General features: G+C 57.6%; 4 protein-coding genes across 4 annotated transcripts; 2 read left to right on the top strand and 2 right to left on the bottom strand.

Annotated features, from left to right (window-relative positions):
- Positions 1–20,226: 20,226 nt before the first annotated feature.
- GADD45B (growth arrest and DNA damage inducible beta) lies at positions 20,227–21,443 on the bottom strand (the record flags this gene model as incomplete). Its single annotated transcript, XM_080712110.1, has 4 exons — positions 20,227–20,340; positions 20,588–20,810; positions 21,205–21,306; positions 21,400–21,443. The coding sequence occupies 4 exons, from the start codon at positions 21,441–21,443 to the stop codon at positions 20,227–20,229; spliced, it is 483 nt and encodes a 160-aa protein (XP_080568236.1).
- Positions 21,444–30,423: 8,980 nt separating this feature from the next.
- On the top strand, positions 30,424–46,023 carry LMNB2 (lamin B2; the record flags this gene model as incomplete). Its single annotated transcript, XM_080713261.1, has 12 exons — positions 30,424–30,696; positions 37,480–37,616; positions 39,737–39,893; positions 39,977–40,102; positions 42,799–42,969; positions 43,047–43,172; positions 43,262–43,482; positions 43,569–43,866; positions 43,947–44,054; positions 44,204–44,323; positions 44,404–44,517; positions 45,982–46,023. 12 exons carry the CDS (start codon positions 30,424–30,426, stop codon positions 46,021–46,023), a joined length of 1,893 nt encoding a protein of 630 aa, XP_080569387.1.
- A 2,024-nt stretch (positions 46,024–48,047) lies between these two features.
- Positions 48,048–48,840, top strand: TIMM13 (translocase of inner mitochondrial membrane 13; the record flags this gene model as incomplete). Its single annotated transcript, XM_080712897.1, has 3 exons — positions 48,048–48,167; positions 48,256–48,324; positions 48,504–48,840. The coding sequence occupies 3 exons, from the start codon at positions 48,048–48,050 to the stop codon at positions 48,600–48,602; spliced, it is 288 nt and encodes a 95-aa protein (XP_080569023.1). The 3' UTR covers positions 48,603–48,840.
- Positions 48,841–49,196: 356 nt separating this feature from the next.
- Positions 49,197–64,390, bottom strand: TMPRSS9 (transmembrane serine protease 9; the record flags this gene model as incomplete). Its single annotated transcript, XM_080712778.1, has 13 exons — positions 64,232–64,390; positions 62,132–62,303; positions 60,555–60,829; positions 59,304–59,440; positions 57,570–57,864; positions 56,513–56,684; positions 54,541–54,812; positions 54,154–54,290; positions 52,394–52,796; positions 50,711–50,882; positions 49,837–50,096; positions 49,633–49,769; positions 49,197–49,358 (listed from the first exon to the last, which is right to left on the bottom strand). The coding sequence occupies exons 1-13, from the start codon at positions 64,380–64,382 to the stop codon at positions 49,197–49,199; spliced, it is 2,745 nt and encodes a 914-aa protein (XP_080568904.1). The 5' UTR covers positions 64,383–64,390.
- Between the last annotated feature and the right edge of the window lie 4,305 nt (positions 64,391–68,695).

The raw sequence follows: 68,695 nt of genomic DNA, 5'->3' as shown, positions 1-68,695 counted from the left end.
TGCACGCTGGCTTAGGGGCCCCTGTTTCCAAATAAAAATGTAAAAATAGGTCTGGGAGTGTAGCCCGGAGGTAGAAGGGTTTCCAGGAACCCCAGTACCACCAAAAATTTTTTAAGAATAAAAAAAAATAAAAATTTGGGCTGGGGGTGTAGCTCAGAGGTAGAACGCTCTTGTGTTCAATCTCCAACATCACAAAAAAAGAAAAGAAAAGAAAAAGAAAGAAAGAAAGAAATGAGGGGAAGCCCCTGAGAGGCACCAGCCCTACCCATATCTTGGGTTTTAGCCCCCAGTGAGGCTGATGTGGGACTTCTGAATTCCAGAATTGGAAGAGAATAGACTGATGCTGCTTGAAGCCACTAAGCTAGCAATTTGTTACAGCAGCGATCGCTAACCCATACAGAGCCCCGCAGGTATCCACCTGAGGAGAAGGAATGGATGCAGGAATGCCCAAGGCAGCTCTGGAATACAGGTGCATCAGAGCTGAGAGTCAGGAGCCTGTGCTGGCCTCTGGTGTGTCACCTGTCATGGGACCCTGGGCCTAGGTTTCCTGATCTGTAACTTGGGGTCACAACTGAGGAGGGGCAAAGAGGTCCTCTGGACGGTGAAGAGCCAGCCAGAGCCCAGACTGTCCCCTCCACTCCAGCCAGAGCTGCCCGGGCGCCCTCCCGGGGCCAGCAGCCCCCTCTCCCGCAGCGCCTTGTTCTGAGATAATCCTTAATAGTCCCCTCCCGCCTGTGCTTAGTTGAGATTCCCACCCCAAGGGTGGCCCAGAGAGGGCAAGTGACGGCCCCAGGTTACCCAGCCACCTCTCCGTGCCTCAGTTTACCTCCCACAGCCCTTCCCCTTGGGGACAGGGGGGCTCCAGCCAGTGGACCTGAAGATCTCAACCTGTTCTCAGCAGAGCAGGTGCGTGACAACCCAGAAAGGAGGTGAAAGGTCAGAGCCTGGGGAGCCCCACCCTGCCCGGGAGAGGAAATTCAGAGGTGGACCGTCATGGATTCCTGGAGGCCGGAAAGCCTCCATCACCTGGAACGTGGGCACGCCCTTGGAACAAGCTCCCTTCTCCTCCCCCGGAGACCCACGGGGGTCTCCCCAGCCAGGGCTGCTCCCCTGCCCGGCTGTGTGTCCTGTGCAGCTTTCCGTGGGAGGCCAGCCCCGGGTCAGCCGGGAGGAGCCAGAGGACCGAGAGAGGCCAGACTGGGAGGAGGAATCCCCACACTGGCTAAAAATAGCCAAGGAAACTATTCCAGCACCTTCTTAAAATAGAAGGCGGCAGCTCAGCCCGAGGAAAGGCCAACGCGGGGGACGGGGTTGATAAAGGCCCTGGCCGCCCCTCCCCAAGACGACACCCCTGCCCCAGACCCCCGCCTGCCCTTCCCCTCCGCGGCCTCCGGGGGCCGCAAACCTGGAGCTGGGAGGTCAGCATCGCCCGAGCTAAAAATAGCCTTGGCCTCCTCCCCGGCTATATTTAGCCCATTGGCCTAGGCGTCGGCCTGGGGCACACCCCACCGGGCAACCCGGGCGCGCTGGCTCGGTGTGGGCACCGCCCCTGGCCACCGCGAGAGGCCGGGGCTGGGGCGAGACTAAGAAGGCCAGCAGATCTGGCTCCAGCACCCTGGGACGCCAGGTACTCACAGGCCCCTCTGTGCACAAGAAAAGCTGTGTATGGGAGGGCCTGCATCCCAGAGGGCTCTGAAATAGGACGTTCCACCTGGATCCCGAACTCAGGGCCCAGAGATGAGCCATGGATAAGGCGCCAAGTATGCGCTGGCTGAGCAGGCTCAGTGCTTGGGCCTCAGTTTCCCCACCCGTGAAATGGGGATCACAGCTCTCAGCCCGAGGCCGGACCGTCCGAAGCCCTGTGCACCTGTTGGCGCCCAAGCTACAAGCTGGCACCCGGGCATGGTGGCTCATGCCTGTCATCCCAGTACTTGGGAGGCTGAGACAGGAGGATCACAGGTTCGCGGCCAGCCTCGGCTCCTTAGTGACACCCTCCGCAACATAGTGAGACCCTGTATCCAAATAATAAATTTTTTTTGAAGATTTAAAGAAGTTTATTAAAAAGATAGAAATACAGGAATAGTTACAGCCCTGTGCCCCGCTCGGCACAGGGGGGCAATTCGAATGAAAATGCCCCCAAATAATGAATTTTTTTAAATGGGTTTGGGAGTGTGTCTCGGAGGTACAATGCCCCTGGGTTCCATTCCCAGTACCGCAGAAAATAAAATAAAATAAAATCTGGTTGGGGGGGTATGTGGCTCAGAGGTACAATGCCCCTGGGTTCCAGCCCCTGCGTTCCAGCCCTAGTACCAAAAAAAGTAAACTAAAACAAGCCAGTATCACTTTTACTCTCTCCAGATCCCCGCCCGCGCGGGCTCCGGTGACGTCATCGGTGACATCACCCGCCCGGCCCCGCCCCCAGTCGCCGTCACGGGCGACCCGCGCCCTGGAGCCCCGTGGAAACCCGTGACGCCGGCGCCGCGCTCCCGCGCCCGCGCATGCGCAACCCTGCGCGCGCACGCTCGCGGGGGCGCGCCTGGCGGGCGGAGGCTCCCGGGCTTGGGGGCGATTGTCCGAGGCCCCCGGGGCACCGTGCGCGCGGGGTGCGCGGCGCCGCGTGTGCGGGGCGCGGGCTCCGGGCGCCGTGGCGCGATCGCCGGGGGTCCCGGGGTGCAGGAGGGGAAGGGGCGCGCCGGCCCAGCCCCTCCTCTGCAGCCCGGGTGCCCGGCTCCCTGCAGGTGCCTGCGGGCGCGGGCCGGCTGGCTGTCTGGCTGCTCCGTCTCCCCGCCAGTCTGCGAGCTAATTACTGTCAGGACCAGACGGGCCGGCTGCAGGAGGAGCAGGTCGCCGGGTGTCTGGGCCCGGGCGCCCTGGGCGGCCTCGGGGCTGCCCGGGTGGGGAGCCGGCCCTCCGGGGGCCCGGGGTCTGGGCTGAGTGCTGCGCGCCTGGGAGGATGCCGCGGGCTCTCCCCTGATCGATGAAATAAATGGGTCGCGTAATAGTACCGACCCCCTGAGTCCCGAGCACCCCGCAATGCACGCCCACATATCACCCGAGGCAAAGGAAAACCCGGGCTTCACACATTCCTGGAGGTAGATACCCATAGACATTATTTCTATTACCCCAAACCGAGAACGACTCAATCCTCCGTGCACAGCGGACCACGGAAAACCGAAAACCACCGTGACCGCGATGGCAGGAACGCTCTGAAAAAGCACCCGAAGGAGCAAACCAACTTTTTTTTTTTTTTTTTTTTTTTTTTTTTTTTTTGCGGGTCTGGGGATGGAACCCAGGGGCATTCGACCTCCGAGCTGCACCCCCTGCCCTATTTTTTATTCTTTATTTTGAAACACGGCCTCACTGAGTTGCAGAGGGCCTCACTAAGTAGCAGCTGAGGCTGGCCACGAACCGCGATCCTCCCGTCTCAGCCTCCCGAATGCCGGGATGACAAGCGTGCACGCCCGGCTTATTCTTTCTTTCTTTTTTTTTTTAATAAGGAAAAAAAAAAGCAAATTGTTGATATACACAATGACATAGACGAATCCCAAATGCTCTTTGGGAGGAACAGAGTCCAACAGTCTGGGTTAAGGTGCTGCTTAGTTATGAGCAGTGGCCTAGCAACTGGGCGTGCACAGTGCCCTGGGTTTGTCCCCAGCAAGGCTAAAAAAAAAAAAAGAAGAAGAAGAAGAAAAAGAAGAAGAAGAAGAAGAAGAAGAAGAAGAAGAAGAAGAAGAAGAAAGAGAGAAAGTCTACAGACTTGATTCTATTTATATGACTTTCTGGAAAAGGCTAAACTCTAGGGCTGGAAGACAGAGCAGCGGTTGCCAGAGGCCAGGTTTGAGAAAGGACTCGGTACTCCAGGGAGGAGAGGGGGCTCTTGGGGTGATGGAAATCTCTGACATCTTGTGTGATGCTTGTTGACTGTGGACATTCCCCCAGGCTCAGCAGATTGTACATTTTAAAAAGTATCATTTAAGCCTTGGGAGGCTGAGACAGAGGATGGCACAGGTTTGAAGCCAGCCTCAGCTACTTAGTGAGGCTCTCAGCAACTTAGTGAGACCCTGTTTCCAAATAAAATATAAAATGGGTCTGGGAGTATAGCCCAGAGGTAGAAAGCCTCTGGGTTCCACCCCCAGTACCACACACACACACACAGAGTAGAATGCCCCTGGGTGCAAGCCCCAGTACCCCCCTCCTGCACACACACACACACACACACACACACACACACACAGAGTTTAAGATGTGTGGGGTTTTTGTTTGTTTGTTTGTTACTAGGATTGCACCCAGAAGCATTCTACCTCTGAGTTGCATCCCCAAGCCCTTTTTTTTAAATTTTTTTTTTATCTTTTATTTCAAAACAGAATCTCACTAAGTTGCTGCATTTAACCTCAAAACTGCAATCGTCCTGTTTCAGTCTCCTGAGTGCGTGCTGGGATTATAGGCCTGCGCCCCTGCGCCTGGCAGTAAGTTTTTTTTTTTTTTTTTTTTTTTTTACAAATGCCTGATACACAGCAAAAAAAAAAAAAAAAATACAATAGGTATTATTGCCATGGTTGTTGAGTGTGCAATGTGTGTGTCCAACCATATGAAACCAGGTCCTGGAATTTGGACCATAAATACCTGGGACACCCAGAGTCCCAGGCTTCTCTTTCCCACCCACAGACTCCCAAAGCCTCACCACAAACCTGCATTCTTTTTTTTTTTTGTGTGTGTGTGTGTGTGTGTGTTTGGTGCTGGGGATAGAACCCAAGGGCATTCTACCTCTGAGCTAAACTTCCAGCCCGATTTTTTATTATTGGATTTTTTTTGTGTGTGTGTGTGTGGTGGTACTGGGGTTCCTGGAAGCCCTTCTACCTCCGGGCTACACTCCCAGACCTATTTTATATTTTTATTTAGAAACAGGGTCTCCTAAGCCAGCCCGCGCGGCTGGCTTCGCTGGCTTTGAACCTGCGCGATCCTCCTGTCTCTGCCTCCCAAGCGCGGGGATTATAAACATGCCCCACTACGCCCGGCCTATTATTGGATTTTTTGAAATAGGGTTTCACTGAGTTGCAAAGGGCTTCACTAAGTAGCTGAGGCTGTCCATGAACCGCCATCCTCCTGTCTCAGGCTCCCGAGTGCCACCATCCCCAGCTTACACACCCGCATTTTTACAAGCACAGAAACACACAAAGCCATGTAAACATGTGCATGCACACATACAATGCACATGCATATCGCATGTACCCAGTTCATGTAGGCAGACACTACAGACACATATGCACACACACATACCTGCATGCATACAATTATACACACACATTCATGCTCGGACAAAAACATATGCATGAGCCGGGTCTGGTGGCGCACACTTGTCATCCTAGTGCTTGGGAGGCGGAGACAGGAGAATGGCAGGTTCGCAGCCAGCCTCCGCTCCTTAGTGAGGCCCTCTGAAGCTTTGTGAGTTCCTGTTTCCAAATAAAGAATAAAAAATAGGGTTGGGGGTGTAGCTCGGAGATAGAATGCCCCTGGGTTCCATCCCCAGTACACTACAATAATAATAATAATAAAAGCTGGGCGTGGTGGCACACGCTTGTCATCCCAGCATTTGTGAGGCTGAGACCGGAGGATCGCGGTTCGCGGACAGCCTCAGCTACTCAGTGAGGCCCTCTGCAACTCAGTGAGACCTGTTTTCAAAATAAAGAATAAAAAATAGGGCAGGGGGTGTAGCTCGGAGGTCGAATCCTCTTGGGTTCCACCCTCAGACCCGCAAAAAAAAAAAAAATAATAATAATAATAATAATAATAACAACAACAACAATAGGGCTGGGCGTGTAGCTCAGAGGTAAATTGCCCCTGGGTTATGGCATCCCCAGTACTGCAATAAATAAATAAATAAATAAATAATAAAGTGGAGTCGGCGGCTTCTGGATCAGCACACACCTGTGCCACCGTGTGTGCAGGTGGGCACTCACTCATTCCCCCCTCATGTCTCTGCCCTGCACACCCGGGAGTCTTTCTGTGTCCCACGGATGCGCACGCGCCCAGTAGCTAGGAGGCACTGGGTGCACATTTGCGACTGGGATGTGCCCACGCCTGTGTCCAGTGGACCCATTTTCGCCGAGCCCTAACTTTTAAGGAGCTGGAGCTGGCGTTTGCGGGTGGCACACAGCCCGTGTGTGTGTGTGTGCGTGTGTGTGTGTGTGTGCGTGTGTGTGTGTGTGTGTGTGTGTGCGCGCGCACGCGTGGGGATGCGCGGCCCGCAGGTCCCTCTGGCCCCCGCGCGGGCAGGTGCGGGCCGAGCCGGCCGCTCCCTGGATGCCCGCCCGCCGCCCCGCCCATCTCCCGAGAGTGCCCGGGGCCAGGTGCGGCCGGGCGGGCCGGAAACCTCTCCCGGCTGCTGTGCCCAGTTTCAGGGAAGCCGAGGACTGGCGCCCTGCCCACGGAGACTGCCTGCCCTCGCACCTGCCCCGGGGCTTCCGGGAAGGCCCCGGAGGCCCAGCCCCCACCTGCGTGCCCCGCACCCAGGAGGGGCCATCCCACCCCTGGGCCCCTTAAATCAGAGCAAAGCAATCTCTCCCCAGAATGGGCTAAACTGAGGTCGTGGGAGGGGGCGGCTTCCCTGCACACTGCTCCCCACCCCCAAACTGGCTTCTGCACGCTTCTGCAGATAGGGTGCATCCCCAGAGCCCAGTGGTGGTGTTTGAGGGTTTGGGGGTACTTAGCACTGAGTATTGCATTTTATTTTATTTATTTATTTATTTATTGCGGGTCTGGGGGTGAAACCCAGGGGCATTCGACCTCCGAGCTACACCCCCCTGCCCTGTTTTTTATTCTTTATCTTGAAACAGGGTCTCACTAAGTTGCAAAGGGCCTAAGTAGCTGAGGCTGTCCGCGAACCGCGATCCTCCTGTCTCAGCCTCCCAAGTACTGGGATGACAAGCCTGCGCCACCACTCCCGGCTTGCATTTTATCTTTTGATGCTGAAGATCGAATGAATCCAGGGTCGGTCTACCTCCGAGCTATACTCCAGCCCTATTTTTTTTTTTTTTTAATTTGGAAACAGGGTCTCCTTAAATAGCTGAGAGCCTTGCAAAATCGCTAAGACTGTCCTCGAAACTGAACCCATAGTCCGCCTTTCTCAGCCTCACCAGAAGCATTTATTTATTTATTTATTTATTTATTTATTTTTGCGGTACTGGGGATGGAACCCAGGGGCGTTTTACCTCCAGCCCTATTTTTTATTCTTCATTTTGAAGCAGGGTCTCACGAAGTTGCAAAGGGCCTCCCTAAGTAGTCGAGGCTATCCTCGAACCCGGATCCTCCTGTCTCAGCCTCCCAAGTACCGAGATCAAAAGCGTGGTGCCACCACGCCCGGCTACCTGGCAGCTTTTCCGTTTTTATTTCATTTATTTGTGAATTTAGATACTTACTTGGGGGAGGGGCTGGGGATGGAACCCAGGACCTCCCATGCAAAGCACAGACCCTACCACTGGGCTACACCCCCAGCCCCACAGCGAACATTTGAACTTAGCAGTGTCTGCAGAAACCCGATGATTACCGACCGAGCCTGTCTGAACGCAGGTGCGCATGTGCCGGAGGCTTCACCCCACCCCGCCCCACCCCCAGCGCTGGCAGAGAGGAGGCTGTTTGTAACAGACATTATCTCCCCCGATAATGGCTATTTGCGAGTCTCCCCGCGCACACCGGGTGTTTGAGTATAGCAGGCCCTCCGCCCACTGTTTACACGCGCGCGCGAGGGCATCTGCTCCCTGCAGGTGTTCCTGCGCAGGTAAATGTTGCACGCCCTAAATAAATGTTGCACGCAGCGCGCGCGTGTCTGCATGCAAAAAAAGGGGGGGCCGTGCATGCAAAAAATATTTTTTTTTTAAAAAAGGGTCTGCACGTGCACACAGCGGCCGGGGTTTGCACGCCGGAGCTGGACCGCACACACGCGCCGGAGGCTCCGGGGTGGCGGCCGCAACCCCGTGCGACCCAGCACGCAGCCAGGTCTGCTCGGCGCCGGCCCCCGCGGCCTCCCCGGGCCCGCGCCGGCCGGGCAGGTCGGGCGGCTCCGCCCGGGCGTGGGGCGGCCGGGCAGGGAGGCTATTCCGGGCGCTGGCGCGGTGCCCGGGCCCTGCGCGCCAGGCCGCCGGGGAAGGCGCCGCTCACAAAAGGAGGGTCTGTGCAGACGCCCCGCCCTCGGCCCGGCCGCCAGCGCGGGGGGAGGGCGCCGCCGCCGGCGCGGACCCCTCCCCGCCCGGGGCCGCAGACACCGCGCCTGGCGGGCACCAGGGAGGCTGGCACCGGGGCGCACCGGAGGGGGCGGCGGCCCGACGTGGGGAACCTAGACGGCCAGGAACGCGCCGGCCCGCTTTGGGATTTCTCAGTCTCTTTGCAACCCGCTTCTGTCTCCAATTATCCAATTTAAGGAACCCGGAAACCCGGGCTCTGGACGGCGGGGGGGGGGCGGGGGGGCGGGGGGGGCGTCTGGGACCTGGGTCAGCACCCCCCCTCCGTCTCTCCCTCCACCCCCAGTGTCTGGAGAGAGGGTGGGGTGCAGGGAGGGCACCCCGAGGCTTCCCAAGGCGGCGCCTTGGTGCACACGGCGCGTGGGAGGTACTTGGACTTTCCCTTTTATGGAGAGGGGGAAACTGAGTCACGCTTGCTGAGTTGTCGTGGGTAGTACCGGGCAGGACTAAGATGCAAGCCCCAGAGCTCCGCCGCGGTCCCGCCCCGAGAAGCCCGCACGCCGCCCCGGCACGTGCGCCCCGGGAGCCCTCCGAGGGGCATTTATGGAGCGCCTGCTGTGTGCACGGGGCCCGGGCGCCGCCCCCGCCCCACGCGCGCGCGAGGGGGGGATGCGGGCTCGGGTTCTCACCCGCATCTGGGACGGGCGCGCCCTCCGTGCGCACCCGGGGTCCTGGGAACCGCCGGTCCCGAGGAGGGGGAGGGGTGGGAACAAGGAAAATTAAAAAAAAAATCACAAAACAATGTAGGGAAAGAATAAGGAAAGAAAGGAAGTCCTTCCCGCCCTTTTCCAGGTGCAGCGGCAGTCTCTGCAGTGTCCTTGGGCGGAGGAGGTGGCCCTTGGCTGGGCCACCGGGGGCCCTTTGGGGGTCTGTGAAGGGGACCCCGGGCGGCAGTGGAGAACATGCAGGTTTCTGACAGCCCCGCCTCGCAGGGTTCCAGGACCCTACTTCCTCCAAATAAACTCAGCTGCACCCCTGATCTCCCCCACCCAGTGTGGAGCCGGGCAAAGAGGCCACACCTGGATGGGGGAAAGATCTAGAGGAGGGGGCCCTCTGGACAGCCAGGAGTCGGAAACCGCACAGCTCTGGGCGAAAGGACAGAGGGACCCGCTGGCAGGCCCAGCTTGCTGGGCTCTCCCACGAACGCCCCGTCCCCAGGCAGCACTGATGCTTCTGCTTCCTGGAGAACGAGGGGGGGGGGGGCGTTCAGTCCAGGGATCCGTGTGCCCAGAACATCACCCAGCCCCCCAAGTCGGCAGAGCCCAAGGAGCCAGGCGCTAAGTTACAAGCCGGTCTTCTCAGGACATGGGAGGCTGAGACAGGAGAATCCAGGCTGGAGGCGGGCCTCAGCAACTTCGTGGGACCCTGTTTCAAGTAAAAAATAAAAAAGGCTAGCTGGGCTTGGTGGCCCAGTATCTCCCAGATACTGGGCTGGTTATCCCAGTATCTGGGAGGCTGAGACAGGAGCATCGCGGTTTTCCGACAGCCTCAGCTACTTAGTGAGGCCCTCTGCAACTCAGTGAGACCCTGTTTAAAAATAAAGAATACAGCCGGGCGTGGTGGCGCACGCTTGTAATCCCCGCGCTTGGGAGGCAGAGACAGGAGGATCGCGCAGGTTAGAAGCCAACCGCGCGCGCTGGCTTAGGAGACCCTGTTTCCAAATAAAAAATAAAAAAAATAGGTCTGGGAGTGTAGCCCAGAGGTAGAAGGGCTTCCAGGAACCCCATTAGCACCAAAAAAAAAGATAATAATAATAATTAATAAATAATACAAAATAGGACTGGGGGTGGAGCTCAGAGGTAGAATGCCCCTGGGTTCCATCCCCAGTACTGCAAATAAATAAATAAATAATAAATATATAAAAATAAATAATAAATAAAAAGGGCTGGAGGTGTAGCTCAGAGGTAAAATGCCTGTTGGGTTCAATCTCTAGAGTAATAATAATAACTATTATTATTATTATTATTATTATTATTATTTTACAGAAAGAAGGAGACCAAGCTAGCCGTGGTGGCTCACTGGTAATCCCAGTACTGGGGAGGCTGAGGCAGGAGGATTATAGGTTCAAGGACAGCTTCAGCAAGCAGTGAGACTCTTATCAACCCAGGGGGGCCCTGTTTTCAAATAAAAATGAAATAAAACTGGGGGTGGGTGGAGCTCAGCAGTAGAATGCCCTGGCTTTGATCCCTAGTACCACAAAAAAAAAAAAAAAAAAAAAAAAAAAGAGAATGAGGGAGGTCAAGGATGGACCTGAGAGCAGATATTCCTGGATTACCCCAGAAGCATCCTGGGTCAGTTCTGTACACCCCAACAACAGTTCCCCAAGTCTCTGCCCAAGGACTTTCTCTAGTGGCAGGATCTGACCTGGACCCCCTTCTGGATGGCAGGGAGTCCAAGCCTTCACAGCAATCCCCCCAAACAGGGAGGATGGAGTTGGGGGGTAAACTGAGGCATGCAGCGTGATGACCTCTCTCATTCTTCCCCTGGGGTGTTGGACCTCCAGGGGTTCAATCGCAGAGACCCCGCTGCCAGGTGCTGGCCGGGGCTCCTGCCTCTCCTCCTGGTCGTGCCGGTGTGCGCCCGCGTGGTGGGCCCACGGGAGCCGTGATGAGCAGGCGACTGTTCCCGAGAACGCGCCCCCTGGGCGTGGGTGCTGCCGTCCATTGATTCACTCAATATTTACTGAGCCATGATCGGTGCCAGGGTTTGTGCCAGCGCAGAGAAAATAAGAAAGAGGTTTTTTCTTTTCTTTTTTTTCTTTTTTTCTTTTTGCTTTTTTTCTGGTACTGGGAATTGAACCCAGGGACGGTCTATCTCTGAGTTATACCCTGCCAGCCCCTTTTTGTTATTTATTTATTTATCTATTTATTTATTTTTGCGGTACTAGGGATGAAACCCAGAGACATTCTACCTCCAAGCTACACCCCCAGCCCTATTTTTTATTCTATATTTGGAAACCGGGTCTCACTGAGTTGTAGAGGGCCTCACTAAGTAGCTGAGGCTGGCCGCCAACTGTGATCCTCTGATTTCAGCCTCCCGAGTGCTGGGATTACAAGCGTGCGCCACCATGCCTGACTTTTATTCGTGTGTGTGTGTGTGTGTGTGTGTGTGTGTGTGTGTGAGTGTGTGTGAGAGAGATACTGGAGATGGAACAAACCCAGAAGCTTTCAACCCTCGGGCTACACTCCCAGACCTATTTTATATTTTATTTGGAAACAGGGTCTCTTAAGCTGGCTTTGAACCTGCGCAATCCTCCTGTCTCCGCCTCCCAGGCGCGGGGATTACAAGCGTGCGCCACCACGCCCAGCCTAATTTTTTATTTTGAAACAAGGTCTCACCGAGTTGCTGAGGTTGGCCTTGAACACTATGATCCTCCTGTCTCAGCCTTCCAAGTGCTGGGATGACGGGCATTCTCCTCATGCTCAGCTGATAATGCTGATAATGGGATTTTGCACCTGCAGGTTGTCTTAGGTCTCAGTCCAGTCCTTAGATTTATTTATTTATTTATTTATTTATTTATTTATACTGGGAATTGAACCCAGGAGCATTCTACCTCCAAATTGTGCTCCCAGCCTGATTTTTTGTTTTAATTTCTTAATTGGAAACAGGGTCTAGCTAGGTTGCTGAGAGCCTGGCTAAATTGCCAAGGCTGGCTTTGAACCCGTGATCTTCCTATCTCAGCCTCTCAGATACTGTGGTTACAGGTGTGCAACTGCCTCAGCTACTTAGTGAGATCCCGTTTCAAAATAAAGAATAAAAAATAGGACTAGGGGGGTAGCTTGGTGGTAGAATGCCCCTGGGTTCATTCCTCAGTAACAAAAACTAAAAAAATACATAAAATATGCTTGTCTAGCATGTGCAAAGCCCTGGTTCCATCCCCAGCACTGCAAAAAAAAAAAAAAAAAAAAAAAAGATGATAGATAGATAGATAGATAGATGGCTGGGCATGGTGCACACCTGTGTTCCCAATACTTGGGAGGCTGAAACAGGAGGATCGCAGGTTGGAAGGCAGCCTTGGGCCACGCAACTTAGCGAGGTTCTCAGCAACCTAGTGAGACCCCGTTTCCAAATAAGAAATTAAAAAGTCGAGCCAGACGTGGTGGCGCACGCTTGTAATCCCAGCATTCAGGAGGCAACACTGGAAGATCACGGTTCGCGGACAGCCTCAGCTACTTAGTGAGGCCCCTTGCAACTCAGTGGGACCCTGTTTCAAAAATAAAAACTAGCCGGGCGTGGTGGCGCACGCTTGTAATCCCTGCGCTTGGGAGACTGAGACCGGAGGATGGCACAGGTTCAAAGCCAGCCTCAGCTAGTTACTGAGGCTCTCAGCAACTTAGTGAGATTCTGTTTCTAAATAAAATATATAAAAAATAGTTCTGGGAGTATAGCCCAGAGGTAAAAATCCTCTGGGTTTCACCCCCAATACCACACACACACATACACACTAATAATAATAAACAAAAATAATAAAAAATTAAAAATTAGGGCTGGGGATGTCACTCAGAAGTAGGATTCTCCTGGGTTCCATCCCCAATACTGCAAAAAAGCAATAATAAATAAATAAATAAATAAATAAATAAATAAATAAATAAATGCCGGGCGTGGTGGCGCACGTTTGGGACTGTGCTCCCGCGCTTGTGAGGCTGAGACAGGAGGGTCACACAGGTTCGATGTCAGCCTCAGCTACTTAGTGCGGCTCTCAGCAACTTAGTGAGACCCTGTTTCCAAATAAAATAGAAAATAGGTCTGGGAGTATAGCCGGGAGGTAGAAAGCCTCTGGGTTCCACCCCAGTACCACAAAAAATAAAAAATAAATAAATATAAATAAATAAATAAATAAATAATCAGGATAGGGATGTGGCCTGGAGGTAGAATGCCTCTAGGTTCAATTTCCAGTGCCAAGAAAGAAAAAAAGAAAGAAAGAAAGGAAGAAAGAAAGAGAGAAAGAAAAGAGGGAGAGAATAAATTTGGGCAGGGACTGATGTGTGATGTGTACATAAAGGAAAGACGACCAGCGCCTACTAGTAGTGACAGTGAAGGCCTCCCAGAAGCTGGAGCAGCCTGGGGTGGGTTCTCCCTCCCGGGCTTCCGAGCCAGCCCCAAGAGCTTGACCTTTGCTTCGGACTTCTGGCTCAGATGTGGTGTGTAAGCCCCGAGACTGTGCTCTGTTGTTATAGCCGCCACTGGGAGCTCATACGGTGGGTGTGGGCATGTCTGTGCATATCCGCATGCATTTGGGAATCCGAGTATCACGGGTGTCTGCTGCTTTTGTGTGTGCATGCATCTGTACTTATGCCAAGAGCTTAGAGTAGAAAGAGTCACAGGCCACCAGCCAGGTCCCCTTTCTCCCCAGACCAGAGGCTATGCCCTGGGGCCACCTACTTTTTTGTGAGGGGGTACTAGGGATGGAACCCAGGGGCATTCTACCTCCAAGCTACACCCCCAGCCCTATTTTTTTATTCTTTATTTGGAAACAGGGTCTCACTGAGTTGCAGGGGGCCGCACTAAGTAGCTGAGGCTGGCCGCGAACGGCGATCCTCCTGTCTCAGCCTCCCGAATGCTGGGATGACAATCGTGCGCCACCACGCCTAGTGGGCTACCCTACTTCCAAATCAGCGTCTCTGTTCCTGCTCACTGGGGGAGCCTGAGGGGTCCTCATGTTATCCTGGGACCCCAGTTGGTCAAGAGTGCCGGATGAGACCGAGCGTGGTGGCACACCCTTGTAATCTCAGCACTTGGGAGGCTGAGACAGGAGGATCGCACGGGTTCAAAGCCAGACTCAGCTACTTAGTGAGGCTCTCAGCAACTTAGTGAGACCATGTTTCCATATAAAATATTTTATTTTATTTATTTATTTTTTTGCAGGTCTGGGGATGGAACCCAGGGGCACTTGACCTCCAAGCTATACCCCCTGCCCTGTTTTTTTTTTTTTTTTTTATTCTTTATTTTGAAACCGGGTCTCACTGAGTTGCAGAGGGCCTCACTAAGTAGCTAAGGCTGTCCGCGAACCGTGATCCTCCGGTCTCAGCCTCCCGAATGCTGGGATTACAAGCGTGCGCCACCACGCCCGGCTCCATATAAAATATTAAATAGGTCTGGGAGTATAACCCGGAGGTAGAAAGCCCCTGGGTTCCACCCTTATTACCAAAAAAAAAAAAAAAAAAAAAAGTCCCAGATGCCCAGAGCTTGTTCCTGGGGTCGCTCACTGGTTGTAGGGCACAAGCCTCATGGCCAGAGATTCAGACGGGGTCTGTGAATCACAGGTAGCTCGGCAAGTATTTGTGCACAGAGAGAGAGAGCTGTAGGGTGGACAGCTGCACACTGAGTCACGAAATAATAGCTCACTTTTCCGGAAACTGTCCTAAACGCTGGATACACTTTAAGGAATTGAAGACTCAGAACAGCCCCAAGAGCTGGGCATCCCGGTTGGCATCCCTACTGTAGAGATATTTAAAACAAAACAAAAACAAAACAAAAAACAGAGCCCAAAGAGGTGAGGCGATGGGCAGAGGTCACCCGGCCTCCGACACAGGGTCAGGTTCGCTGAGCTGGGCTGTGTCACTAGACGTGGCTGGGATCCAGCTCTCTGCTGGTGAACACATGTCCCTTAGGAGCAAAACAGTCTGTCCTGCAGCAGGGACACAGAAGGTCAGCAGTGAGTCAGCTCTCCTCGTAAGAGCCTTGGTGAGACTTTGTGCTACGTACATTTATGATGCCCTGACTGTGTTCCAGGCTAGACGCTAGGAGTCTAGGGTAAGGGGAGAAAAACAGACCCTCCCTCAGCCCTCTGGGAATCTGCAGCCTAACCCAGAAGACAGACGAGGAGCAGACACTACAGGTCCAACATAGGAAAGGGAGGTGGAGCTGGTGTGGGGCGTACCTCTGTCATCCCCGCACTTGGGAGGCGGAGACAGGAGGATCGCGCAGGTTCGAAGCCAGCCGGGCTGGCTTAAGAGACCCTGTTTCCAAATAAAAATATGAAATAGGTCTGGGAGTGTAGCCTGGAGGTAGAAAGGTTTCCAGGAACCCAAGTACCACAAAAAATAAACAAACAAATAAATAAATAAAAACACAAAAGGTCTGGGGGTATAGCTCAGAGGTAGACTGCCTCTGGATTCAATCTCTAGTAATACACACACACACACACACACACACACACACACACACACACATGCACACACACACGCACAAGGATGCAGGTCTAGTCCACCACAAGACCAGGAATAAAGATATTCTTTGAGCTGGGTGTGAAATTACGCTTGTAATTCCAGTACTTGGGATGCTGAGACAGGAGGATCCCAGGGTTCAAAGCCAGCCACAGCAATGCAGAGCAGTCTCAGTAAACCTAGTGCAGCCCTGTTTCTGAATAAAGAAATATAGCAGGTTATGGACATAGCTTGGAGGTACAATGCTTCTATGTTCAATCCCAGTACCGAAAAAAAAAAAAAAAAGATATTTCTCCCTGGGCGTGGTGGCGCACGCTTGCAATCCCCGCGCTTGGGAGGCTGAGACAGGAGGATCGCGCGGGTTCGAAGCCAGCCTCAGCTACTTAGTGAGGCTCTCGGCAACTCAGTAAGACCCTGTTTCCAAATAAAATATAAAATAGGTCTGGGAGTATAGCCCAGAGGTAGAAACCTCCCGGGTTCCACCCCCCAGTACCACCAATAAAAAATAAATAAATAAATAAATTGCTGAGGCCGGCCTCCGACCTGGGATTCTCCTGTGTCAGCCGCCAGAGTGCTGGGGTGACAAGCGTGCGCCACCAAGCCTGGCTGGGAAACGATTCTGTCCATCCTTGGGGTGAGCCAGGGTACGGCTGACCGCAGCCACAGAGGCAGGAGTGAGGACGGGAATTAGGGCCAGGGCAGCCAGGCCGCTCTCCTGCACTGTCTGGGACTGCCCGGCCCCAGGACAGTGAAGGCAGCCGCGGGTTTTAGTTTGTTTGTTTGTTTGTTTATTTATTTATTTTTGGTGGTACTGGGGGTGGAACCCAGAGGCTTTCTACCTCTGGATTATACTCCCAGACCCATTTTTTTATATTTTATTTGGAAACAGGGTCTCCCTAAGTTGCTGAGAGCCTCACTAAGTAGCTGAGGCTGGCTTCGAACCCGCGCCATCCTCCCGTCTCAGCCTCCCAAGCGTGGGGATGACAAGCGTGGGCCGCCACGCCCGGCAGCCGTGGGATTTGAAGTTTGGGATTGCCTCCACCCTGGGCTGGGCCCTCTGAGCTTCAAGTTCTTCATGGATATACATAACATTACACTTACAAGGAGAACCCGGCGTGCTGGCGCACCCTTGTGAACCCAGCATTCGGGAGGCTGAGACAGGAGGATGGAGGTTCGAGGACAGCCTCAGCTACTACTTAGTGAGGCCCTGTTTCAAAATAAAAAATAAAAACTTTACCAGGACACAGGATCAGGGGTTGGGTGGGGACAGATCCTGCGGCCAAAGGACCACCCGGCCATGCTGACTCAGGCTTGACTTGTAATGTTGAAATTTGCCTACTGGATTGGCTTTCTCCTCCTCTTCCTTTCTTCTTCTTTTTCCTTCTCCTTTCCCTTTTTCTTCTGCATTCACTTAAGTTTTTATTTTTAGTTTTATTTATTTATTTATCCATTTATTTATTTATTTTGGTGGTACTGGGGTTCCTGAAAGCCCTTCTACCTCCGGGCTACACTCCCAGACCTATTTTTTTTATACATTTTTTTATTTTTGGAAACAGGGTCTCCTAAGCCAGCACGGCTGGCTTCGAACCTGCGCGATCCTCCTGTCTCCGCCTCCCAAGCACAGGGATTACAAACGTGCGCCACCACGCCCGGCAGTTTTATTTATTTATTTATTTATTTATTTATTTATTTATTTATTGATGGTACTGGGGATGGAACCCAGGGCCATTCTACCTCTGAGCTACACCCCCAGCCCTATTTTTTATTCTTTATTTTGAAACAGGGTCTCACTGAGTTGCGGAGGGCCTTGCTAAGTAGCTGAGGCTGGGACAGCGAATTGCAGTCCTCCTGTCTCAGCCTCCAGGATGCTGGAATGACAAGCCTGCACCACCATGCCGGCTCCAATAGAGATTTCTGTGCAAAATCCAAACAGCTTAGAAAGGGGCCACTCATGTCAGGCATCTTGATGGAGCCGCAGATGGATGGATGGGGACCGGTCCTCGGCGTCCGGAGCAGCTCTCTGGTTTTCTGGTTAAAAGAAGCTGGCCTCGTCTTCCCTTTCTATTTCCTACAGATTTGTAATAAAAATTTGCTGCCACTGAATAAAATAAAACGTCACCTGAAATTGTTCTTCGTCTTAGCCGGGCGTGGCGGCGCACACTTGTCGTCCCAGTACTTGGGAGGCTGAGACCGGAGGATCGCGGTTCGCAGACATCCTCAGCTACTTAGTGAGGCCCTCTGCAACTCAGTGAGACCCGGTTTCAAAATAAAGAATTAAAAATAGGGCTGGGGGTGGAGCTCGGAGGTAGAATGGCCCTGAGTTCCACCCCAGTAACACACACACACACACACACACACACACACACAAAAGTTATTCGTCTTGCCCACTGAGTTTTTAATTTGGCGTGGAAGGTGCGCCACCCGCCTCCTGTCAGTCCTGTCTCTGCCAACTCACAGGTGGCGGTGAGGAGGCTGGAGATAATTGTGGGAATCTTTGGCGTATGACAGGAGCGCCATAGTAGCAGCTACAATCTGCTGATCTTTTTCTATACTTTTTTTTTTTAATGGTACTGAGGATAAACCTGGGGCTTTCTACCTCTGGGCTACATTCTCAGACCTATTTCATTTATTTATTTAATTTTTGTGGTACTGGGGGTGGAACCCAGAGGCTTTCTACGTCCGGGCTCTACTCCCAGACCTATTTTATACTTTATTTGGAAACAGGGTCTCACTGAGTTGCTGAGAGCCTCACTAAGTAGCTGAGGCTGGCTTCGAACCTGCGCGATCCTCCTGTCTCAGCCTCCTAAATGCTGGGATGACAAGCGTGCGCCACCACGCCCGGCTTCCCAGCCCTTTTTATATTTATTTATTTATTTATTTATTTATTTATTTATTTATTTATTGGTGGTACTGGGGTTCCTGGAAGCCCTTCTACCTCCGGGCTACACTCCCAGACCTATTTTTACATTTTTTTTATTTGGAAACAGGGTCTCCTAAGCCAGCGCGCGCGGCTGGCTTCGAACCTGCGCGATCCTCCTGTCTCCGCCTCCCAAACGTGCGCCACCACGCCCGGCTATTTTTTTTTTTTTAAACGTTGCAGAGGCTGGCCTCGAACCTGCGATCCTCCTGTCTCAGCGTCCTTAGCACTAGGATCACAGGTGTGCACCTCCCCAGCCCTAAACCCTCGGGGATTCCCCTCCCCTCCCCCCCGGCCTCCCTCCGCACTCCCCTCCCCCCCCTTTCTGGGGTTTCCCTCTTTCTCGGGGTTCCCGTCCCCCCTCTACCCGGGTCTCCCCTCCTCCCATCCCAGAGGGAGCCGCCCGCCCCCCCCCCCGGGGGCTCCCCTCCCCTCCCGCCCCGTGATCCCGGGGGTTTCCTCCGCGCCCACGCGGGGCTCCGTGGAAAGGTCGCGGCCTGCGGCGGCCCCCTCCCGCCCCCCGCCGGGCTCGCAGGCCCCGGGGCCGCGGTGATGCGCGCCCACCTTGCGGACCCCGGCCGGGAAGGGCCAGGCCCGGGACCCGCGGGAGGCGGCTGCGGCTCCGGGTTTCGGTTTAGCGGGAGCCCGACTTCCTGGGGTATTTTTCTGCTTGTTGATTTTACTTTGGGGAAAGAAAAAAAAAATTTTTTTTTTTCCTTTAGTGGAAATGAAGAGGCCCATCCTGGCAGGGAGAGGCCTGGGTGAGTGGGTAGGGGCGCCATCTCCGAGGGGCCCCCCTGCCCCCCCCCAAAAGCAGGTCGGGACGCCTCGCTGTGTGGTCTTGGGCGCCCCAGTGACCTCTCTGGACCTCGGTTGGGCCGTGGGGGGCTGCAGCCAGCACTCCCCCGCCCCCCCTGCGCCAGGCTTGGCGTTGGCTCCAGGACAGCCGGTAACAGCAGTGGCAAGAGAGACCAGGTTTCGTAATAAACCGGTCTTAATTGCTACAGGGCAGAAGGAAAGAGAGAGAAAAAAAAGACACAAAGATTTGTTGGAGTTGGGTGGCGGCGCCGGCTGCAGAGAGAGGCGCTGTGTCTGCAGCCTGGAGCTGCTAATAGGGGCTTAAGTAAGGCTTCCTGGTGAGCCAGGGGCCGAGTTCGCAGTGTGAGGGCGTGGGGAGGGCCCTCCCCCTGCCCAGAAGCCGGGGGGAAAACACACCAGCACCCCAGAGGTTTTAGAAGTTTATTACAAGGTCATCATAGTAGAAATAAAAATAGATGCGCTGTCTCTTTAGCTCTCCAGCTCTCTCGAGGTGGTTTCAGTAGCAAGTGCGAGTAACAAAATAGATGGTCTCTAGAATTTGCAAACTCGGAGAATTTGCAAAGGGGGGAGCTGGTGGGTGCAGAGCAGCCCCAGCTCCAGCTCCCCAGCGCTCCACGTGTCCCGTGTGGAGGGTCCGCGCCCTCGGTCAACCAGGTCGCTGGTGTTGCAGCGATGTCAGCTCGTCTCCAGGAGGGTGGGGGGCGCAGTAGGTCCCGCCCACCCCTGCAGTGTGGAGCCCAGGCGCTCAGGATGGGGAGGGAGGCAGCAGCTGCCCCCTCTCTGGCCTCTGTGTTCGGGAAGCCTGGGCTCCGGGGTCCCCTCTCTCCTGCCGGCCCGGGTCCCCTCTTCTTTCTCTCTCTCTCTCTCTCTCTCTCTCTCTCTCTCTGTGGCTGCCTCTGGCGCTGCTGTCCCAGTGCCGCCTTGGGGGTGGCCGCACACACCCCTCTCTCTCCTCTTCGGTCTCAAAGACTCTGCCCCCGATGGTCTCATGGATTGGGTTGTCTGGGGGGTGGTTTTGGGGGGAGGGGGTCAAATACGTATTTTATATGTTTTTTGGCAGTAATTCAACGGCTTCCGATGTTGGGAGGCCTCAGCGCTCCTGGAGAGAGATATACGGGACCCACTGGTTGTTGCCCCGGCTCTCCTCACAATAGCTGGCCACCTCCACCAGGCCGTGGCTCTTCCAGGCATCAGTGTGAGGGTTCTGTGGGAGGAAAAAGGCGGGTTTAGAGGGAGCCCCAGGAGTGGGTGGGGAGCCTCCCTCTCCTGGGGCCCCTCTGGGGAAAACAAGCAGGCTCAAAATAGCTGCCGGGGTGACGAGGCCCTGGCCCAGCTGCCCACGGGACATGCCGGGCATGGCTGGGCGCTGAGCTGGTGCAGGACTGGCCGGCCCGGATTTTGTTGACAAACACGGGCGCAGGTGCCCTGGTGTGGGGCGGAGCCCGGCTCACCGTGACCAGGAGGCAGTGCAGGTCCCGGGCGTCGGGGGTGCCCTGGGCCTCGGTGGGCTCGCCCAGCAGCTGTGCCAGCCGCTGCATGCCGGACACCCTCACGATGTCGATGTCGTTATCACAGCAAAAGGACTGGATCAGGGTGAAGTGAATCTGCAGGGCGATGTCGTCCTCCTCCTCCTCGTCAATAGCCAGGAGACACAGGACCACACTGTCAGGGTCCCTGGGGGGGGGGGGGGTTGCAGAAGGGACACAGCAGGTCAGGTGAGAGTCGGCGGAGGACCACCCTGCACCGGGGGTGTGAGCCCAGAGAGACACGGCAGGTGCAGGGCTGCAAGCCCCGGGGCTGGGGGAGGGGGACGGTCAAAGCATTAGTGCCGACCGGACCTTAAAGGGAGGGGCGCCTGCAAACGCTGCAGCGTCGGGATGCTGCAGCCCCCTCCCCTCCCCCTCCTCAAAGAGCAGAGAGATCCTAAATCCACCGTGTGTGCGTGTGTGTTGGGGGGGGGGGCGAGCTAGGGGAAGTCCCAGACCCGTGCAAGCGCCCGGTGCAGGAAGCCTGCAGAGCAGAGGGGCGCCCCCACCCGCGCCCAGCCCGGGAAGGGGGTCTGACTCACACATTCATCAGCTTGGCTGACTCGTACACCCCCACCGTGAGGCGGTCCTGGCGCTGCGCGGCCACCAGCAGCTCTTCCACGGCGGCCGTCACCGTCTGCATCCTGAGGTCGGAGGAGAAAGAGGGTCAGCACCGCTCCGGCCCTGGGGGCCACGGCCCGGCCCCTCCCTCGGGCGGTGGGGCCCCGGCTACTTACTTCTGCGCCGCGTTGTCGCACGCCACGAGCTCTTCCAGCGTCATGCTGCAGTTATAATCCACAGTGGACGCGGCCCCACGACAGTCCTCCGGGAGGGATTGCAAAAGCCGAGCCTGAGAGCCCTTCCACGGAGCCAGAACCATCCAAGACGTTCGCGAGGCTGCGAGGTCCTCACTCCGCAAGAGGAAAAAATAAATAAAAAGAAGTGGGGGGAAAAAAAGATTGCAAAGTCCTTAGCAAGGCGTAATCCACGGAGTCCCAGCGAAGCTCTCCAATCCACGGCCTCAGTGATCTGAGCCGGTGCCCGCCGGCGCCGCCTTTTATAGACTCGTCCCGCCGGGGCGTGGCCTCCGCGAGACTGTCCGTCCCTCCCATTGGCGGAAAAACAAAGGCCAGAGCAGCGAGCGCTGCGGTTGGCGGGCGGCGGCGAGGGGGCGGAGCATCGCCCGAGGGCGCCCCACGTGGGGGCGAGAGTTGGGCGGAGCGCGCGGGGGGACCGAGAGTGCCAGAAAAGAAAAAAACAGAAGTTTTTCTCCTGATTTCCCGGCAGCCGCGCCGCGGTTCGGGGCGCGCGCGGGATTTCCAGCGCGCGAGGCTGCTTAGATTCGGGGCGGGGGGTGGGGGGGCTGGAATCCCCTGGATATCCCCGGAGAGTACCGGGCCGGAGCCTTTCCCAGGCTCTGCTGGAGGTGTGGGGGGGACTGCATGGGGAAGGGGCTAAATAATTTGCAGCCTGATCCCTCCCAGACGGTTCTAGCTGGCTGTAGGGACCCCCAAGATGCCCGGTGACTTATCTGGGAAATGCGTGCATTAAATCAAATGAGGGGCGTACTGTTAGGACTCACATCGGTGGTCGCAGGCGGCCTCTTTCAAGTCCCCAGAAGTGGGGGCTGCAAAGACGACCTCCGGGCTTCCCACCTGACCTTTGAGAATGCACGCCAGCCCAGGGTGCAAAGTACGCGCCCAATTAAAAAGTCACCGAGCGGCAGCGGCAGCGCAGGCCGCCCTGGGTCCCCCGGCGCAGGGGCTGCTGAGCCCCGGGGACGAGCCCGCGCCCCCTGCCCATCCCCCGCGAGTTTCAGGGTCGCGGGCGCGGAGAGGTGCAGGTGGCCGGGCTGAGCGGCTCCCCCTGCCGGCCGTCTGGCGGTCCACCCGGGGCCGCGGCTCCTAGAAGGATTCCGACCCGAGTCGCCGCCGCCCCCTCCATCAGGATCTCAGCGACCACCACCGCCCCGTTGGGGTAGACGCTGACCTACGTGGAGGGCGTGGTGGGTTTTGTTTTTTTATTATTATTTTTTTAACCAGGATCCCCCTGCCTGTATCCTGGATTCCGTCCTGTCTGTGATCAAGGACTCGGGCAGCCGGAGGACCAGGCTTATTACTATGCAAATGGGGAAACTGAGGCCGGGTCCCAGCCACCTGTGTGGGCCCAGCACTTCACGAGAGCGGCTGCGGGCAGGCCTGCGGGGGACCGTCTCCCACGGCCCATCGGGGGCTCCCTGGTGACTCACTTATGCATCCCCTCCCCCGCGAGCCTCCGGCCTGGCCCGGGCCCCGGGACTCGGTTCCCCCGGCTCCGCGGGTCTGGCTGACGCATCCCGCCGCCTCCGCGCCGCCCACCGCGGGGGCGAGAAATGTCTCGGGCGCGGGGAGGCGCGGCGGCGCCACCTGGCGGCCGCAGGAGGTCCCTGCGCCCGCAGCGCCGGAAAAGATGGGGGTATTTGCAATATTTTACATATACAATTTTTTTTTCGTGTGTGGTACTGGGGGTGGAACCCAGGGGGCATTTCTACCTCCGGGCTACACTCCCAGACCTTTTTTTTATACTTTATTTGGAAATAGGGTCTCACTACGTTGCTGAGAGCCTAAGTAGCTGAGGCTGGCTTCGAACCTGTGCGATCCTCCTGTCTCAGCCTCCCAAGCGCTGAGATTACAAGCCTGCGACATCACGCCCGGCTCATATACAATATTCTGCATATGCAACATAGGTTTTTAATTTTTTTTTTTTTTTGCAGTACTGGGTATGAAACCCAGGGGCATTCGACTTCCGAGCTACAGCCCCCCAGCCCTATTTTTATTCTTTATTTTGATTTTATTTATTTCTCTGTATTTATGCAATGTAGGTTAATAGATGCAATGCCTTAAAAGTCAAGTTGAAACCGGGAGTGGTGGCGCAGGCTTGAAATCCCAGCACTTGGGAGGCTGAGACAGGAGGACCGCAGGTTCACGGCCAGCCTCAGCTATTTAGTGAGGCCCTCTGCAACTCAGTGAGACCCTGTTTCCAAATAAAGAATAAAAAAATAGGCTGGGGGTGTAGCAAAAAAAAGAAAAGAAAAGAAAAAAAAGAAAAAGAAAAGAAAGAAGGAAAGAGAGAAAGAAAGAAAATGAATAAAAAATGATTAAACATATAAATAATGTGAGCACAGCCTGGTGTGGGGCAAAGTGGGTCGGGCCACTTAGAACAGCCAGAGCCGGGCCAGACAGAAGGACAGACAGTTTCCTGGTTCAAACCGGAAATGGCATCCCAGGCCTCAGAAACTACCAGGACAAAGGCCGGGCCTCTGAGGAAGAGGCTGTTTTGACTACAGTGGAGGTCCTAAAAAAGACCCTGAATGCCTCCCTGAGCACCTGTGTTTTGGGTTTGTTTTCTTTTGTTTTCTGAGCCCCAGGATGAGTCCGCAGCAGCTCCTCCAAACTCTGTCCCCAGGCCTTTCTGATTTCACTTTATTTATTGCAGTGCTGAGACTGGAACCCAGGGCATTCTACCTCCGAGCTACACCCCCAGCCCCTTTTTTTTATTCTTTATTTTGAAACCAGGTCTCACTGAGTTGCAGAGGGCCTCACTAAGTAGCTGAGGCTGTCCGCGAACCGCGATCCTCCTGTCTCAGCCTCCCAAATGCTGGGTTTGTAAGCATGCGCCACCATACCTGGCCTATTTTTTATTCTTTATTTGGAAACAGGGTCTCACTGAGTTGCAGAGGGCCTCACTAAGTAGCTGAGGCTGCCCGCGATCCTCCAGTCTCAGCCACACCCCGCTTAGGACTGGTGGTGTCTTTCTAAGAACAGAGACAAGAGTTCCCTCACACTCTGCCACTAGAGGACCCTCTCTGGGAAGCGGATTGGCAGGCACCTTGGTCTTAGACTTGAGATAGCCAGGCGTGGTGGCGCACGCTTCTCATCCCAGCACTTGGGAGGCTGAGACAGGTGGATGGCACAGGTTCAAAGCCAGCCTCAGCTACTTAGTGAGGCTCTCAGCAACTCAGTGAGACCCCGTTTCCAAATAAAAATATAAAGCCTGGCGTGGTGGTGCACGCTTGTAATCCCACTATTTGGGAGGCTGAGACCAGAGGATCGCGGTTCGCCGACAGCCTCAGCTACTTAGTGAGGCCCTCCGCAACTCAGTGAGAGCCTGTTTCAAAATAAAGAATAAAAAATAGGGCAGGGGGTGTAGCTCTGTTCCATCCCCAGACTCACAAAAGAAAGAAAGAAAGAGAATAAAAATAAGGCTGGGGTGTATTTCAGAGGTAGAATGCCCCTGGGTCCAAGTGTAATACCATAAAAAATATGAGAGATGGATCCTCATTATTTATTATATATTTTTTGTGGGTCTAGGGATGGAACCCAGGGGCATTCTACCTCCAAGCGACAACCCCAGACTTATATTTTATTCTTTATCTCGAAACCGGGTCTCACTGAGTTGCCGAGGGCCTCACTAAGTAGCTGAGGCTGGTCGCAAACCGCGCTCCTCCTGTCTCAGCCTCCCAAATGCTGGGATGACAAGTGTGCGCCCCCATGCCCGGCTGGATGCTCGTCATTTAAACAGAGCAACTTGTAGGATTCCCGGAGAGCACAGGAGGGGCGTGGACTGGGGTGAGGGAGTTGGGGGGCAGGGAGAGCCCCCCTAACAGTACATGGGAGGGATAGGCCATCTGAGACCCCCAGCTACCTGGGTTAGCTGGCTTAGTTTCCAGCTCCCCTCCTGACCAAGCCGCAGGAGCTTGGGTGTAACTCTACCCTTCTCCCTGACGGTTCGCCCCTCTGCAAAATGGACGCAGTCGTAGGAGTGGGATGGTTCTGAGCATGACAGGAGTTGATCGTGTCCTTACCAAGCAGGCTGTGTGTGCAATTCTGCCCCTGGGCAGCGCCCGTCCCCACACACGGTCTCTGGCGCCCCGCCACCTGCGCCCCCAGCGCTGTCCCCCCCCACCCCGGGGTCCTCAGGAATGAGCCTCAGCCTTCCGGGCTGGGGGCCCAGGCCTCCTGGCCCAGGCCATCCGGCTACCAGCCGGGTGGGTCCACTGCTCCCGGCCGTCCCGGGCTGACAAACGTCTGGACTCCTACAGAATGAGTCACCCCCACCCGGAAACCTCTCCGTGGGGACAGGAATCTCATCTTGATCCTTTGTGCAAAATAACATGACATCAGCGTCCAGCTCCCTTCCGTAGCTTCAGGCTTGCCAGTGGCTTCCCACCTGCAGAGCCCTCCCTGCGGCCCCCCAGGCCGGCCTCCCCGCCTCCCCTCCGCCCCCTCACCAGCCACACAGGCTCCTCGCAGTGCCTCCAACAGGCCTAGCTCCGCCTGCCCCAGGACCTTTGCAGGGCCAGGTGCCTGGACTGCTCCTCCAGAGGGGCCTGCTTCTCATGGGGCTCAGGTTACTCTGCCCAGCTGTTCTCAAGGAGCTCGCCCTGACCAACCCACAAGGCGCACCCTGCAGGCTGGTCCTAAGGTAGCACCCAGGCGGCCCACAAAGCAATCCTGAACGATTATTATTATTATTATTATTATTATTATTCTGGGGATGGACCCCGGGGCATTCTACCTCTGAGCTACACTCCTAGCCCTATTTTTTATTCTTTATTTAGAAACAGGGTCTCACTGAGTTGCAAAGGGCCTCACTAAGACCCTGTTTCCAGATAAAGAATAAAAATACAGGGCTGGGGGTGTCGCTCGGAGGCAGAAAACCCCCGGATTCCATCCCCAGTACTGCAAAAAAAAAAAAAAAAAAAAAAATCCAAATCACAGAATCTAGACTCCAGGATCTGCCCCCCAATATGCAGATTCCCAGGCGCCCCCTCCCAGGTCTAGACCCGCGGAATTCAGAATCTGGGATCTGCTCCTCCAAGACCTGGATCCCGTGAGATCCAGGCCCCGGGATTCGGGGTGCAGGCTGGGGATCCGGGCCCGGAGCCAGCGGCAGCCGTTGCGCCGAGGATTTTTGAAAATTTGGCGCCAAAGTGCATTCCCCCGGGCTGCACAGACCCCGGTCCCGGCATTTTTACCCGCGGCCCCTTAAACTCAAAGAAGATCCATTAATGACCAGCACGGGGCCATTACCCCGGCCGCGCCCTGGGCCGGAGGGTCCCGCGTTCGCATCCCTCCTCCGCCCAATCCTAGCTGGGGAGGGGGTCCCCAGCAGGCCCCTCGGCTGTGCCCTCAGTTTCTCTTCTTGGAGAGGGACCCCTGGGTGCAGCCCGCGGAGCCCGGGCGGGGTGGGGCACCGCGCCCAAAGCTGTCACCGCCCCGCCCGCTGAGCGCCAAAATTTGAAAAGTGCGGGAAGCGCCCCCCCCCCAACCCGGAGAAGCGCGGGGCTTTCTGGGACTTGGAGTCCAGCCCCGGTGTTGGGGGTGGGGGGCCCCTCCATCCCCGCCCCGAGCTCGGTTTTTGGAGAGAACAAGATCTAGACCCGCCCAGTTTGGGGAAAAGGGAATCTCTCGGGCGTCCGCCTGTAATCCCAGCGCTTGGGAGGCTGAGACAGGAGGATCGCAGGTTCGCAGCCAGCCTCGGCAACTCAGTGAGGCTCTCGGCACCCTAGTGAGACCCTGTTTCCAAGTAAGAAATAAAAAATCGAGCTGGGGGTGTAGCTTGGAGGTAGAAAGCCTGCAGGTTCAATCCCCAGAACTACTACTACTAATAATAACAATAAATAAAAATATAAAGGGTTGGGGGTGTGTCTCAGAGGTAGAAGTTCCCTGGGTTAAAATCCCCAAGATCCCAACATAAAAATAAAGGGGGCCGCAGGCCTCTAGGGGACCACAGAGGCCAAGCCAGGAGCACGGAAGGCTGAGTACATCCCAGGCCCGAGAGGGGAGGGGAGTGGGGGTCAGGCATGAGGGGCATCACCCACAGGCGGTGCTGGCAGGAGCTTTCATGGGGAGGGACTTGTAGGTAAATCTGGGGGTGAAGCGTAGTAAAAAAAATACCCTGCAACCCCCAAACCAACCTTAGCCACTAATTCCCTCCAACCCCACCTTGTTTATTTTTTGTATTTATTTAATTTTTTGGCAGTACCGAGGAGTGAACCCAGGGGCAGTCTACCTCTGAGTTATGCTCCAGCCCTATTTTTTATTCTTTTTAATTAATTTATTTAATTTTTTGTGGTATTGGGAATGGAACCCAGGGGCATTCTACCTCTGAGTTATACTCAAGCCCTATTTTTTTATTATTTTATTTATTTATTTTAATTTTACATTTTTGCGTTACTTGAGGATGTAACTCAGGGGCATTCTAGAGCTACACTCCCAGTCCTACTTTTCAGTCTTTTTTATTTTTAGTCTCTCTCTCTTTTTTTTAAAAAAACAGGGTCTCACTGAGTTGTGAAGGGCCTGGCTAAGTAGCCGAGGCTGTCCACGGACCACCATCCTCTGGTCTCCGCCTCCTGAATGCTGGGATTACAAACATGTGCCACCATGCCAGAACAGTCTTTTTTATTTTTGAAATACGGTCTAACTAAGTTGCAGAGGGCCTCACTCAGTAGCAGAGGCTGGCTAAGAACCTGCAATCCTCCTGCTAAGTAGTGGGATTACAGCCCGGCGTGGTGGCACACGCTTGTAATCCCAACATTCGGGAGGCTGAGACCTGAGGATTGCGGTTGGCGGACAGCCTCGGCTGTCAGTGAGGCCCTCCGCAACTCAGTGAGACCCTGCTTCAAAATAAAGAATAAAAAATAGGGCAGGGGAAGTAGCTCGGAGGTCCAGTGCCAGTGGGCTCCATCCCCAGACCCGCAAAATAAATAAATAAATAAATAGATAAATAAAAATAAATACTGGGATTACAAACTGAGCCACCACACAGGCTTCAAGGTAACTTTTTTTTTGGGGGGGGGTACTGGGGTTCCTGGAGGCCCTTCTACCTCCGGGCTATACTCCCAGACCTATTTTATATTTTTTTATTTGGAAACAGGGTCTCCTAAGCCAGCACCCGTGGCTGGCTTCCAACCTGCATGATCCAGTCTGCTCAATCGTCCTGTCTCCACCTCCCAAGCGCAGGGGTTTTTAATCCCAGCATTTGAGAGGCTGAGACTGGAGGCTGTGGTTCCCAGACAGCCTCAGCTACTTAGGCCTTCGGCAATTTAGTGAGACTTTGTTTCAAAACAAAGAATAAAATAATAGGGCTGGGGTATAGCCCAGAGGTAGAATGTGCCTGGGTTCCACCCCCAGTACCACACAGACACAGACACACAGGAAGAATAGAACTAGGTACAATGTAGCTAGAATTCTTGGAGGCTGGCTACAGAGGCTGCTTCCTCTGCTGCAGGAAAGGAACAAAGTATCATATATTTTTGCCTTCGGCTGTAGACAAGAGGTCCCCAAACAAACAAACAGTGACCTCATTTGACTGGTTTGTTGAAATTTTGTTGCCAGCCAACCTCTTCTGGACATTTTACTTTTTGTTTGTTTTATATTTATTTATTTATTCAATGCAGTACTTTCGGTAAAACCCAGGGGCGTTCTACCTTTGAGCTGCACACCCGGCCCTATTTTTCATTATTTTTATTTTTGAAACAGGGTCTCACTGAGTTGTGAAGGGCCTCCCTAAGTAGCTGAGGCTGTCCGCGAACCATGATCCTCCTGTCTCAGCCTCCCCAATGCTGGGATGACAAGTGTGTGCCACTGCGCCCGTCTCCTTATGTTATTTTTTAGTTTGAAACAGGGTCTTGCTAATTTTTTTTTTTTTTTTTGGTGGTACTAGGGGTGGAACCCAGGGGCTTTTCTACCTCCAGGCTATACTCCCAGACCTTTTTTTTTTTTTAATACTTTATTTAGAAACAGGGTCTCACAAAGTTGCTGAGAGCCTCACTAAGTAGCTGAGGCTGGCTTCGAACCTGCGCGATCCTGTCTCTGCCTCCCAAGTGCGGGGATTACAAGTGTGCACCACCACGCCCGGCAGGGTCTTGCTAATTTGCAGAAGGCTTCACTAAGTATCTGAGGCTGGCTGAGAACCTTCCAGTCTCCTGTCTCAGCCTCCTAAATACTGAGATGACAAGTGTATGCCACCATGCCTGGCTGGATTTGAAAGCTTGACGGTGGCTTTCCCTTTTTGCCTTTCTTTCTTCCTTTCTTCCTTTCTTTCCTGTGTGTGTTACTAAGTACGAAACACAGGGGTGATCTACCTAGCTATGCCCCCAACCCTAATATTTTTGGGGGGGGTACTGGGTCTGGAACACAGGAGCATTCTACCTCCAAATTACATTCCCAGCTCTCTTTTTTTATTGTTTTTGAAACAGGGTCTCACTAAATTGCCAAGTAGCTGAGGCTGTCCGCGAACTGCGATCCTCCTGTCTCAGCCTTCCAAGTACTGGGATTACAAGTGTGCGCCACCACGCCCGGCTTTTATTATTTTGGGACAGGTTCTCACTAAGTAGCTGAGGCTGGCCACGAACCTGTGATACTTTCCCCCCCTGGCTGCTGGGGATGGAACCCAGGGCCTCCACAGCATGCTAGGCAAGCGCTGAGCCGCTGAGCCACACCCTGACCGCATGAGATCAACAATTTTAGCAGTTTTTGTTTTCTGTCTTTCTAGTTCACCTAAGCGGTGCCCTCCGAATCCACCTGTTTTGCGGGTGTTGGCTCTTTAAGGGCAGACACCCCCCCTCCCTCGGAGCGAGCCGCTCAGAGACTACAACTCCCGGCGTGCCCCGCGGGCGGAGCCTATGGCGCCGCGGGTGGACCACAAGTCCCGGCGTGCCCCGCGCGGCGGCGGTGGCGGCGGGAGGCGGCGGCGCCATCTTGCGCGGCGCGGATTGAATGAGCGCGCCGAGCCGGGGCCGCCCTCGGGAGCCGCGCACACCGCGAGCCGCCGCCGCCGCCGCCGCCATGGCGTCGCCGCTGCCCGGCCGCGCGGGCGGGCCCGCCACGCCGCTGTCGCCCACGCGCCTGTCGCGGCAGCAGGAGAAGGAGGAGCTGCGGGAGCTCAACGACCGCCTGGCGCACTACATCGACCGCGTCCGCGCGCTCGAGCTCGAGAACGACCGGCTGCTGCTCAGGATCTCGGAGAAGGAGGAGGTGACCACGCGCGAGGTACGCGGCCCCGGGCGCAGGCGGCCCGAGCATCCCAGGCCCGGGCGCCCCGGGCAGGTGCAGGAGGGCAAGCCCCGCCCACCCCGGGGGGGCCTGGGGCGTCTCGGGAGACCCCCCAGGAGGGGTGCAGGTCGGGAAGGCCCGGGCTTGGGCGGTCCCCAGGGCCCTTCGGGGGCCCCTGCAGCCAGGGGGGCTGGCCGAGGGGCTGGCCTTTGACCCCTAGGGATTTGGGGCCTCCCAAGGGCAGGCGCAGAGCGGGCAGATCCCGCCCACCGAGGGGTCTGAGAGCTCGTGGACCCTGGGCTCGGGTACCAACTGGGGGCCGTCCTGGGGTTTAGGGGGACCCTTAAGGGATAGGTGTGTCTCAGGTAAGCCCCACCCACTAGCGGTCGAGGAGATGGGGGCAGACGCCATCCTTTCTGGCTCCCAGGGTGTTTCGAGGGACCCCTCGGCCAGGGGTGCCAGCTAGGGGTTTTCTTGGGGACCCCCCCAGGAGTGTCGAGGGGTCCTGGAAAGACCACTGTAGACTGGGCAGCTCTGCCCGCTGAGGGGTCAGGGGAGGTGTTGAGGATCCCAGGTGAGGGGTGCAGGGGTAGGGGGCCTCTGGGATATCCTCAGGGACTTGAAGGCGCCCTTAGCCGGCTGCAGGCTCGGGTGTGCTTTATCCTTTAGGGTTCCGGGGAGGTTAGGCCCCCACCTAACCCCTGGGGGTGTGAGCCAGGTAAACCCCACCCTGACTGTTAGAGGTTTTGGGGGCCTGAGCCTGGGTACTCGGCTCTCTTGAAAAAAATTTGGGGAGTCTCTGGTCTTTCAGAAGACTGGGAGGGGGCTCAGGCCCTCTGTGGGGGTGCGGGAGGATGAAGGATCAGATGGAGGACTTCCTGGGGTACCATGTGTGGTCTAAGTGCTCGGGGAACTTTCGAGGGGTCCCCAGCTCTGCAGTCTGCCCTGAGGTCTGTGGCTGGGGCGGTGGTTGGGCACTATGGCTCCTCCCACCTGGGCCTGCGCAGGGGGGTGATGCCTTGGGGATCCTGCGGGAAATCTGAATGGCCCCGAGTTGGGGGGGGCACCCCCAACTGGCCTGCTAGGCCCCTGCGCACTGGGGAAAGTAGAAGAGGGGTAGGCCCAAGGTCATGGGTCCTGGAGAAGGTGGGGGTTCTCTGCAGGCTGATAAAGGGGGCTTGGGCTGTGGGGAAACCCCAGGAGACCTGGGTAGGGTCTGTCCTGGGATGGGGGTCCTAGACGCGCTTCTCCCTCTGGTTAGCGAGAATAGCACCCAGCACTTGGTTCCTGCTCTGGGGTTGGGGTCCCTCTGCCCCAGGCCTCTTTCTGAAAGCCAGATGGCGAAGCCAGGATTTAGGATCCGGCTTCCCGTGTGATGGCGAGCGGGTGTTGTGGTGGGCTGGGCGGGGGGCCGATATCTGGGGGCCATGTACCCTCCGCACAACGCAGGGCGAGTGGCCCAGCCTCTCTGCCCGCAGCGTCCTCACTTTTGCAATGGGTGTCCTAGTAACACGCTCCTCAGAGTCTTCGGTGGGGATTCAAGTGTCTCCAAAACAGAGGGGCCCGTGAGAGCCGGATGTGGGCGCGCACACCTATCACTCCATACTCGGGAGGCTGAGACAGGAGGATCGCGGTTCACGGCCAGCCTCAAGTGCTTAGGGAGGCCTCTGCAACTTAGCCCCTGTCTCAAAAGAAAGAATGAAATAGGGCTGGGGGTGCAGCTTGGAGGTAGAATACCCCTGGGTTCCTTCCTCGGTACCACAAAAATGAATAAATAAATGAAAATAAAATAGGACTAGGGGTGTAGCTCAGAGGTAGAATGCCGCAGGGTTCCATTCCCGGCGTGCATGTGTGCACACACACACCCAGTACACACACGCTGCCTCAAGCGTGTATTCACTTGTTACTAGTGCCGGGGTCCTGGCCGGTGCCCGGCGCCTGCAGTTTGTTTGTGGAGGGCGATGGGTGGGCGAGCCTGTGCTTCCGGGGGCTGCCTGGCTGGCTGGTTGGCTGCAGTCCTGGGGACCGACCGGGGGTGCTCTGCCCCTGAATTACCACCCTAGCCCTTTCCTTTTAGCCGATTATTTTGGTGGTGGTGGTGGTGGTACTGGGGACTGAAGCAGGTGGCATTCTACCTTTGAGCTACACACACTCTAGCTGAGTGACTGAGGCTGGCCTCGAGCGTGTGCTCCTCCTGCCTGGGCCTCCTACAGCCCTGGAGTGGCAGGAGTGTGTACAGTGCCCAGCAGGGGCCCGCGCTCTAGCCCACGTGACCTTGGACGGGTGCCCAGGGCTTCGGCAGCTTCTTCAGGCCTCTGGTGTGCCCTGCCGCCGGGGTGCAGGGCCTGGCAAGCGTGCGGGAGGCCCCGGGCGCCCCGGGGGGACTCGGTCCTGCTGCCCACCTGTCCCCGCAGCACCGTCTTTACTCCTAGCCTGGGCGGAGTGCAGGACTAGCTCACATGGGAGGGAGGGAGGGAAGCGGGGTGACAGCTGGGGAGAAGCGGGGCGCCCTGTGGAGCCCTGTGTGCCTTGCCCTGCAGCACCCCCTCCTGGCGTGTGGATTCCAGCGGGGCCCCAGTGGTATCAGTTGGCAGCCTTTGTGGCATCGGCCACGGCGCCCGTTGCCGGCAGGCCACCTCTGTGGGGCTCATGGCGGGCGCTGGGGCAGGGGGCCTGCAGGGCGGGGGTTAATCTCCAGTGAAGTGCCTGGCACGGGCACGCTGGCATCTGCGCTCCCCAGGGAAAGGCCACCCTGCCACCTGACACCCCACAGCCAGGCTCCTCTAGCTGGGCGGCGCTGGCCGGCCAGCTGGGCCTCTGCTGGGGGGGCTTCGTGCCCCTCGCCCCAGGTCACGCGGGTGTCCCCAGCATTTGGGGCTCCATGAGACAGATGGTCTTTATTTCTGCTAAGCCCCGTCGCCCAGGGGTGGAAGCCGCCTCAGATGTACACAAATAAGTGTGCAAGGCGTGTGCCAATTAGACCTTATTTATACGCACCAGGACGCAATTTCCTGTAATCTGCCTCTGTCGCACATTACCCCCGCCTAGCCATATTAAAAACGTAAAAGCAGTTCTGAGCTTGTGGGCTGGGCAAAGGCCAGCCGCCTGGCGCCTCCCGCTGCCCAGCTCCAGCCCTGGCCTGACAGCCACGCTCGCTCACGGTTCCTCAGTGTCCCTTGGGCACTTATTTTATTTTATTTTTTGTAGAGGGGGTTGAATCCAGAGGCATTCTACCTCCAAGCTATATCTGTAGCCTTATTTTTCATTTTGTTTTTTTGTTTGTTTTTTGGTGGTACTGGGGGTGGAACCCAGGGGCTTTTCTACCTCCGGGCTATACTCCCAGACCTATTTTATACTTTATTTGGAAACAGGGTCTCACTAAGTTGCTGAGAGCCTCACTCAGTAGCTGAGGCTGGCTTCGAACCTGCGCGATCCTCCTGTCTCTGCCTCCCAAGTGCGGGGATTACAAGCGTGCGCCGCCACGCCCGGCAATAAATAGCATTTTAATGAACTATTTCAAATTACCAAAGTGAATGTGAAAAACCCAGCATGGTGACACATGCTTCTCGTCCTGGTGCTCAGGAGGCCGAGATAGGAGGATGGCAGGTTTGAGACCAGCCTCAGCAACTTAGTGAGACTCTGAAAATAAAACTAAAGGGGGCTGGGGATGTAGCTTGGCGGTAGAGCGCCATGTTAGCCTCCCTCCCGAAGAAAAGAAAACCACCTGTGATGAATAAAATATCACACATTTACCCCGTACAGCGTCAGCGCTGCTGGGTTTCTCTGCTGCCCCGGTCCCAGCATGCCCCAGGGCTGAGCAGGCTCGGGAATGGGCCATTGGAGGCTCAAGGGTAGGAAGTCTTATTGGTGGCACCTTCTGTGTTACAGTTCTGCTGCTGTAACAAAATGCCCGAGGAAATTAACGTAAAGAGAAAAGGTCTGCTTTGGCCCCTTTTGGGCTGCTCCACCCTTGCCTGGTTTCCCCGGGGGTCTGGGCCAATGGCCAGGCTGCTTGTCATGGTGGGGGCGTGTGTCAGAGCACCTGGTCGCCTCTCGGACCGGAGGGTGGGGAGATAGAGGTCCTCCCATCCCCAAGGCTTCCCAAGTCCACCTCTTGGGGGGCTGGTGACTGACTCAGGCGTTCTACTTGGGAGCTGCACTCCCCGCCCTTTAGATTTTCCGTTCGAAGCAGCGTCTCGCTAGCTTGCCGAGGCTGGCCGCAAACCTGCATCCTCCTGCCTCAGCCTCCTGAGCACCAGGATGATAGCGTGCGCCATCACACGCCTGGCGTTTTAAGTGGCACGCGCTGTGGCCTTTGGTGTCGGGTTCTCTTTCTGGAGCTCAGCCCCTCAAGGTCCGTCGGCGTGTCAGCCTCACTCCTTTTCAGGGCTGAGTAGTATTCTGGCGCACCGAGGGGCCTCATAATTTGCCGTTTCTCTGTCGAACACTTGGTGGTCCCCACTGGGAGCTGCCCTGAGCGCAGTGCTGTGGACCTTTGCGCCCAGGTTCCGGACAGACATCTTCAGCTCTCAGGCACAGCGAGGAGTGGTGCTGCTTTTGGGAAGCTGCCGGCCTGGCCCACACGGTGTCAGGCTCCGCTGTCCGGCCATCTTCGGCACACTTGTGCCTGTCTGTCGGGACTGCTGTCCTGGCGGCCGCGCGGAGGTGCCGCTGCGGTTTGGCTCCGGTGTCTTTCATTCAGCGCATAGCCCTGCGTGCCGGGGCAGGAAACCAGAGCGTGCGCGCTGTGGCCACGGGCCAGGACAGGGACCGGTGGCATGTGGCGAGCTCAGCAGGTGGCAGGCAGTGTGGCCACAGCCGGCTGACAGGGGCCCGTGTGTGTCTGAGCTCCCCAGAGGCCCTGGCTCGCGACAGGTGGGCACAGGCCGGTCACCAGCTGCCTGGGCGCTGGCGTCGGGGCAGTGGCTGAGGGAGGAGCGTTCCTCTGGGGGCTGAGAGCCGGGTGAAGAGAACCAGCGCGGCCTCCCCGCAGCCCTGGGCAGAGACCTGGTGTGTGCGGGGCAGAGTGTGGGCGCACTTGCTGAGTGGACGGGAGCTCTGGGCTGCTGGAGGGGCCTGAGCTTGTGTTGTGGCTGCAGTGCCCGCCCAAGCTGAGCAGCCAGGCCCCCGGGACAGGATGTCCTCAGGTGGGCTGTCACGGTCTCCATGATGAAGACCCGGGCTGTTAGGATCCACACCGGAGGATCGCGGTTCACAGACAGCCTCGGCTACTTAGCGAGGCCCTCTGCAACTCAGTGAGACCCGGTTTCAAAATAAAGAATGAAAAATAGGGCAGGGGGTGTAGCTTGGAGGTTGAATGCCCCCTGGGTTCCATCCCCAGGACCCCCCCTCAAAAAAAAGAAAGAAAATAAAAAGGGCTGGAGGTGTCGCCTGGAGGTAGAATGCCCAGTGCCCAATACCAAACCGGGGAGAGCCAGGCGTGGTGGCACACGCTTGTAATCCCCATGCTTGGGAGGCGGAGACGGGAGGATCCCGCAGGTTTGAAGCCAGCCGCGCTGGCTTAAGAGACCCTGTTTCCAAATAAAAAGTATAAAATAGGTCTGGGAATGTAGCCCGGAGGTAGAAGGGTTTCTAGGAACCCCAGTACCACTAAAAAAAGGGGAGCCGGGCGTGGTGGCGCACGCTTGTAATCCATGCGCTTGGGAGGCTGAGACAGGAGGATCACACAGGTTCAAAGCCAGCCTCGGCTACTTAGTGAGACCCTGTTTCCAAATAAAATATAAAATAGCCGGGCGTGGTGGCGCATGCTTGTAATCCCAGCATTCGGGAGGCTGAGACCCGGAGGATCGCGGTTCGTGGACAGCCTCAGCTCCTTAGTGAGGCCCTCTGCAACTCAGTGAGACCCGGTTTCAAAATAAAGAATAAAAAGTAGGGCAGGGGGTGTAGCTCGGAGTTCGAATGCCTCTGGGTTCCATCCCCAAACCCGCAATAAATAAATAAATAAATAAATAAAATATAAAATAGGTCTGGGAGTATAGCCCGGAGGTAGAAAGCCTCTGGCTTCCACCCCTAGTACCACCAAAAAAATAAGGGGGGGGGGAGAATTCAGGCTGGGCGTGGGGCGCACGCTTGTCATCCCAGTACTCGGGAGGCGGAGACAGGAGGATGGCAGGTTCACAGCCAGCCTTAGCTATGTAGTGAGGCCCTCTGCAACTTAGTGAGACCCTGTTTCAAATAAAGAATAAGAAATAGAGAGTGTAGCTTGGAGGTCGGATATCCCTGGGTTCCATTCCCAGACCCACCCCCCCCACCCACACCCACACAAAAAGAATAAAAATAATAGTGCAGCTTCTGGAGGAAAAAACCGCCACAGCAGACTGCCGGTCCTGCGTGGGCAGTGAGGCCTGGCCCTGCTGGGGACACCTGTGGCTGTCGGGCTGGTTGTTCCCGGCCTGCAGAACCGTGTGAAGGCGCCGCCTGGCACCCTGTGGTCCCAGATCACTACCAGAGGACCACCAGGTTGGGCCCGTGTCCACGGTGCCCTGGGGACACCCTGGACGGGATGTTCTCGCCGAGCCCCTGGCTTTGTGGGCCAAGGACGGGGCGGGCATCGGCGCTGTGGCCGCGGCCGGGGCCTGAGCATCCCAGGCTGGTGCGGGGGCTCCTGGCGAGGTGGGTCATCCGGGAGGGTCGCTAGCCTAACCCAGGGTTAGGGTCAGGCTCCCCGGCTCCCTGCCGGGCTTTCCGCCCCCGCCACGTGGCTGCCTGGGGCAGGCCCGCTGGGGGCTCCTGAACTTCACCCCGGCTGTGTCCCCCCAGGTGAGCGGCATCAAGGCGCTGTATGAGGCGGAGCTGGCCGATGCCCGGAGGGTCCTGGACGAGACGGCCCGCGAGCGCGCCCGGCTGCAGATCGACATGGGGAGGCTGAAGGCTGAGCTGGAGGAGGCCAGCAAGAGGTAGGGCGGCCGGGCGCCCTGTGCCTGCCCTGGGAGGCACCCAGCAGCCCCGCCAGTGCTCGGGTCCAGTTTGGCAGCCCCTGGGGACCTGGGCATTGTGGCAGTTTAAACTGAAAACCCAGCCTCCCGCGGGCCTCGTCCACAGAGGGCCATGGTGACCTGCACACACCCCCACTCTGTGGTGCTGGGATTGAACCCAGGGGTGTTCTGCCCCCGGCCCTTTTTTTTTTTTTTGGTGGCACTGGGGGTGGAACCCAGAAGCATTCTACCTCCAAGCTAACCCCCAATTCTATTTTTTATTCTTTATTTTGAAACAGGGCCTCACTAAGTTGCAGAGGGCCTTATTAAGTAGCTGAGGCTGGCCTTGAACCGCGATCCTCCAGTCTCAGCCTCTCAAGTGCTGGGATTACAAGTGTGCACCACCACACCTGGCTGTTTTTGTTTGCAATCAGCGTCTTGCTGAGTGAATCTGGCCTCAAACCTGCAATCCTCCTGTGTCAGCTTCCCAAATACTGGGGTTACAGGTGTGCGCCACCATGCCCGGCTGCTTGGGTGTTCTTAACCTTGGGTCACAGGTCATTGAAGCAGCTCATGGGTCTCTGCAGCAGTCCTGCGGAGTGTCTGTCGTGGGAGCCGTCACCTCCGTCCGGCTTGTAGGGAGACTCCCCGGTCCTGGGCCTGGGGTGTATGGGCACATGTGTTAGTGGCAGAGGGAGCGCCTGGAGCTCGGCTCCGCAGTGCTGGGCGCAGTGGTGCACGCTTGTAATCCTGGTACCTGTGTGAGGCCCTCCGCAACTTGGTGAGACCCTGTTTCATTAAAAGGTAGAACATCCTTGGGTTCCATCCAGTACCTGTTTAGATTAAAAAATAAAATAGGAGCCAGATGTGGTGGCGCACGCTTGTCATCCCGGCATTCGGGAGGCTGAGACCAGAGGATCACGGTTCGCGGCCAGCCTCAGTTACTTAGGCCCTTTGCAACTCAGTGAGACCCGGTTTCAAAATAAAGAATAAAAATAAGGCTGGAGGTGTAGCTCAAAGGTAGAATGGCCCTGGGTTCCATTCCTGGTACCATAAAAAAGAAAGAAAGAAAGTTAAAAAATAGGGCTGGGGTTTTAGCTCAGAGGTAGAATGCCCTTGGGCTCCATCCCCCAGTACCGCAGAAAAATAAATAAATTAAATAGGGCTGGGCGTGTAGCTTGGAGGTAGAGTGCCTTTGAGTTCAGTCCCAGTCAGTACCATACAACCCCCCCAAAAAAGGATTCAGCCTCACGTGCTCTGCATGGGGCAGTTCCTTTATACCACCCTCTGCAGGTGCCCTGGTGCTCCAAGCCGGGAGGGGAAGGGACATTCTCCCTGCCACCCAGAGCCCACCTCCTGCCATCCCAGGCCTGGCCCTCCCTTGGAAGCACCTGTGGGCGCTGCGCCCCCTGCTGGCGGAGGGTCATAGGGCCTTTTTTATTTTTATTTTTTTGCAGTCCTGGGGATGGAACCCAGGGGCATTCTATCTCTGAGATACACCCCCATCCCTATTTTTTATTCTTTATTTTGAAACAGGGTCTCACTAAGTCGCGGAGGGCTTCACTAAGTAGCTGAGGCTGTACGTGAACTGCGATCCTCCAGGTCTCAGCCTCCCAAATGCTAGGATTACAAGCGTGCGCCACCACGCCCGGCTGCAACTTGTCTTTTGATGGGTTTTTGGTACCAGCTATTGAACCCAGAGGCATTCTACCGCTGAGCTACACCCCCAGAACTCCCCCTTTCTTCTTTTTTATTTACTTATTTTTTTTAGCGGAATCTTGCTAGGTTGCCGAGACTGGCCTTGAACACTGCGATCCTGTCTCAGCTTCCCAAGTACTAGGATTATAGGCATGCGCCACCCTGCCTGGCTCTGCTGTTTATTTTGAAGCGGGGTCTTGCTGAAGTGCGGAGACCGACCTGGAACGTGCTCCTCCTGTCTCCGCCTAAGCACAGGGATCACAGGCGTGCGCCACCACAACTGGGGGGCGCCGGGGCGCGGGCAGGCGCCTTGGCCACTGCCTGGCCAGCCCGGCGCTGCGGAGGGACTCCTGCTCCCCCGCGGCCAGCCGCCCTCCTCACCAAGTGCCCCCCTTGCCTTTTAGCGCCAAGAAGCGGGAAGGTGAGCTCACAGTGGCCCAGGGCCGCGTGAAGGACCTGGAGTCCCTGTTCCACCGGAGCGAGGCAGAGCTGGCCGCGGCCCTCAGTGACAAGCGTGGCCTGGAGGGCGACGTGGCGGAGCTGCGCGCCCAGCTGGCCAAGGTAGGCCGCGGGCCCCGGCCTCCCCGCCGGGGCGGCTGCGGGCGGGCGCAGGCCCACTCACCGCCGTCATCCCGGCTCTCCAGGCCGAGGACGGGCACGCGGTGGCCAAGAAACAGCTGGAGAAGGAGACGCTGATGCGGGTGGACCTGGAGAACCGCTGCCAGAGCCTGCAGGAGGAGCTGGACTTCCGCAAGAACGTGTTCGAGGAGGTGAGGGGACGCGAGCGGCGCTGCGGCCCCCGGCGGCGCGTGGGTCTGGTCTCTGCCTTCACATTTACCCCCTCCTGCGCCTCTCGTAAGGACGCTTGTCTTGGGATTTAGAACCCGCTTCCGTAAGCCACAGTCTCATCGCATGGCAACCTTTCCCCCCGGCCTGTTTTTTTGGTGGTACCAGGGATGGAACCCAGGAGCTTTCTACCTCTGGGCTACATTCCCAGACCTATTTTATGTTTTATTTGGAAACAGGGTCTCACTAAATAGTTGAGGCTGGCTTTGAACCTGCGCGATACTCCTGTCTCAGCCTCCCAAGCACGAGGATTACAAGCGTGCGCCACCACGCCCGGCTCCTCCCCTTTTTCTTTTGTATGCTGGGGTCAGACCCAGGGACACTCCACCTCTGAGCTATGCCTGCTTGCTTGCTTGCTTGCTTGCTTTCTTTCTTTCTTTCTTTGTGGTACTGGGGATGGAACTGAGGGGCATTCTACCTCTAAGTTAAACCCCCAGCCCAATTTTTTATTCTTTACTTTGAAACAGGGTCTCACTGAGTTGCAGAGGGCCTCACTAAGCAGCTGAGGCTGTCTGCGAACTGTGATCCTCCGGTCTCAGCCTCCCAAATGCTGGGATGACAAGCGTGTGCCCCCATGCCCGGCTTTAAGCCCTTTTTTATTATATGTATTTATTTTGTGGTACCATGGTCAAACCCATGGGCATTCTACCTCCAAGCTACACCCCTGGGCTTTTTGTGGAGGAGGCTCTGGGGATGGAACCCAGGAGCATTCTACCTCTGAGCTACACGCCCACCCTTTTTACTCTCTGTCTTGAAATGGTCTTGCTGGGTCACTGCAAGTCTCCCTACTTGAAGAGGCTGTCCTCAACCCGAGGTCTTCATCTTGGCCTCACAAGTGTTGGGGGTCTAGATGTCCCCTACCACGCCCTGCTTTGTGACCCTTAGTTACATCTGCAAAGACCCTACACGTTCCTAGTTGGGTCTCTGGCCCTTTGAGATGGTCAGGCATGACGGGGGGGGGGGTACCTCACTGAGTCTCCGCCCCCAGGACCCTGTGGCCCACGCCATCACAGAACCTCTTGTGTGCTCATAGCTGGGGCGGAATCTTGGGCTGGGCAGGGCCGGGCCCCTCTGCTCACTACCAGAGAAGCCCGCTAGCTGGGAGGATGTCGCTGAGGCCGAGGAGCCGGTCCCGGTCAGGCCTGGCGAGAGTGTGGGCCACCAGGGCAGCCCACCAGGTTGCCCTGGGCGCGGCAGTGAGGGGGCCTGAGCCTTGGAGGGAACCGGAGCCCACGGAGGAGCCCCTGAGGGAGCCCGAGCCTTCGAGGGAGGCCATGGCAGCGCCCCTGAGGGAGCCCTTGGGGGAGCCCGAGCCTGTCAAGGAGGCCCTGGAGGAGCCCGAGCCTGTGAGGGAGCCCATGGAAGACCCCTTGGGGGAGCCCATGGAAGAGGCCTTGGGGGAGCCCGAGCCTGCGAGGGAGCCCCTGGAGGAGGCCTTGGGGGAGCCCGAGCCTGCAAGGGAGCCCCTGGAGGAGGCTGGCCCCCTGGAGGAGGCCGAGCCTGTGCAGCGCCCTCAGAGCGAGCCTGTAGGGAGGCCTGGGGGGGGCCCAGAATCTGTGAGGAGACCTGGGAGGAGAGCCTCGAAGACTGCTCTGAAGGAGCCTGTGCAGAAAGCCCTGAGGGGCTCCGTGAGCGGCCTCCTGAAGGGGCCCGTGCAGAGAGCAACCAGGCACTCTGCCAGAAGACCGGGAAAGCCACCTCTGAAGGGCTCCTCGAAACCTGTGAGGGCTCCCGCAAAGAGACCCCCGAAGGGGCCCGTGAAGAGAGTCCTGAGGGGACCCCGAAAGAAATCCACAAAGAGATCAGCCAAGGGACCCCCGAGGGGGCCCACAAAGAGGCCCGGGAAGGCGTCCCTGCAGGGGGCTGCGGGGGCCGCGCGGGCTCCCAGGAAGGGCCCCTGCAAGAGCGCCCCACAGGGCGCTGTGAAGGTGGGTGTGTGGCCGCTGCTGGGACATGCCTGTCACCCAGCACTGGCTGGGGAGGTTTGAGGCCAGCCTCAGCAACCCAGTGAGACCTATTTCCTATTTTGGAATTAAAAAAAAAAAAGCAAAGCTGGGAGTATAGTTCAGAGGTAGAACACCCCTGGGTTCACTCCCCAGTACCAGGGTGGGAAAGTAAATTGTTCAGGGCCTGAAAGGGGTATACAACTGTTCCCCGGGCACACGGTCCGCTCCCTGGCTCAGGACGCCGTCCTGGCCCTTTCCCACCTTGGAGTCGCGCCGTGTGGCCCTTTGGGTCCGGTTGTCGCGGAGCGCGAGGCCCTCGCGGTCCGGCCTCCGCGGCGTATGGGAGCCTCGCTCCCCATCCACACACTTGGTGTCCGTTTTCCATCTGTGAACACATGGGCTGTTTCCATTCTTGGCAGCTTTTTTGGGGGGTGGGCCAGGGTGTTCTACCACTAAACTGAACCCCCTGCTCCTTTGGTTTACGTGGAGACAGGGAGACCTCGCTGGGTTGCCAGGCCCACCTCCGGCCTCCTGGCCTCCGTCTCTGCCTCCGAGCCGCAGGCGCAGCTGACCAGTGAGGCCAGCGGGTCTCAGCCCTCACGTGGGCTGGGCTGCTGCCTGGGGCCTCTGGCCACCGCCGCCGGGGTGCAGTGGGTCACCTGCTCTGTCCCCAGGAGGTGCGGGAGACGCGGCGGCAGCACGAGCGGCGCCTGGTGGAAGTGGACAGCAGCCGGCAGCAAGAGTACGACTTCAAGATGGCCCAGGCGCTGGAGGAGCTGCGTGGCCAGCACGACGAGCAAGTGCGGCTCTACCGGCTGGAGCTGGAGCAGACATACCAGGCCAAGGTGCGCAAGCCCCCAGCCCTGCCCCAGATCTACCCCGCCCCGCCCCGCCCCGTGCATCCTCACGGCCTCTCCCCTAGCTGGACCACGCCAAGCTCAGCTCCGACCAGAACGACAAGGCCGCCAGCACCGCCCGCGAGGAGCTCAAGGAGGCCCGTGTGCGCGTCGAGTCCCTCAGCTACCAGCTGTCCGGCTTGCAGAAGCAGGTGAGCCTAGAGGCGCCCCCCGGCTCCCGGCCGCCCCGAGTGTCCAGCCAGGGCTGCCCCACTGACCTGCCGAGGCGTGCCCTCCCCAGGCCAGCGCCGCTGAGGACCGCATCCGGGAGCTGGAGGAGACCATGGCCGGGGAGCGGGACAAGTTCCGCCAGCTGCTGGACGCCAAGGAGCTGGAGATGACGGAGATGCGTGACGTGATGCAGCAGCAGCTGGCCGAGTACCAGGAGCTGCTGGACGTCAAGCTGGCCCTGGACATGGAGATCAGCGCCTACCGCAAGCTGCTGGAGGGCGAGGAGGAGCGGTGCGCAGGGGCGGAGGGCGGCCGCGCGGGCCCACGCCCGGCCTGGCGCGCCCCGGCCGCCCTCACCGTTCCCGTGCCGCCCGCAGGTTGAAGCTGTCGCCCAGCCCGTCGTCCCGAGTCACCATCTCGCGGGCCACGTCCAGCAGCAGCGGCAGCAGCGCGTCCACAGCTGGGCGCCTGGGCCGCGGCAAGCGCCGCCGGCTGGAGGCGGAAGAGACCCCGGGCGGCCGCTCCAGCGGTATGTCGGGCAGCGGCAGCGGCGGCAGCAGCAGCAGCAGTAGCAGCTTCCGCCTGGACCAGCAGGCCTCGGCCACGGGCAGCGTCACCATCGAGGAGATCGACCTGGACGGCAGGTTTGTGCAGCTGAAGAACAACTCAGACAAGGTGAGCGCTGGGCGGGGCGGGGCGGGCGGGGAGCCACGCTGGCACCGGGCGGGGCTCAGGCCTGTGTCCACCCTTTCCAGGACCAGTCCCTGGGGAACTGGAGGATCAAAAGGCAGGTCCTTGAGGGTGACGAGATTGCCTACAAGTTCACACCCAAGTATGTCCTGCGAGCCGGCCAGACCGTCACGGTAGGTGGCAGCCGTAGCCGGGAGGCAAAGGCCTGCCATGGGCGGGCACCCTGGCGCCCTCTCCAGATCCCAGCTCGCCCCGCGTTGCCCGAGCCCTTGGCCCATCGTGAGGCCGGCCCCAGAGGTGACGGCCATCCTTGGGTCCCCAGGTGTGGGCAGCCGGCGCCGGGGTGGCCCACAGCCCCCCCTCAACGCTGGTGTGGAAGAGTCAGAACAGCTGGGGCGCGGGTGACGGCTTCCGCGCGGTGCTGATCAACGCCGACGGAGAGGTGGGTGCTGGACTCGGGGCGTGGCTGGGCATCCTGGCACCAGGGTGCTGAGTGCCACGTCGGGCTGTCCTCTGGCACAGGAGGTGGCCACGAGAGCGGTGAAGCAGTCCTCAGTGGTCCAGGAGAATGAGAATGGTGAGGAGGAGGAGGAAGAGGAGGCCGAGTTTGGCGAGGAGGATCTCTTCCACCAACAGGTAGCAGCCCCTGTGCACACTCGCACGCACACACTGGCTGGTGCCCTGTGAGCGCTGCCGTGCGGGCTCTGACGTCACAGGACGCACGGCAGCCGGCCCTGGAGGCCCAGGTTATCGGGGCGCAGGAAAGCTTCCTCCAGGCCAGGGTGCAGGTTGCTTACAGAAAGGATCTGGGGGGGAAATGGGTGCAGAGGTGCATGTCTGTCACCCCAGAGACAGAAAGATTCCAGAACTGCCTCCGCAGTTTAGCAAGATCTTTCAAAATAAATACCAGCCGGGCATGGTGGTGCACACTTGTAATCCCATTACTTGGGAGGCTGAGATAGGGGGAGCCCAGGTTCGCAGCTGGCCTCAGCTACTGAGACCCTGTCGTAAAATAAAAAATAAAATAGGGCTGGGTGTGTAGCTCGGAGTAGCTCAGAGTTTGTCTGCAGTACCACAAGAAAATTAAATCGATAAAAAAATAAGCCAGGCGTGGTGGCACACACTTGTAATCCCAGCATTCGGGAGGCTGAGACAGGAGGATTGTGCAGGTTCGAAGCCAGCCTCAGCTACATAGTGAGGCCCTTTGCAACTCAGTGAGCTCCTGTTTCAGAAGAAAGAATAAAATAAATAGGGCTGGGGGTGTCCCTCAGAGGTAGAATGTCCCTGGGTTCTATCCCCAGTGCTGAAAAAAAAAACAACAGGTGTGGAGGCGCAGGCCTGTAATCCCAGTACTTGGGAGACTGAGATGTGAGGATCGCAGGTTCCAGATGAGCCTCGGCAAAGAGGGACCCAGAGCGACCCAGAAAGACTGTTTCAAAAAAATAACAAAAGGGATTGGAAGACTGCACCTAGCTTCAATTCCCCAGTACCAAAATAAAAATGAAAAGGTCTGGCAGTGTGCTCGGAGGTAGAATGGCCCTGGATTTCATCCTCACTACCAGAAATAAAGGTTCTGGGGGAGAAGATGGTGTCCAGGACCACTCACAGCTGCGTTAAGGATACACATAGTAAGGTCTCGCTGTTTTGTTGGTGTCGTCTGTCTCTCGCACACGCACATGGGTTGAGCCCAGGGGCCTTCAGCCTCAGAGTTATATCCAAGCCCTATTTTTTTTATTTTTTATTTTTTCCCCTTTGGCAGCATTCTGCCTCTGAGCTACACCCCCAGCCCTATTTTATTTTATTTTGAGACGGGGTCTCCCTAAGTTGCAGAGGGCCTCCTCACTCGTCCTGTCTCAGCCTCCCAAGGGCTGGGATTACAAGCGTGCGCCGTCACGCCCACTTTGCCTATGGTTTCGGGGACATGTAAACCTGATGTGTCCTGGGGCTCCCGGGCAGAGTAACTGGAGGAAAGGTTGAGAAAATGTGGTGGTGGGATCCGATCCTCCCGTGGTAGCCGGGCTGGGGCCTGCCTCCCCTGCGGGGCTGTGGACGCCCTGCGGGCCCAGAGTAATGGCCGCTGTCCTTCCTTCCTTCTTCCAGGGGGACCCGCGGACCACCTCGCGGGGCTGCCGCCTGATGTGACTCGGCCCTCGCACCTGCAGTCATCCTTACCCAGAGCCACTGAAAACTATTTTCGATCATTGCCTTTCATTCATCCTTGACACCTTTCCAGACAATTTTTCAGCTTAACTGCCAGAACGTGGGGGTGGGTGTCTTCTGAGCTTTCCCGTCGCTGGGTGTTGGGGGGAGCCACCCTTGTCACCGCCACTGTCTAGTGCTCCCCACCCCACCCCTCGCCTCCCATTGGCCGGCCGGGCCGGGAGGCCAGGGGGTGCTGGGGAGCCCCGCCCCCCGGCCCTGCGCTCCCATGGCAACCTCAGCCTGCCGGGGCGGCTGGGAGCGCAGAGCTGGGTGGGGATCCCATAGGTTTCGTTTCTTTAAAGCTTTTTAAACACCAAATCCAGGTTACAGCCTGGTGGGGAGGTAGGGGGCTGGCGTGCTGGGACTCGGTACCATTCCAGACACAGGACATCGTGCATGTATCAAGAATGGGCCGGGAGGGCCTGCTGTGGGCCCGCAGGGTGCTGAAGCTTTCCACGGCCCCTCCCTGACCCCGGGGAGGGGACAGGTCGGGGCAGACGCGCTGGAACCAACTCCCGACCCTCAGGATTCCTCCCAGAGGGACTTCTCCCGGCCCGGGCCTGGGCAGGCCTCCGTGGGCCCAGCCGGGGCCCCTGTCTCCTGGGCGTACAGCAAGTGCGGCCAGCTGAAGCGGTTTCTGACCCGGTTCTCTCCGCACGCCCTGCCGCCTGGCACCCCTTTCTACACTCGCACTTACCCCTCCACGTAGATACACAGAAGTTATTTTTTTAATGGATATTTATTTTTTTACATTGGTCAGTACACAGGTCGCCGGGACCCCAGGCCAGGGGCCCCCGCTGGCGGCCGGCTGTCCCCCGGCAGGTGGCGCAGGGCGGGCGGCCTCAAGGCGAGCTCGGGCCCTCGAGGGCAGCAGTCCTGAGCCTGGCCGCTGCGGCCCTGCCCGGCCGGACCCTCTGCGGCCGGCGGCCCTGGGTCTGGCCCTCCTTGGGCCGGGCTTTGGGGGTGCAGGGGACAGGGCCTGAGCTCCAGGCGGGGAGTGCCACCGCCGCCCCTTGGCTTTCAAAGCCCCGTTTACTCTCATGGTGATCGAGTTCCTGGGCTTTTGTTCCCGGGAAGAGAGACGATCCTGATCCTTTACGGGTGGGCCAGGCCAGCTGTCCCGAGCGACTCCTCGGTGCCTCGGCCTCCCGGGGGCTCTGCAGTCGTCGCTGCCTCGCTGGCTCCAGGAGCCGGCCGGTGTGATCGGACCCTGGGCCGGGTGCCTGGCCAGCGCCCCCCAGCCTGGTGCGTGGACAGGCTTGCCCTGGGCAGTGTGCCGCCCCAGGGTGGTCAGCTCTGCTGCAGCGGGGAGGTGGTGGTGGTGGTGGTGGTCGACCTGGGTGCGGGGAGGTTGCCGGGGACTCCGGAGGTTGGGGCCTGGGGGCGGGCTTGGCACCCGGCCCCGACCCCGCTTAGCTTTACCCCTCCCGCGGTGTGCTCGGGCAGGGCTGCGTCCTGCGGCTCCGTGTACACTACAGACCTGGGCAGGCGACCATGTGGGCGCGTTTTGGAGCATTGCTGCCAGTTTGTTTTTGTTTTCAGATGCATGCCAAATGTGTTTTCCGCCCCTTCCATGGTTTGTAATATACATTTTATGACTGGAAACTTTTGTACAACACTCCAATAAACACTTTGATTTTAAGCGCTGCGTTCAATATTCTCTCGGGCCTTGCAAGCCCGGCCTACAGAAGCGGGCGCCTGGGAGCCCGACCCGCTTCTAGCTGTCTAAACTGACGCGAGGAGCTCACGGCTGGCGCCTGGTGCGCATGCTCGGGGCGGGGCGTGTGCACGGCGTCGGAGCGCCCGCGCGTGTGCGCATGCCCAGGGCGGGGCGTCGAAGCCACGCCCCGCGCGGCCTTGTGGGAGTTGCAGTCAGGGCTCCGTCTCCGTAGCGCCCTAAGCGGCCCAGCTTCCGGCGGCGCCGGCTCGACACGCGCGGCCGCGGCCGGGTTGACTGCGGAGCCATGGAGAGTGGCTTCGGCTCCGATTTCGGGGGCTCGGGCGGGGGGAAGCTGGACCCGGGGCTCATCATGGAGCAGGTGAAGGTGCAGATTGCCGTGGCCAACGCGCAGGAGCTGCTACAGGTGCGGGGGGCGCCGGGGCCGGGGCGAAGCGGCGGGGCCCCCGGGTGGGCGTCGCGGCCCGAGGCTGAGGCTTCGCGTGTCTCCCCAGAGGATGACGGACAAGTGCTTCCGGAAGTGCATCGGGAAGCCGGGGGGCTCGCTGGACAACTCGGAGCAGGTGAGACCCCGAGGAGGGCCGAGGCGGGAATCGCAAGGTCGCGGGATCGGGGCGGGGAGGCGTCTGCGCGTGCGCGGCCGGGGGCGGTTGGGGCGGTCTGCGCGTGCGCAGTCGCAGCCTGGACGGCCGCGGGGTTGGGAATCGACGGGGACTGAGCCGCGCCCTCCCCCGACCCGTAGAAGTGCATCGCCATGTGCATGGACCGCTACATGGACGCCTGGAACACCGTGTCCCGCGCCTACAACTCCCGGCTGCAGCGGGAGCGAGCCAACATGTGACCTGGAGGCGGAGGCCGGCGCCTGCGCGCTGCCCGCCCTGCGAGGATGCGCCCGCGCCGGACGATTGGGATCGAGTTTCTTGCCAGCGAACACAGCTCGGGTCGGGGATCCCTGTGCCTCCCTTAGCCCGGGATTCGGGGGCGCTGCCCCTGGAGTGTCCGGGTCACCCTGGGGTTGAGCACCCTTATTTGGACCGTGTTGGGGTGGAGGGTGATCAGGCCCCAATTGATGAGCCGTGGTGGACCAATAAATTGCCGACCTTGAAGCCAAGAGCGCAGTGGATCCCCACCCCCTGGGGGCCTTGAAGGAGGAGCCATCAGCCCCCTGCCCAGAGTGGGGTCCACCTCTCCTCTCGTGCCCCTGAGCTGCTTATTCGGGGGGAGTGTGCTCGGAAGCCAACAGGGAGCCTCGGATGAGCGGCAGCAGGCCGAGGTGGCCCCTTCCCTGCGGGGGTGCTCCTAGGAGGGGCCCTCGCACCAGGGAGGAGCCGAGCCGGGCGCGCAGGGCAAGCGGCTCTGTTTATTGGAACAAAACACAGCTGGCCCATCCCTCGGCCCCCGCCCACGTCCAGTCCACGCCTGCGGCCGCGCAGGCTCACTCTTGGATATTTTGTCTGATCCAGCCTCGCACCGCAGCCACGCGAGTGTAGACACCTGGGAAATGAGGCCGGCCGCAGCCGTAGCCCCAACTGGTGACTCCAGTTAGCACCCAGCGGCCAGAGGACTCCCTGCAGGCCAGGGGGCCCCCGGCGTCACCCTGCGGGGGGCAGAGGGCCAAAGGACGCTCAGAGGCAGCCCGGGGTGACCCGAGGGAGCCGCTTCCCCTGGAGTTCGGTGGGGCTTGGGGCGGTGCCCGGGATGGAACCCAAGGGCACTCTACCTCCGGGCGACACCGCCAGCCCTTTGGGCCTTGCTGAGTTGCAGGGCTGGCTTTGGATCTGCTGCTACTCCACCTCCCGAGTTCTGGGGTCGCGGCCCCGGTGTCTTCCCCGGGGAAGGGGCCCCGCGCCCCCCGCTCGGAGGCCACTCACGGAGCAGCTGTCCACGCCGCCCTGCGGGAAGCCGGCGCACAGCATGCGGCTGCTGATCTGCACCGGGTAGAAGCGGCGGCAGGTCTGCTCGCTCAGGAGCCGCACGGCGGCCTTCTGCAGCTGGCCGGCCATGGAGCCTGCGGGACGCGAGGCGGTGGGCCCGGCCGCAGCCCCGGCCCGCCCCCGCCCGGCCGCCGCGCCTACCTCCCTCGCGCACCGAGCCCCAGCCGGTGATGACGCAGCGCGCGCCGTCGGGGGGCCGCGCGGGCTCGGGCAGGCAGATGGGCCGCCCCAGGCCGCGGCGCACGGGCCCCGCCAGCTCCAGCAGCGCCACGTCGTAGTCGAGCGTGTACGGGTTGTAGAAGGGGTGCTTGAAGATGCGCGCCACGCGCTCCAGCTGGCCCTCGGCGCCGCCCAGGAACGGCGTGCCCAGGAAGGCGGCCCACTGCTTGGGGTCCCCGTAGCTGCGGGCACAGGCGTGTCCCCACACGGCCCTGCCATCTTTTTTTTTTTTTGGGGGGTGATACTAGGGATGGAACCCCGGGGCATTCTACCCTCGAGCGACACCCCCAGCCCTATTTTTTAGTTTGTTTTTTTGTGTGGGTCTGGGGATGGAGCCCAGAGGCATTTGACCTCCAAGCTCCACCCCCTGCCCTATTTTTTATTCTTTATTTTGAAACCGGGTCTCACTGAGTTGCAGAGGGCCTCGCTAAGTAGCTGAGGCTGTCGGCGAACCGCGATCCTCCGGTCTCAGCCTCCCGAATGCTGGGGTGACATGGGCGCGCCCCCACGCCCGGCTTTGCCCGTCTTAATAGGACAGAGCCGACCCTTCCTCTTAGGGGAGCCCGGAATGCGCTCAACCGGTGATCCCACCAGCGGGCCGACCTCCCCCTAATGGTTCTCTGACCGAATGCGGGGTCGGTGGCTGTGGGGTGCCCGCCCCGCCGGGCTCCGCAGGTGCGCGGCGACCCTTACCTGGCCACCCTCTTGCGCGCCCTGCTGGGGAACAGGCTCCCTACGCGGCGCCCCCCAGGGCCGCAGCCAAGGGGGAGGGAGGGGAGGGCGGCCGCGGACTCACACGTCGAAGCAGTGGGCCGCCGACAGCAGCCACCTCTCGGCCACCAGCACGGCCCCGCAGCGGTGCTCCCGGCGCCGCAGCCACAGGCTCACCTGCCACGGCCACTCGCCCCGGCCCGCCGCGCTGCCGCCCACGATCCTGGCCAGCGCCAGCGCGGGCGCCAGGCCGCAGCCTGCGGGGACAGGCGGGGGACGCTCAGCCTCCGAGGGCCCTGCAGAGCCCCTGACTGTTCTCAACTTACTTAGGAAACACGGCAAATTTCCTTCGCCTTGGCTGTGAGACAGCGCCTCCTCCTGGAGAGGCCAGACCATGTGCCCTCCACGGCCAACACCTCTCCAGGAGCCCAGCCCCCCCTGCCCCAGGGCCTTGGCACACACGGGGCCTGCTCTGAGGCTCCCTGCGCCCATCCCATACACGGCAAGCCTGTGAGAGGGAGAACAAGGCGTTGCTGGCACGCCCCCCTGCCCTCCTGTCCCGCCCCAGCAAATACTTGGGGAGAAAGGGAGGAAAGGACTTGGCATCCCTACCCAGCAGAGAGGGGGCTGCCAGGTTCCCCACCAGGGCAGCAGTTGGAATCCCCGGGCTGCCTGGACCACAACACCAGCCTCTTCTCCAAGCACTGTGTTTTGTTTTGTTTTGAGTACTGGGAATGGAACCCAGGGACATTCTACCTCTGAGATACACCCCCAGCCCTACTTTTTATTCTTTATTTTGAGACAGGGTCTCACTAAGTTGCACAGGGCCTAAGTAGCTGAGGCTGTCTGTGAACCTGGATTCTTCTGTCCCAGCCTTCTGAATGCTGGGATTACAAGTGTGTGTCACCATGCCTGGTTCTGGCTATGGTTACTATAAAGGTAAACACTCAGGCAGGCCAGCTTAGAGTTCACAAGAAAAAAGTGTCTCAGGCCGACACTTTTTCTTTCTTTTCTGGTGCTGAGGATTGAGCCCAGGGGTACTCTACCTCTGAGCCATACCCTCCCCCCAGCTTTCTTTTATTTTTTCTTTTATTTATTTTTTTGTGTGTGGTACTGGGGTGGAACCTTTTCTACCTCCGGGCTATACTCCCAGACCTATTTTATTTTTATTTGGAAACGGTCTCACTAAGTTGCTGAGAGCCTCACTAAGCAGCGGAGGCTGGCTTCGAACCTGTGCAATCCTCCTGTCTCAGCCTCCCAAGCATGGGGATTACAAGTGTGCGCCACCACATCTGGCTAAGCTCTCTTTTATTTTGAAACAAGGTCTTGATAAGTTACTGAGGGTCTCGCTAAATTGCTGAGGGTGGCCTTGAACCTGCATCCTCCTCTCTCAGGCTTCCAAGTACAGAGATGACGGGTGTGCGCCACTAAGCCCAGTTCTGCTTATGCATATCTGTGTGTGCGTGGTACTGGGATGGAACCCAGGGGCATTCTACCTCCGATCTACACCTCCAGCCCTATTTTTTAGTCTTTTTGTTTTTTTTTTAAACAGGATCTCACTGAGTTGTAAAAAGCCTTGCTAAGTAGCTGAGACTGTTCGCGAACCTTGAGCCTCCTGTCTCAGCCTCCCAAATGCTGGGAGTGCAATCGTGTGCCACCACGCCAGGCTTGAGAGGGTCTTTGCCACAAGTGGGTAGTATCCGTTACTCAGCCCAGGCAGCCCCACACGGGAGCCCGCCACCGCCCTCCTCCGCACACCTCTCGGTACCTGGTTGTTGGGAGCGGGTCGTGGTCTCGGGGGCGTCCGCAGGTGGCGTGTGTCCCCGGGCGCTGGTGCCCGTGGTGTATACAGTCGAGTTGGCAGGTTGGGTGGTCACCCCGCTGGTGGCCTCAGGGCCGGGGGCTCTGCTGGTGGTGACCCCCAGGGCCGTGAGGCCAGCTGCCGTCGACGGGGGGTGGCTGCTGGTGACTGGCGTCCTCACGGTCGAGGGGGGAGACATGGGGAGGGGGCCTGAGGACATGGTGGCCAGAATCCAGCCCTTCAGCCTGGTGATGCGCGTGTATACACCGGGTTTCTTAGCCTGTGCGCAGCCAATCCCCCAGCTCACGATCCCCGCCAGGTAGAACACGCCGGGGGTCTCCTCACAAGCCAGGGGTCCCCCTGAGTCGCCCTGAAAGAGAAGGACCGTCCAGGCCCCCCCTGAAAGGCCAGCTCGAGAAGCCCAAGGGCTGGGCCTCAGGTTGGGAGATCTGGCTTCAGACCCAGGCCAGGCTGTGGCCTCAAGCTGGCTGCTGACCCTCTCTGACCTCTGAGACACTTGCTTTGTTTTGGTTGTGGTCCTGGGGATTGAACCCAGGGGTGTTCTACCTCTCAGCTGTATTTCTTATTTGTTTATTTATTTACTAAGTTGTCGAGGCTGGCTTTGAACATGCAATTCTCCTGTCTCAGCCTCCCAAGTACTGGGATGACAAGCAGACACCATCATACCCAGTTTTTAATTTTGTTTTCCGAAAATAAAATGCAGAAAACTCCAGAAGAAAAATATAAAGCCAAGCTGGGCGCGGTGGCACGCGCTTGTCATCCCAGTACTTGTCCAGGGAGGCCTGGACAAGAGGATTGCAGGTTCGTGGCCAGCCTCACTACTGAGTGAGGCCCTTTGCAACTCAATGAGACCTATTTCAAAATAAAGAATAAAAAATAAGGCTGGGGATGAAGCTTGGAGGTAGAATGCCCCTGGGTTCCATCCCAAGTACAGAAGAAAAAGTATATATATAGGGCTGAGGGTATAGGTGAAGGTACAAAGCTCCTGGGGTCCATTCCTAGTTTAAAACACTGGATGTAATTCAGAAGTAGAATGTCCCCTAGGTTCAGTCCTGAGACAGACAGACAGATACACACACACACACACACACACACACACACACACACACACACAGCCAGGAATGGTAGCGCTATCCTATAGCCTGCAATCCCAGTACTTGAGAGACTGAGACTGGAGGATCTCAGCTTCAGGCCAGCCTCAGCTACTTAGTGAGACCCTGTTTCCAAATAAAGTATAAAACAGGTCTGGGAGTATAGCCCGGAGGTAGAAACCCTCTGGGTTCCACCCCCAGTACCACCAAAAAAATAAATAATAAAATAGGTCTGGGAGTACAGCCTGAATGTAGAAAAGCCCCTGGGTTCCACCCCCAGTACCACCAAAAAAAAAAAAGGTGATGTAACTCAGAGGTAGAATGCTTCTGGGTTCAATCCTCAGTTCCTCCGCCAAAAAAAAAAAAAAAAAAAAAAAAAAAAAAAAAATTTTTTTCACTGTACCATATGGCCCTAAAAGCTCAGAAATTCATAGAGGAAGAAGTCCTATTTTCCAAAGACGGCCAGAGCAGCCTCTCGCAGCTCTGAGGCCCTGGCGGTGCTGGGGGGGCCCCCAGGCGGGTCCAGCTGGAGCTCGCGGGCCCGAGCGCAGCCCCCCCCCGCGCGCATGCGCCCTCCTCCCCGGCCCAGGTCCCGGGCCCGCCCCGCCCGCCCACCTGGCAGGAGTCCACTCTGCCCTCCAGGAAGCCCGCGCACAGCATGCGGTCGGTGAGCGAGAAGTTGTACAGGACGCTGCAGGCCTTCTGGTCTATGATGCCCACCGACGCCTTCTGCAGAATGTCGGGCTTGGTGGCTGCGGGGCCGGAGAGCCGCTCAGCGGGGCCTCGCCGTGGTCCCCAGGACCGGGGAGGGGGCGTCCCTGGGGTCTCCCAGGACGCTCTCGTTCTTGGGGAGGGGCCTGGAGGCTAGAGCGAGGCCGGGGAGTATTTTCGGATCCCCGGGCCAGTGTGCGGCACCACCCAAAGGGTGGACGACCCGCCAGTGAACGGGCGGGCGATGCCAATAAAGCTTTATTGGCACGGCCAGGCCGCGGGCCGGCTCACCGTTGCCTTCGCGCGTGCTGCCCCAGCCCGAGATCACGCACTTGCGGCCCACCGGGAACTTCTGGATGGCCAGGGGCAGGCACACGGGCTGGATGTACTGGCCGAAGACCAGGGGCCGCGCCAGCTCCAGCACCGCCACGTCGAAGTCCAGGTTGCCGGGGTTGTAGCGGGGGTGCAGCGCCACCCTGCGCAGCCCGAGCTTCACGGGGCTCCCGCCCGCGCCCTGCAGGGACGCGGTGCCCAGCTGGGCCTGCACGCGCTCCGCCCGGGTGCTGCGGGACAGCGGCCTCAGACCCCGCCCGGCGGGGGGGAGCGGGACCCCCAGAGGAGGGAGGGCCGCAGAGCGGGGACCCCTAGAGGAGGAGGGCTGGGGGACGGAGGAGGGACCCGAGAGGGGGGAGGAACCCTTAGAGGAGGGAGGGAGGAGCCCCTAGCGGAGGGAGGGGCTTGGGGAAGAGGGAGGAGCCCCTATCGGAGGGAGGGGCTTGGGGAAGAGGGAGGAGCCCTAGCAGAGGGAGGGGCTTGGGGAAGAGGGAGGAGCCCCTAGCGAAGGGAGGGGCTTGGGGAAGAGGGTGGAGCCCCTAGCGGAGGGAGGGGCTTGGGGAAGAGGGAGGAGCCCCTAGCGGAGGGAGGGGCTTGGGGAAGAGGGAGGAGCCCCTAGCGGAGGGAGGGGCTTGGGGAAGAGGGTGGAGCCCCTAGCGGAGGGAGGGGCTTGGGGAAGAGGGTGGAGCCCCTAGCGGAGGGAGGGGCTTGGGGAAGAGGGAGGAGCCCCTAGCGGAGGGAGGGGCTTGGGGAAGAGGGTGGAGCCCCTAGCGGAGGGAGGGGCTTGGGGAAGAGGGAGGAGCCCTAGCAGAGGGAGGGGCTTGGGGAAGAGGGAGGAGCCCCTAGCGGAGGGAGGGGCTTGGGGAAGAGGGTGGAGCCCCTAGCGGAGGGAGGGGCTTGGGGAAGAGGGAGGAGCCCCTAGCGGAGGGAGGGGCTTGGGGAAGAGGGAGGAGCCCTAGCAGAGGGAGGGGCTTGGGGAAGAATGTGGGGCCCCTAGCGGAGGGAGGGGCTTGGGGAAGAGGGTGGAGCCCCTAGTGGAGGGAGGGGCTTGGGGAAGAGGGAGGAGCCCCTAGCGGAGGGAGGGGCTTGGGGAAGAGGGGGGCCCTTATGGAGGGAGGGGCTTGGGGAAGAGGGTGGGGCCCCTAGCGGAGGGAGGGGCTTGGGGAAGAGGGAGGAGCCCCTAGCGGAGGGAGGGGCTTGGGGAAGAGGGAGGAGCCCTAGCAGAGGGAGGGGCTTGGGGAAGAATGTGGGGCCCCTAGCGGAGGGAGGGGCTTGGGGAAGAGGGGGGCCCTTATGGAGGGAGGGGCTTGGGGAAGAGGGTGGGGCCCCTAGCGGAGGGAGGGGCTTGGGGAGAGGGAGGAGCCCCTAGCGGAGGGAGGGACGGCGGGAGGGGTGGGTCCCTGGAGGGGGAGGGGCTAGCGAGGGGGAGGAGCTCACAAGGAGGGAGGCCCAGGAGGGGGAGGGGCTTCGGGAGGGGGGCGCGCGTGGCTGCCCAGTGCCCCCCGCCGTCGCTGCCTGGGTCCAGCCAGGGGAAGGAGCCCCGGTCCGCTGCCCTGCTTGGGTCTCGCATGTCCTCCAGAAGCGCGGACCCCTCGGTCTCCTCTTGCGGGGGCTCGTGGGAACTAAACCCAGGGGGCTCCTACCTCGAGCTACACGCCCAGCCCTATTTGACTCTTATTTGGAAATAGGTTGATGAGAGGCTAGCTACTTGATGAGGCTGTCCTCGAACCCCCGACCCTCCGCTCTCAGCCTCCCAAGACCTGGGACCACAATCCTCTGGGCCCATCCGACGCCTGGTCCGACCCAGAGGGGACGCGGGGGGAGCCCCGCACACCGGCATGCACTGGGGGAGGCTGAGGCCGGAGGATCGCAGGTTCGAGTCCTGAATACCCGCGGGCCCAGTGCGGGGCGACAGCCTCGGGGGGCTTACTGGTTGAAGCAGTGGGCGGCGGACAGCAGCCAGCGGTCGCCCACCACGGTGGCCCCGCAGAAGTGCCTGGAGCCTTCCTTCAGGCTGGCCTGCCAGGGCACCTCCCCGGACACGGCGCCGAAGCCGCCCACGATGCGGGTGGGCTTCTCCATCGCGGGCCTGGCCCCGCACTCTGAGGGGAGGCAGAGGGAGGGAGGGGCGTCAGAGGGTCTCCCGGCCGGGACGCAGCTCAGCGCCTGGTTCCAACCCGGCCCTGCTGCATGGAGCCAGGGCGGCCTCCAGGGTCTCCTTACTGCATGGGTCAGCAGGTGCGGGGTGTTAGTGGATTAGGGGTGGCCGGGCTTGAGACCCTGTTTCATAATAAAGAATAAAAGCCGGGCGTGATGGCGCGCGCTTGTCATCCCAGCACTCGGGAGGCTGAGACCAGAGGATGGCGGTTCACAGACAGCCTCAGCTACTTAGTGAGGCCCTCAGCAACCCAGTGAGACCCTGTTTCAAAATAAATAAAAAATAGGGCTGGGGTGTCGCTGGGAGGTAAATGCCCTGGGTTCCATCTCCAGTACTGCAAAAAAGAAGGGCCTGGGGGTGTATCTCAAAGGAAGACTGCTCCTAAACTCAACCCCCAGTACCACAAAACAAAGAAAGAAAGAACTAAAGATAAAAAGGGATGATAAGGAGCCAGGCCTGGTGTTGCCGGGTGTGGTGGTGCGCGCTTGTAATCCTAGTACCTGGGGAGGCTGAGACAGGAGGATCGCAGGTTCGCGTACAGCCTCAGCTACTTAGGCCCTCTGCAACTTAGACCATGTTTCAAAAATAAAAGAATAAAAAATAGGGCTGGGGGAGTAGTTGGAAGGGAGAATGCCCCCAGGTTCCATCCCCAGCATATCTCACACACACACACACACACACACACACACACACACACACACACGAAATTGAAGATCCACCTGCACTCATGGCAGGCATCAATAGTCGATGACCAATCCCTTTCTCAGTGAGTGCTTTCAAAAGCCACTACCAATCAATCTGCTCCTGCACCCAGCCACCAGGAAAATACCTTGCAGGCTTGGAGGGGTGCCTGCATCCAGGGGAGCAGTGCTGGGGACCAGCGTGGGCCGAGCGGGGGTGTGGGGCGCGGGGCTCTCGGGGCTGGTGAGCCAGGCGGTGCTGGGGGTGGCAGGGGGCTCGCTTGACGCCGTGGTCACCTCTAGGATCCAGTCCCGCAGCCTGGTGACTCGGGCATAGACCCCTGGACGCCGGGCTTCTGCGCAGCCAATCCCCCAGCTCACAATGCCGGCCAGAAAGAACCTTCCAGAGGGCTCCTGGCAGACCAGGGGGCCACCCGAGTCACCCTAGGGAGCAGAGCACACCCTCAGCGTGGACCGGGGCTCCCCCCAGCAGCCGGCACAAAAGCCAGACCCAGGAACTGACTCGCGACCTCGCCCCAAGACCTCAAAGGGAGGCCGCTATCCAACTCAGGACCCCAGTTTCCTCTCCTGTGGAGACAGAAAACCAACCGGACAGTTGGACTATGGAATCCGTAAGATCGCTTTCAGGCCCACTACTCGCAGTCTAAAACCTGACCCAGAACGGCCTGGTGGCGCACACTTGTCATCCCATATTTGGGAGGCTGAGACAGGAGGATCTGGGTTCGCGGCCAGCCTCATCTACTTAGTGAGACCCTTGGCAACTTAGCCGGATCCTGTTTTTATTTTTATTTATTTATTTGTGGTCCCAGGGATTTGAACCCAAGGGAATTCTACCTCTGAGCTACACCTCCAGCCCTATTTTAAATTCTTTTTTTTTTAATTTATTTTATGGGTGCCGGGCTTGTAATCCCCGCGCTTGGGAGGCAGAGACAGGAGGATCGCTCAGGTTCAAAGCCAGCCGCGCGCGCTGGCTTAGGAGACCTTGTTTCCAAATAAAAATATAAAATAGGTCAGCTGGGCATGGTGGCCGCACGCTTGTAATCCCCGCACTTGGGAGGCAGAGACAGGAGGATCGCGCAGGTTCGAAGCCAGCCGCACGCACTGGCTTAGGAGACCCTGTTTCCAAATAAAAATGTAAAAATAGGTCTGGGAGTGTAGCCCGGAGGTAGAAGGGCTTCCAGGAACCCCAGTACCACAAAAAAAAAAAATTTATTTTATTGGTGCGTGGTATTCATACATCTTAGTGGGTTGCAAGATGGCGGTTAAATTCTTTATCCTGAAACAAGATCTCATAGACAGGCGTGGTGGCAGAGGCTTGTAACTCCAGTAATTGGGAGGCTGAGACAGGAGGATCACAAGTTTATGGCCAGCCTCAGCAACTTAGTGAGGCCCTATGAAACGTAGTGAGACCCTGTTTCAAAACAAAGAATAAAAAATAGGGCTGGGGGAGCCAGGCGTGGTGGCGCACAATTGTAATCCCAATACTTGGGAGGCTGAGACAGGAGGATCGCGGTTCGCAGAAAGCCTCGGCTACTTACTGAGGCCCTTTACAATTCAGAGAGACCCTGTATCAAAATGAAGGATAAAAAATAGAACTGGGATGTAGCTCGGAGGTAGAATACCCCTGGGTTCCATCCCCAGTACCGCAATAAATAAATGAGTAAATAAATATAAAAATTGGGCTGGGGGTAGCTTGGAGGTAGATGGCCCCTGGGTTCCATCCTTGGGACTCCCACTAATCCCCCCAAAAAAGAGACTCTGACGCCGGCAGAAGGGATCTGCGGCGGCCCCTGAAGCTCCTGGCCCTTGGCGCTCTGTCCTGGGGGCCAGGGCGGGGCGACATGGAGAAAGCAGAGACGCACCTGGCAGGAGTCCACCTTCCCGGCCAGGTAGCCCGCGCACATCATCCTGTCCGTGAGCGAGTGTCCATACAGCTCAGCGCACAGGGCCTGGTCCAGCAGCTCCACCGTGGCCTTCTGCAGCACTTCCGGCTTGACCACTGCCCCGACGGGAAAGAGGAAGCAAGTGGGGGGCTGGGGCCGCCCTGGCAGCCACTCTGGAGCCCGCGGAACCCCCGTCCTCGCCTCCGCTTCCCCAGCCGCGGGCCTGGCTGACACCACCCCGGAGACCAGCCAAAGGAGCCGGGGCGGTGGCGCATGCTCACCATCCCAGCATTCGGGAGGCTGAGACAGGAGGATGGAGGTCCGTGGCCAGCCTCAGCTACTTAGTGAGGCCCTCTGCAGCTCAGTGAGACCCTGTTTCAAAATAAAGGATAAAAAGCTCAGCACGGTGACGCACACTTGTAATTCCCGTGCTTGGGAGGCTGAGACAGGAGGGTCGCACCGGTTCGAAGCCAGCCTCAGCTACTTAGTGAGGCTCTCAGCAACTTAGTGAGACCCTGTTTCCAAATTAAAAAAAAAAAAAAGGGTCTGGGAGTATAGCCCAGAGGTAGAAAGCCCCTGGGTTCTACCCCCAGTACCATACACACACACAAAAAAAAAGAATAAAAAATAGGGCTGGAGGTGTGGCTGGGAAGTACAATGTCCCTGGGTTCCATCCCCAGTGCGATAAACAAACAAACAAATAAATACATAAAATAAAAGCCAGGCATGGTGGCACACACTTGTAATCCCAGCATTCAGGAGGCTGAGACCGGAGGATCGCGGCTCATGGACAGCCTCAGCTACTTAGTGAGGCCCTCCGTAACTTAGTGAGACCCTGTTTCAAAATAAAGAATAAAAAATAGAGCAGGGGGTGTAGCTCAGAGTCGAATGCCCCTGGGTTCCATCTCCAGACCCACCAAAAAAAAAAAAAAAAAAAATTTAAATAAAGCTGAGGGTGTAGCTCAGAGGTAGAATGCCACTGGGTTCCATCCCCAGTACTGCAAAAATAATAAATAAATAAATAAATAAATAAATAAATAAATAAATAGGGCTGGGGTGCAGCTTGGAGGTAAAATACCCCTGGGTTCCATCCCCAATTTTAAAAAATAATAAATAAATAAATAAATGAAAAGTCAGCCAGCGATGGCTTTGACAAATAGAGACGAGACTCCTCCAGTAGTAAGGCCCGGAGCCCGCGGCTCTCCGAGGGGACGCGAGGGCGAGGCTTACGGAAGTCCTCCTTGAGGTAGCCCCAGCCGGAGATGAGACACTTCTTGCCGGGTGGGAAGACGTGGCTGGCGGCCGGGAGGCAGGCGGGCTGGATGTTCTTGCCGAAGGGCAGAGGGCTGGCCAGCTCCAGCACCGCCACATCGAAGTCCGCCGTGTCCGAGTTGTAGAAGGGGTGTTTGCTGATCTGGACCACCCGGGCCTGCACGGTGCTGGCCTCGGAGCCGCTGAGCTGCGTGGTCCCGGCCAAAGCCACCCACTCCGTCGGGTCCTGGAACCTACGGGGGCAGAGCCGGGCCCTGAGCCCACCGGAAAGGGCCACGCGTTCCCCTGGCTCTGAGTTGAGGGGGGTCCCGGGGTGGGGCGGTTACGATTTAGACCATTACAGGTACAGTTTAGGAGTGCTGGGCGGCATGGCAGGGCACGCCCAGAATCCCAGCACTTGGGAGGCTGCGACAGGAGGATCGCACGGGTTTGAAGCCAGCCTCAGCTGCGTAGTGAGGCTCTCAGCAACTTAGTGAGACCCTGTTTCCAAAAAAAATAGAAAATAGGTCTGGGAGTATAGCCCGGAGGTAGAAAGCCCCTGGGTTCCACCCCCAGTACCACCAAAAAAAAAAAAAAATAGAGTATAAAGGCCGGGCGTGGTGGTGCAAGCTTGTCATCCCAGCATTCAGGAGGCTGAGACCGGAGGACTGCAGTTAGCAGGGAGCCTCAGCTACTTAGCGAGGCCCTCTGCAACTCAGTGAGACCCTGTTTCAAAATAAAGACTAAAGCCGGGCGTGGTGGCGCACGCTTGTCATCCCCGCACTTGGGAGGCGGAGACAGGAGGATCGCGCAGGTTTGAAGCCAGCTGCGCGTGCTGGCTTAGGAGACCCTGTTTCCAAATAAAAATGTAAAAATAGGTCTGGGAGTGTAGCCCGGAGGTAAAAGGGCTTCCAGGAACCCCAGTACCACCAAAAATAATAATAATAACAAAAAATAGAGACTAAAAAATAGGGCTGGGGGTGTAACTCCGAGGTAGATGCCTCTGGGTTCCATCCCCAGTCCTGAAAAAAAAAAAAAAAAAAAAAAAGCCTGGCGTGGTAACACAGACTTGTAATTCTAGTGCTTGGGAGGCTGAGCTTCAGCAAAGGAGTGAGGCCCTCAACAACCTAGCGAGACCCTGTTTCAAAAAAAAATAGAGAAAGCCGGGCGTGGTGGCGCACGCTTGTCATCCCCGCGCTTGGGAGGCGGAGACAGGAGGATCGCAGGTTCGAAGCCAGCCTCAGCTACTTAGTGAGGCTCTCAGCAACTTAGTGAGACCCTGTTTCCAAATAAAATAGAAAATAGGTCTGGAAGTATATCCCGGAGGTAGAAAGCCTCTGGGTTCCATTCCCAGTACCACCAAACCCTCCTCCCCCCAAAAAAAAAAGATAGGACGGAGGGTGGAGTTTGGAGGTTATTATGGCTCTGGGTTTAATCCCCAGTGCCACAAAAAGATAAAATAGGGAGGGAGGGAAGGGGGGTGAACAGAGAGAGAGAGAGAGAGAGAGAGAGAGAGAGAGAGGGAGGAGGGAGGACGCGGTGGCAGAAGGGCTTACTCGCTGAAGCAGTGCGCCGCAGACACCAGCCACCTGGCGCCCACCACGGTGGCCCCGCAGAAGTGTTCCGTGTTCTCCCTCAGACTCACTTGCCAGGGAAACTCCCCGGGGGCGGCGTCCGTGCCCCCCACGATCCTGCCCGCCGCGCTCCAGGCTGGCCGCAGCCCGCAGCCTGCAAGACACGGGTCGCCAGTCGGTGCCGGGCAGGGCCTGCGCCCCTGCGCCCCAGCTTAGGGCGCTCAGGCGCCCCCTCGCAGCTCCCGCTGCTCCTTCGGGGTCTCCAGCTCTGTAGACCTGTCGCCGTGCCTGAGATAGCTCACTACCTATTGGCCTGTATCACAAAACCTGAAAAAGAATCCCAAGTCTCGAACGCTTCTGGTCCCCAGCAATGCAGACAAATGAGAAGTGACATATAGACTCAAAGAACAAGATGACAGCTTTTGAAATATCCATAGCCAAGCCGGGCGAGGTGGCGTACGCTCGTCATCCCAGCATTTGGGAGGCTGAGACCTGGAGGATCGCGGTTCGCGGACAGCCTCGGCTACTTAGTGAGGCCCTCTGCAACTCAGTGAGACCCGGTTTCAAAATAAAGAATAAAAAAAAATAGGGCAGGGGGTGGAGCTCGGAGGTCAAATGCCCCTGGGTTCCATCCCCAGACCCGCAAAAAAAAAAAAAAAAAAAAAAAAAAAAATAGAAATATCCATAGCCGGGCGTGGGGGCGCACGCTTGTAATGCTAGCACTCGGGAGGCTGAGACAGGAGGATTGGTTTGCGGCCAGCCTCAGCTACTTAGTGAGGCCCTCTGCAACTCAGTGAGACCCGGTTTCCAAATAAAGAATAAAAAATAGGGCAGGGGGTATAGCTCAAGGTCGAATGCCCCTGGGTTCCATCCCCAGACCCACAAAAAAAAAAAAAGAAATATTCACGTTTGAGCCAGGCGTGGTGGCCCACATCTGTTACCCCAGTACTTGGGAGGCTGAGGCTGGAGGATCGCGGTTCGCAGACAGCCTCAGCTACTTAGTGAGGCCCTCTGCAACTTATTGAGACCCGGTTTCAAAATAAAGAATAAAAAATAAGGATAGGGGTGCAGCTCGGAGGAAGAATGCCCCTGGGTTCAATCCCCAGTATTGGAAAAAAAAATAGGGCTGAGAGTTTAGCCTGGAGTTAGAATGCCCCTGAGTTCCATCCCCAGTCCAAAAAAAAAAAAAAAAAATGCAAATATATACATATATATCTCTTATCCTCCTTATTAAATTTCCTTTTTTTTTTTGTACTGGGGATGGAACCCAGAAAGCGTCTACCTCTACGCTGCACGCCCAGTCCTTTTTAGTTTTTATTTTGGAACAGGGTTTCGCTAGACTCCTGGGGGCCTCACTACGTTGCTGAGGCCGGCCTTAAACCTGCAATCCTCCTGTCTCTCAAGAACTGGGATTACCCGTGTGAAGCACCCTGCCTGGATATCTGTGTTTCTTGAGTAGGCGTGAAGTCCTGCCCCTCCCTCATTTGTGCAATGACACATATGCTCACAGAGACACATGCGTGCACATGTATGTAGCCCACACGTATACATGGGTCTCAGCGGCCCAAATTTGACTGCACTTCTCAAACATGGCCACTAGAGGGCCTCAGTCAACCGAATCAGACTGTGTTGTCTCGAAAGACCCAGAGAGTAAAATCTCATAAATTGCCAAGTGTGGGGCGCACGCTTGTCACCCCAGTTGGGAGGCTGAGCCGGGAGGATCGCGGTTCGCGGCCAGCCTCAGCTACTGAGTGAGGCTCTCTGCAACTCAGTGAGACCCCGTTTCAAAAATAAAGAATAAAAAATAGGGCTGGGAGTGTAGCTCGGAGGTAGAATGCCCCTGGGTTCCATCCCCAGACCCACACAAAAAAAAAAACTAAAATTCTGTTCTTATCTTATTGCATGGGCTAAAATCGCTGGGAGTGGGGTAAGCTGTCTGCTCCTACAGGATTTCCTCTGCTCGGCTTGGGGGCGCCCCGCCCTCAGGACAGGGCTGCAGGCTGGGGGTGCCCAGGCCTCCTGCAGGTTGGCCCAGCCTTTCAGCCCGGCTTCTTTTCTCCGTTTGGTCTGACGCAGACCTACCGCAGCGCGCCTCGTCAGACCCGTCGGCGCAGTCCTGCCGGTCATCGCACTCCGGGTTCATTTTGGGCACACACTGGCCATCCCGGCAGGAGAAGGAGTTTTCTGGACAGTGGCCTGAAGACAGAGGACAGGCAAGTTCCTCACTTCGCATTTTTTAATTTTTTTTTCTATTTTTGCCGTACTAAGGATGGAACCCAGGGGCATTCTACCTCCGAGCTGCACCCCCTGCCCTATTTTGTCCTTTTTATTTTGAAACAGGGTCTCACAGAGTTGCAAAGGGCCTTGCTACTTAGCTGAGGCTGTCCTCCAACCGCGATCCTCCTGTCTCAGCCTCCTAATGCTGGGATGACATGTGTGCGCCACCGCGCCCGGCTTCTCTTGCTCTTGCTCTCTCTATATATATGTATATATTTTTTTTGGTGGTACTGGGGTTCCTGGAAGCCCTTCTACCTCCGGGCTACACTCCCAGACCTATTTTTTATATTTTTATTTGGAAACAAGGTCTCTTAAGCCAGCGCGGCTGGCTTCGAACCAGCGCGATCCTCCAGTCTCCACCTCCCAAGCACGGGGACTACAAGCGTGCACCACCACGCCCGGCTTGCTCTATTTTTAAAAGCGGTTTTGATATACGATGGTCCACCTAGAACCTCAGGTTCATGAGAATATCTCTTAGCCTTTCACTTCTCTGTGAAGAGCAAATTATTAAATTATTTTCTTGGAAGCCGGGCATGGTGGGGCACGCTTGTAATCCCAGTACTTGGGAGGCTGAGACAGAAGGATTGGGGTTCGCGGCCAGCCTCGGCTACTTTAGTGAGGCCCTGTTTCAAAATAAAGAATAAAACGGAGGGCTGGGGGTATCACTCAGAGGTAGAATGCCCCTGGGTTCAAGCCCTAGCACCACAAAAATAAATAAATTAATTAGATAATTAAATTAAAATAAATAATAAAATAGGTCTGGGATTGTGCTCAGAGGAAGACTGTCCTTTGGGTTCAATTCCCAATACAAAATAAATAAGCTGGGTATGGTGGCACACGTCTATTATCCCGGTACTTGGGAGGCTGAGGCAGGAGGACTGCAGGCTCAAGGATAGTCCTCGTCAGACTCTCAGCAACCTTGTGAGACCCTGTAATAATAATAATAAATAATAATAATAATAATGTAAAAAGAGTCAGGGGTATAGTTGACTGGTAGAGCAACCCTAGGTTCAATCTTCAGTGCCACTAAATTAATAAATAACAGGTGTGGTGGCTCACTCTTGTAATCCCCGCGCTTGGGAGGCTGAGACAGGAGGATCGCGCGGGTTCGAAGCCAGCCTCAGCTACTTAGTGAGGCTCTCAGCAACTTAGTGAGACTTTGTTTCAAATAAAATATAAAATAGGTCTGGGAGCATAGCCTGGAGGTATAAAGGCCCTGGCTTCCATCCCAGGGCCACACAAATAAATAAACAAATAACAGACCAAAAACATTTTCTCTGTCCTGCTGAGCGTGGACCAGGCCCTGGGCCTCCTCCCGATTCTCTGCTCACACGGGTATAAAATAATCTGCCTCCCTCAGGAGCGAGGTGCCCACGACAGCAGGGAATCTCGATTCTCTGTCCACTCGGAGGGAGCCTCAGGGGACCCGCCTGGGGAGAAAAACAGACCCCCAAAAAAGGTGCCGGAGAGTGGGAACCTACCTGATTTTAGCTCTCTGGCGCTGTCCAGCCCCTTGTGGCTTCCTAAAATAAACAGAGGAGGGGTCGCTGAGAGAGAAACAGCCCCCGAGACGGCGTCCTCAGCAGAGAGCCGGTGCCCAGCGCAGGGCTAAAGGTCACGGGCACCGGCCAGAGGGTCAGACTGGTGGGGAAGGACTGTGAAGTCCAGGACAACAAGCTCCGCCACACCTCAACAGATGCTCCAGAAACCGAGACAGGGCCCAGCGCGTGGCGCACGCTTGTCATCCCAGCATTCGGGAGGCTGAGACAGGAGGATCGCGGTTCGCGGCCAGCCTCAGCTACTTAGGCCCTTTGCAGCTCAGTGAGACCCTGTTTCAAAATAAAGAATAAAACACAGGGCTGGGGGTGTAGCTCAGAGGTAAAATGCCCCTGAGTTCCATCCCCAGTACAAATAACAAAAACAAACAAACAAAAAAAAAACCAAGATGGCGGCTCGGAGTCGTTCAGGGGGATAGCATATACAGAGCGGACCCACTGCACCGTATGACGGCGGAATCAGTTGGATTTCATGACACTACTCAGGGCAGCAGGCCCTTTGCTTTATTTCTGCATTTCTCCACTTGATCTGTGGGCCCACAGTTGACCAGGGGTGACTGGGACCGTGGAAAGGGGGAGCCGTGGAGCAAGAGGGGGCCACCCTGCAGCCCACGGTTGCTTTTGTGATACACTAGCTGACGTAAGAAGTCGTCACGAAAACCTGGTGACCACAAAGGGGAGTTTTGTTTTGTTTTGTTTTGTTTTTGCGGTACTGGGGATGGAACCCAGGGGCTTTTGACCTCCGATCTACACCCCCAGCCCTATTTTTTATTCTTTATTTTGAAACAGGGTCTCACTGGGTTGCAAAGGGCCTCACTAAGTAGCTGAGGCTGGCCGCGAACCGCGATCCTCCCGTCTCAGCCTCCCAAGTCCTGGGATGACAGGCGTGCGCCACCGCGACCCCCTTTGAAAACCTGACGTTGACTACTGCTTGCGTGGGTGCCCCCGCCAGCCCCCCGACGGTATCTCGGGCCACCACACACTCACCCGTGAGCTCAGCCCACACTATGGTGCCATAGGCAGCCACAGGGACGCCATGTTCCCCCAGCCTCGCCTGGAGGCCCAGCTGCAGCAGCTCCTCCTCCAGGTCCAGGCTCAGTGACCGGAAGGCTCTCAGCAAAAAGTGCAGCTGGAAACGCACGAGGACACTGGAGTTCCCATCGCTACGGGAAGGAGGAGAGGGCCTTGGAGAAGAAGGAGCTCCCCTCTGTGGGAATCTTTCCAGAACCTTCTAGATGCTTCTGGAATCTTCTACACTCTTCTGGAACCTTCTAGAACCTTCCAGATTGTTCCCGCAGAAGCCATCTCCCAGATATCTACCGAGGTCCCTCTAACCCATCAAAAGGCCCCTGACTCACCTGTAGCCAAGCACCGTGCAGCCCACGCAGCTGGCTTCTAACTCCGTCTCCCGGAAGCTACTTATAAACTACAACAGAAACAACACCGGCAGATGCTGAGGCCCAGAGCCGGAAAAAAGTTCACAGAGCCGTGAACTGGAAGCGGTGTACGGAAGTCATTCATTTTAAAAACAGTGCAGCCGGGCGTGGCGGCGCACGCTTGCCATCCCCGCGCTTGGGAGGCGGAGACAGGAGGATCGCGCAGGTTCGAAGCCAGCCGCGCTGGTTTAAGAGACCCTGTTTCCAAAAATATATATAAAATAGGTCTGGGAGTGTAGCCCGGAGGTAGAAAAGCCCCTGGGTTGGTTTCACCCTCAGTACCACAAAAAAATAAATAAATAAGTAAATAAATAAATAATGAGTGGACAGATACACAAAGCGTAGTTTCTCCATCTGCCGGAACATCACTCAGCCCTGAACAGGCTTTTCAGGCGGCCTTTAACGATGCACAGACATCATCCTCGATGAGAAAGCCAGGCAGGAAAACCACACGATGTCCAGACGAGGCAAGTTACAGGTGACGTGAGTTCACGCCCATTGATGAGACCTCCTAAAACTCCGTTAATAAACCAGGTCACACGTACCGTGTGGCCTTTTGCGTCTGGTTCGCACTGAGCGTGATGTCTTCAAGGCCAATCCATGTCGGGTCGTATGTCGGAGCCTCCCTCCTTTTCAGGGCTGAGTGATATTCCAGCGTGTGCCTGGACCACGCCGTGTCTATCCATCGACTTTTGCATTTTTTGTCTACTACAAATCAGGCTCCTATAAATGTCCATGTTCACGTCTTGCGGGACAGATTTGGTTGTCCTTTTGAGGCTGGGGATGGAACGCAGGGCCTTGTGCCCGCTAAACACGCGCTCAACCACCGAGCTACACCCAGTACCTGAGCAACTGGGCCCGGAACCCAGGGCCTTCGACCTCTGAGCTACACCCCCAGCCCTACTTTTTATTCTTTACTTTGAAACCGCCTCCCCCGGCCCATCCCAGGGGCCCAGACAGTCCCGGCCGCTCACCAGCGTCTCCAGCGCGGGCGTGAGCGCGCGGCGGTAGTCCGAGGTCTCCCGCTGCAGGGCGCTGGCGTAGCGGAGGCCGCGCAGCTGGGCGCTGTGCTCCACGAGGACCCGCTGCCTGCAGAGCAAGGCTGCGGAGGCCGGGGAGGCGCTCAGGGAGGCCCGGCCTCTGGCCTCGGCCTCCGCTGCCCCAGGCCAGCGGGCAGAGCCAGCCGGGCCGCCCTGGGGCAAAACACGGGCCTCGTGCGCCCCCCTGACCCAGGGTGCAGGACAGACTAGGAGTAAGACCAGACCAGGTCCATGGTC

Source organism: Muscardinus avellanarius (genome assembly GCF_963383645.1).
Source record: "Muscardinus avellanarius genome assembly, chromosome: 16".
In the NCBI taxonomy this organism is placed as follows: Eukaryota; Metazoa; Chordata; class Mammalia; order Rodentia; family Gliridae; genus Muscardinus; species Muscardinus avellanarius.
The sequence above is the reverse complement of the archived record's forward strand: the minus strand, read 5'-3'. Positions and strand labels throughout refer to the sequence as shown.